The following is a 72,089-nucleotide window of genomic DNA, read 5'->3' as shown; positions in this document are numbered from 1 at the left end:
AGTACTTCTATTTTGATTTCCCTATAAGCCATGCACTACACTTTTATTTTGATTTGTTTACAAGTCAAACATATTATAGACGACACGAAAATGTACAAGCGAAAAATTATGTTTGTTGATGCTAAGGATTTGTTTAGTGAGGTGATAACTCCGTAAAAAGACTCTATTTTTTTGTATTTTTACTTAAGTTATTATTTGTTTAAACATTGTTGTCATAGCATATTAGTTGCATTTAGGTCATATTTGCATGTGGTAGATAAGTTTTGCCTAGGCAAGATTTATTTGGCTTAACTGATGCTGCTAAGGAGAAAAGGCTTTTGTGGGTTGTGTGTGTGCAAGAAATGACTTAGGAAGAACATTTCAACCGTGATTTATCTTGCAAGTCTGAAGTGGATTTGACGAACTGTTGATGTCACCTGCCACCTATCTGACTGACCTCACGTGCAATTAAGCCCTTCAAGAATTTCAGCTTCCTTTCTATCTATAGTATGGAAAAGTCAACACAGGTATTTAGGGAATATTCAATAACACAAAACCTTAGGGAAATTCCCATTATAAATACCCCTTTATAGCCGCCAAGAAGAGAAGGCAAAGAGAGGATTTACATTAAGCGTGGAGTAAGCAACTACAGTACCTTACCTTTCACCATTCCCCAACTCGACCATCCTTGGTGCCCTCCATAGACAAAATATAGTAGAGAGGCTACCGCCAAAGCAGGCGCGATGCTACTCAGAGCTATCACAGTAGAGCCCCCTGTTTGGGAGCATTCTTTTTTTGTTCTTAATTTCTTTGATCTATTTTGGGCGTCTACTAAACGATGATACTTTTTGATGATACTTTTGCAACACCATGATTTGCTTTACTTGGTGTTGGTTTTTGTCTTGCCGAGATAATTATTTGATGGTTGATGAATTATGATTTTTCTTAGACTGTTTTGTTCATTGTTTTAATATTTTTCCTTGACAATATAAGAGCTTTCGAGAGATTTCTTGGTGCCTAGACGAAACATTTCTATACTTTATAAGAGATTTTTGAGAGATTATCATTTTTCTAGAAATTGATTCTTAGATTCGAGAGAATTAAGATAGATCTACGTGAACAATGGAATAGATCTGGGATGGTGAAGTTCTAACATGTCTTAGAGATAAGGAGAGGGTTTTAATTGACTAAAAGGGATAAACACTTGAGTAGAATAGACAACGACTATAGTTCACGCTGAGGGGTATTGCTGCAATAACAGTTTGACAAACCAAGGGTTGTAGATCACGCCAAGTTGTATTGCCACAACAACATTCCTATAATACTCCAGTAATCCTGTCAGACAACCTAAACATATCATAACAATTCTTTCCTGACTTAGAATAATTTCTCGCCATAGAAAGGCCAACCTAACTGCTCTGTGAAAAGGCTGAATATGTGAGTTATTCAAAATATATTTGAATCAACATTTTTCCTTTCCTTGGCTATTTTTATTTGTTACTTTTTTCATATTTTCTTTTCCTCGACCAAACTTTTATGCAATCACACTTCACAATATTCTCTTGCTTTAGCAACGCTTTGACACCTGTTCATATAATCCATTACTAATTGTTTCTCTGCTTTGATAAGAATTCAGGGACTAGCTCGTGACACCTAGTTATAGTTGTGGCGAAACATCAAAACCCCTACCAATCCCTGAGGAGACGATAACTCACTTACCCTTTATTACTTGATTCGACTGTGTACACTTGCATATATTTGCTTTCCTTATCATATACATTTACAAGCGAACAGGTTTTTGGCGCCGTTACCAGGGATTGACAATTGACAGAATTTTGATAATTTTTTCATAACAATTTTTATTTCTGTCATAATTTATTTAGTTAGTTTAACTTGTTTATTTTCTTATTTTCTTCTAAAGGTTTTTGTCGTTGCATGACCCTAAGATTTGCTGGTGGACCACTAGCACCATTCGACCCTGAGATCGAATAGTCATTCAGACAAAGGTGACGTAACCAATGAGCCAGAGAGTATATGAATCAACTGCAGTATCAAGGCGACAATAATATGGCAGATGAGACATATCCCGACGCCGCGAAAAATAATCTTCCTAGAGAAATTACAAGACAACGAGCAATACAAGATCACTTGAATCCGATTCTTGACAATCTCAATCTCGGCATCGTGGCACCTAAAATACAGGTAACCCATTTTGAACTTAAACTGGTAATGTTTAACATGCTAATCTCCATTATTCAATTTGGTGGCTCGCCTAATGAGGATGGTAGACAACATGTTCGTGCCTTCCTTGAAGTGTGTGATTCGTTCAGACAATAAGGAGTGCATGAAAATGTGTTGAAGCTTAAGCTTTTCCCTTATTCTATACGCGATCGAACAAGAGCTTAGCTTAGTGGAGTTCCTTCAGGCTCACTGGAATCTTGGGCAGATTTATGTAAAAGCTTTCTACTTCGATACAACCCTCCCAATATGAACACATAGTTGCGCAATGATATTGCAAGTTTCCGCCAAGGCGATGATGAATCCATGTACGAATGTTGGGACAAATATAAAAGTTTGCTTCATAAGTGCGTAAACCACGGATTCCACGACTAGACTCAAGTCGTGATGTCTTATAATAGAGTAAATGCACCTACTCGAATGATGTTGGATGCCTTAGTGAGTGAAACTTTTCTTGATAAATCACATGAGGAAGCCTTCGATATCCTCGACAAAATAGCAAATAACGACTATCAATTCCCGACTACAAGGCTAGGGACCAGTAGAAAACTATCTGGAGCATTTGAAATTGAGGGTAAGGATTCAGTCTCTGCTCAACTGTTTGCCATAGCTAACATGTTAAAAAATTTGTAGTGTCCTAATGAAGTGAGAGAAGTCAAGGTAACTAATGCTACATGCATTCTTTCTCGCGGCAACCATAATGAGAGTGAATGTCCAGAAAACCAGGAATCCATCAATTTTACGGGTAACTACAACAGAAGCAACAACAATCCCTATTATAATACATACAATCCTAGATAGCGACAACATCCAAATTTTTCATGGGGTAATCAAGGGACTATCAACAACAATCATGCGGGCAATTATAATAGGCCACAGTAGAATAATTCGGAACATCCACATTTTCAACATCATCATCAACAGATGCCTTGGCAACATAATAAAGGTACAACTTCTTCCTCTAATACAAACTCTAACTCTAACTCTAACTCCCTGGAGGCTCCATTGCAGGAATTTATGGCATCGACAAAAGATTTCATGGCTTCAACAAATATTTTGATACATGAACACTCATATACAATTAAGAACCAATGTAATTTGTTACAAAGCCAAGCAACTCTTTTGCAAAGACACAGTTCATCCTTGAGAGCATTGGAGAACCAAGTGAGACAAATTGCCATGGCATTACATTCTTTCCCACAAGGAAATACCCCTAGTGATACTGAGGTCATTAAATATCATGGAAAGGAGTAGTGCAATGTACTTACACTGAGGAGTGATACCCAAATTAATCAGAATGATAAGTTTGGGGGGAAGCAACCAGAAAATTCTAGCCAAGGCATTACACAACCTGATGATCAAGCTGAAATTTTTGAACTAAAGGGATTGCCTAAGGAGAAGGAAAATGATTAAGGTTTAGAAAGTCATTAAGCAGATAGTGATAAATTTATTACCAAGGCAAAAGTTTCCTCACTACCTATAGCAAATGAAGTCAGACCCCCACCACCCCTTCCTCAACGGTTGAAGAAACACAACGATTCAAGAAATTTGTTGATGTCTTGGACCAATTATATATTAATATCCCATTGCTTGAAGCCATCGAGCAGATGTCTTCCTATGCTAAATTCCTAAAGGACATTGTCACGAAGAAGAGAAAGGTAGAAAGAATAGAAATTGTTACTGCAGTGAAAGAATCCTGCTCTGCATTAAGTAAACTTCCGCCAAAGCAACAAGATCTTGGCAGCTTCATGATACCATGTTCCATCAGAGATAACTTTGTGGGGTAAGCTCTTGTTGACTTAGGGTTAAGCGTAAATTTGATGGCCAAGTCCATATTTTTAAAACTAGAAATATGTAACGCTTGCCCAACCACCCTTATTTTACAGTTAGTTTATCGATCATATGTTCGTCCGAAGGGTAGAATTAAAGATGTCATTGTAAAAGTGGACAAGTTTGGGTTTCCATTTGACTTTCTCATATTATACTATGAGGCTGATGAAAACACACCCATCATTATTGGGTGGCTCTTTTTAGTTACTGGACAAATCCTAATAGATTGCGAGAATGGAGAGTTCAAGATTAGGGTAGGAGATCAAAGTGTCACAATCAATGTCTTCAACTCTATTAAGTATGTTGATGATTCAGAAGAATACCAATGCATTAGAGACATGGAATTAATGGAGGAATATGAAGCAGAAAATCTTGGCCAAGGTGAATTTTTATATATAGATGAGTACGATACTTTGTGCCAAGACAAAAATTTTCTGACGCAAGAACACAAAAATTTTGGCCCCGGTGAAAATTTTCTAAATGAGGATTGTGAAAACTTTTGCCTCGGTAAAGGTTTTTCAATTGAAGTAAATGACGGATTTCCTGATAATGAAACCAAAGTGGGTTATGAGGATAAATTAGATAAGGATGAACAATCTAGCGTTCTTAAAGCAAGACCTGGTATGAGATTCGAACCCTTGGACTTCAATGAATTTGTTCCCCCAAAATCATCATTACAGCATGCACCCATATTGGAACTTAAAACCTTGCCATCGCATTTGAAATATGCTTATCTAGGTAGTAATGAGGCTTTACCGGTGATAATATTTTCTAGTCTAACCTCCGAACAAGAGGATAGTTTGTTAAATGTTTTGTTGCAGCACAAAAAAGCTCTCGGGTAGACCATGGCAGACTTGAAGGGAATCAACCCTACTATATGCATGCACAAGATCAACTTAAAAGATAGTCATAACAATTATGTGGAACCACAAAGAAGACTTAAACCAATCATGAAGAAAGTGGTGATGAAGGAAATCATTAAATGGCTGGATGCTGCAGTAATTTATCCAATATTCGATAGCTCATGGGTCATTCCGGTGCAATGCATTCCAAAGATAGGCGATGTGACCGTGGTTAAGACTGAAAATGATGAGCTTTTAACTACTAGAACAATCACGGGCTGGAGGATATGTATGGATTACATGAAGCTCAATAAAGCAACAAAGAGAGATCACTTTCCCCTCTATTTCATTAATCAAATGCTTAATAGTTTAGCAAGAAAAACATTTTACTGCTTCCTTGACGGATATTCTAGATATAATCAGATAGCCGTAGCACCAGAGGATCAGAAGAAGACTACTTTCACATGCTCGTATGGTACCTACGCATTTAGGAGAATGTTGTTTGGTATATGTATTGCTCCAACAACCTTTAAGAGGTGCATAATTGCCATTTTCTCAAATATGGTGGAAGATTGCATGGAAATATGTATAAACGACTTCTCTGTATCAGGCGATGACTACATCCGATGCCTTGGTAACTTATCTCAAGTACTGAAGCGATGTGAAGAATCCAAACTGGTGCTAAACTGGGACAAATATCATTTTATGGTAACTGAAGGAATTGTGTTGCGACACAAGATTTCTCTCCAAGGCATTGAAGTGGATAGAGCCAAGGTGGACGTAATCGAGAATCTACCTCCACCCACCACTGTAAAGGGCATACGTAGTTTCCTTGGACATGCAAGATTTTATAGGTGATTCATAAAGGATTTTTCTCAAATCTCAAAGCCTTTGTGTATTTTGTTTCAATAAAATCAATAGTTTGTGTTTAATGATGAGTGTTTGAATGCTTTTATTGATTTAAAGAAAAAACTTGTCCCAGCGCCAATTATAGTACTAACTGACTGGGATGTCCCTTTTGAGCTCATATGTGACGCTAGTGACTATACAGTTGGGGCGGTGCTAGGACAACACAAAAGTAAACTCTTTCATGTTATCTACTATTCTATATATACCCTTAACGATGCACAGATGAACTATGCCACAACTAAAAAAGAACTTCTTACCATAGTATTTGCATTCGATAAGTTTAGTCGATATCTCATAGGGACTAAGGTCATTGTGCATACTGAACACTTTGCCATTAAATATTTAGTTAATAAAAACGATGCAAAGCCTAGGCTTATTAGATGTATATTATTTCTACAAGAGTCGAATTTGTAGGTGAAGGATAGAAAGGGTACTGAAAACCAAGTAGTAGATCACTTATCTAGGCTAGAAAACAAAATCATTTGTCATGACATAAGAGACATTCAGGAGGATTTCCCTGATGATAAAATTTTATTTGTCACAGCTGTGCCGTGGTACGCTGACATAATTAACTTTATTGTTAGTGGTGTTATGCCTCCAAATTTATCTAGCCTGGGTAGAAAAAAATTCAGACATGATGTACGACACTATTAATGGGATGAAACATTCCCGTTCAAGCAATGTGGCGACCAAATAATCAAGAGGTGTGTCCCAGAAGAACACAAGGAAATTATATTTCATTGTCATTCACCCCGTATGGAGGACACTTTGGTGGAACGAGGACTGCATCAAAGGTCTTTTAATCCGGTTTCTATTGGTCCACCTTGTTCAAAGATGTACAAGAATTCTATAAGTCATGTGATCAATGCGAGCACATGAGGAACATAACGAAGAGACGTGAGATGCCATGGCAAAACATTTTGGAGGTTAAACTCTTTGATGTATTGGGGATTGACTTTATGGTACCCTTCCCCTCATCTTTTAACGACTTATATATTCTCTTGGCTATGGACTATGTGTCCAAGTGGGTAGAAGCCATGGCAACACCCAAGAACTACTCCAAGACCATGCTGAAATTCTTGCACAAGGACATATTTACACGCTTTGGAACACCACGAGCTATTATCAATGATGAAGGCACACATTTTGACAATAAATTAATTGCGAAGGCGTTGAAAAATACGGGGTGCGTTATCAAATTGTCATGACACATCATTCCCAAACCAATGGGCAGCCGAAGTCTCTAACTGGGAAATCAAACTAATCCTCAAAAAGGTGCTTAACCCAAACCGCAAAGATTGGTCACCAAAGCTAGATGAAGCGCTATGGGTATATCACACAAAATTCAAGACACCACTTGGAATGTCCCCATTCAGGATAGTTTATGGCAAGAACTATCATTTTCGTGTGGAACTTGAACAAAAAACATATTGGGCCATCAAGAAATTGAACATGGATGCCCAGCTTGCTGGAGAAAGAAGATTACTGGAACTGAACAAAATGGATGAGTTTAGAGCTCAGGCTTACAAAAATGCCCACCTATACAATGAAAAAACGAAACGATGGCATGATAGAAAAATTTTGCCAAGGTAATTTTTTTCTGGACAATAATTGTTTCTAAACAATTCAGGACTCAAACTGTTTCCATGCAAGCTGAAATCTAGATGGTTAGGACCGTTCATCGTAGACCAAGTCTATAGCAATGGAGCAATAGAAATCAAGAACCTAGATGATGGATCCACCTTTAAGGTGAATGGTCAAAGACTGAAGGAATACAAAGGAGCACCCATTATGCGCGATAAACTTACATCAATAACTCATGATGCCCAAAAGTTTGCTTTTCTTTCCTGAACAATTTTGGTTGCCTAGGCAACCAAAAATTTGAATTATGTACATAAATAAACTAAGTTGTTTTATTATGCATGTTTTTTTATTTTTTATTAAGATATTTTTGTTTCTTTTGAGTATTCAAGGTACATGTGGCAACACAAGGTTGAAGCTCATGCGTGGGAGGAAGAGAACCCCTAATCTAATTTGTTTTGGCGATAATTTTGAAGTGAGAAAGATATATTTCCCTTACTTTAAGTGAAATAAAAAATCTTCTCATTAATATCATAGCTTTTACCTTTCAATTTTTACCGTTTTACCCCCAATAAACCACCCATCATTTTCCCTAAAAAACCACTCATCTTTCATTCTTCCTCATTGTTTCCTTGTTTTCTTTTCCTTCAACTTTCTCTCTTCATTCTTTCCTCCAAACTGCCACCATGATAAACCCTATAACAACAAAAATCATGGCCAGATCCAAGAAAATCCATCCACGTCCTCAGAATTTGAGCGTTTCCAAACTGCCTAAGCTGAAGCAAGGTTCAAAAGCCTACAAAAATGGTAAGTCTATTTGGAGGAAAGTTTTATTTTTACACCAAAGGGTGACAAACCCTTCAGACCAGAGGTAATGGACGTAGTAAGGAATCTTAAGTGGTAAAATTTTCTCGAATCGTCTGCGAATTTTACACACATTCAGGAGATCCATCCCAAAATAATGTTTATATGAAAGGGAAATCCATCTGGTTCTCTCCCTTAGCCCTCAACTGATATTTTAAGCTCAACAAGGTGGAGGATCAACACAAAAAATTCCTTGCCGAGACAGATCAAGAAACATACGATGGTGTCTGGAAGACATGTGTTTTGGATGGGCCAAGTTTGAAGGAAATACGCCAACGCGTAAGAGGGTGGATCATCGAGCCCTTAAACCAGTTGTGAAGATGTGGAATCATTTCTTGAAAGTCAAGTTGATATCAACTTCCTACAACACAACAGTATTGGTGAGGCGGTTGATGTTGCTACACTCGATCATTTATGGGGGAGCGATTGATGTTGGGGAGATAATCTTCGAGCAAATTCATGACTGTGCGAAGAGGAATCGAAGTAACCTTCTTTTTCCTAACTTGATAATTACCCTGTGCAAGAAGAAAAAAGTTTTCGAGGAGCCATTCGAGGACTTTATCAAGTCAAAGGAATGCATCACCAAAAAGAATGTGCCTAAACTTATGAGTTTTGATGATAATGCTCCATATGAGAGCCTGAAGAGAGGAGCGAAATTAGTTACCTCAGCCAGAATGGCAGATGTGGTCACATTTACTAGAGAGACATGCGAGAGACTTAAGCATTTGGAAAGTCACATGTAGACTTTCTTCGGCTATATCAAGGAAATTGATGCAAAACTAAATGCATTCTTTAAGGAGCTTCTCACGATTACCAATGAGGACCTGTCGCCCTTTCATAATGAAATTCTGAAAGACACAGTAGGCGTCAATACATTTTAGCCTCGGTACAAAATGTTCCCCCCCAAGTTCCCCGCAGATGTCCCTCCACTTGCCATGTTTGTATTTCCTGTACATGAATAAGTCCATGGTGAGACAGACAAATATCTCAGCTCCTTATTCTCTTCTTCTAAGAACACCCAGGAAATCTCGCCTGAATTTTTTGAAGATGATGATTTTATTCCAATCCCCAATCAACCCATAATCAAACAAGAATCTGAGAAGTCCCCGAATCACCATACTACACCACTTCCTGACCCTGAAGAAAGCCAGTCTCAAGCAACAGTTGCAGAGCCCACCCACACAAAGAAAAGGCCATAATCAATTAGTGAGCACGAGGCGTCGCATTAAGCAAACATCTGGTCATGTTATTCAACCATCTCCTCTTTTGAATCCATCAGAATATATTGGATACGAGAGCCCCCTCCTCCAAAGAGATGCATAACACGCGCGTCAAGTCAAGTCTCCCAACCATAGTAAGATATTTTTTCAATTTCATTTGCATTTTCATTTAGAATAGCATTGGTTATTTTTATTATTCATTCATTCAGGACAATGTATCCCTCACGTTTGGGGGAGGTGTTGTGTCACACACTTAGTTAATAGAAGTTGATGATAATTGGTTGAAAATTTTGGTTGTCATGGCATGAGTATGTTTAGATTGTTCTTTGGAATAAATTGAGAATGCCCGATGATGAAAGCAGGATTTTATTACCTAGGCCAAAATTATTTTACATTACTGTTGAAGGATAAAATTGACATTAGGCTTGATTCTTTGTGAACTTGTAAACACGATTGTATGCTTTCTCTGCCTAAGGTGCTTAGAAAAGTTTTAGAAAAGAACTTTTTGCATGCTGGGACATTGAAGAATTGTAATGCTTTACTTAAACTTCTTAATATTTAAATTTTGTAGAATTAAAGGGATAGTCCTATGTGTAATGGCATAACATGGAAACTCCTAAAAAATAAATGGTTGCCTAGGCATATGAGTGAATGAAAGTGGTCACGGGATGACTCTACCCGACTAGCTCAGGGGTGAAAGGTATGCTCCCTTTCACCTAGAGTGTGAAAGGTAGGTATAATGAGATGACTCCCTAAAAAATAAAAAATAAAAGTAATGAGTTGAATAAATAGAAGTGGAAACTATGCTTGACGAATAATTTGATGCCTTGTCAAAACAGAAGTACTTACTTGAAGTTTTCTAAACACGTTAATGCATAGACTGGGTACAATCATGCTCACACACTAGCAAAGAATCTTGACTTAGGAAGGTAATTGACTTATATGAAAGTCCAACATGTTGAGGCTAAACGTTTTACTGAGGGCTGAAATTTTAAACCACATGATTGTCTTAATTTTACTTTGCCGTGACAATTTTATTTTTTCTACTAATTATTATTCATTGCTTGAGCACAAGCAATAGCTTAAGTTTAGGGGTGTAAAAACTTCGTAAAAAGACTATGTTTTTAGTCTTTTTACTTAAGTTATTGTTAGTCTAAACATTATTTTCATAGCATATTAGTTACATTTAGTTGCGTTTAGGTCATATTTGCATGTGGTGGATAACTTTTTCCTAGGCAAGATTTATTTGGCTTAACTGATGCTGCTAAGGAGAAAGGGCTTTTGTGGGTTGTGTGTGTGCAGGAAATGACTTAGGAATAACATTTCAATCGTGACAAAACATTTCACAAGAGTGGAATATAGAATACAAAGATAATGAGGAACGTAATTTTCTTGCCAAGGCAAAATTTATCTTGCAAGTCTGAAGAGGATCTGACGAATTACTAATTTCACCTGCCAGCTGTCTAATTGACCTCACGTGCAATTAAGCCTTTCAAGAATTTGACCACCTTCAGCCACCTTTCTATCTATAGTATGGACAAGTCAACACAGGTATTTAGGGAATATTCAATAACACAAAACCCTAGAGAAATTCCCATTATAAATATCCCTATATAGTCGCCAAGAAGAGGAGGCAAGGAGAGGATTTACTTTAAGCGTGGAGTAAGCACCTGCAGTACCTTACCTTACACTATTCCCCAACTCGGCCGTCCTTGGTGCCCTCCATTGCCAGACTATAATAGAGGGACGGTCAGGCCTCGAGAGAGGCTGGCCGCCAGAGGAGGCACGATGCTGGTCAGAGTTGTAACGGCAGAGCCCCCTGTTTAGAAGTTGTTCTTCTTTTGTTCTTAATTTCTTTGATCTGTTTTAGGCATGTACTAAACGATGATACTTTGGCAACATCATGATTTTCTTTAATTGTGTTGGTTTTTGTTTTCCTGAGACGATTATTTGATGTTTAATGAATGTCGAATTATGATTTTGCTTAGATTGTTTTGTTCATTGTTTTAATATTTCTAGACTTTGTAAGAGGTTTCGAGAGATTGTCATTTTTTTAGAAATTTATTATTAGATTCGAGAGAATTAAGATAGATCTACGTGAACAATGGAATAGACCCAGGATGGTGATGTTCTAACCTGCCTTAAAGATAAGGAGAGGGTTTCAATCGACTAAAAGGGATAAACGCTTGAGTAGAATAAACAACAGTCTGACAATCCAAGGGTTGTAGCTCACACCGAGTAGAATTTCCATAACAACCATTCTAGAATACTCCAGTAATCCTGTCGGGCAACCTAAGCATATCATAACAATTCTTTCCTGACTTAGAATAATTTCTCGCCATAGAAAGGTCAACTTAAGTGCTCAGTGAAAAGTCTGAATATGTGGGGTTATTCTGAATATATTTGAATCAATGTTTTTCCTTGCCTTGGCTATTTTTATTTGTTACTTTTGCATATTTTCTTTTCCTCAATCAAACTTTTCTACAAATACACTTCACAATATTCTGTGGCTTTAGCAACGCTTTGACACCTATTCATATAATCCATTTCAAATTGTTTCTCTATTTTGACAAGAATTCAGGGACTAGCTCGTGACACCTAGTTCTAGTTGTGGCGAATAATCAAAACCTCTATCAATCTCTGAGGAGACGATAACTCACTTACCCTTTATTACTTTCACAAATTTGTTTGCCTTAGCATATACATTTACAAGCGATCATGATGAAATGAACAGTAATCACAATTTCTTGGATAAAAATCCAAAGTTGATCTTCGACGAGAATGAGAGGAAATGGACAAGTTTTCACCTAGAAATCCTTGTGGTTCAAAGTACCAAAACCATGGACAAGCCTTGGTGACTCAGTTAGTGCACGAGGCTTTTATTTTAATCAAGGATGATTCGGTGAAATGCGATCAAGAATTCAATCAGTAAGTGTAAATTTTCATTATTTCCTTTTAATAATATTTTATTAAAAGATTGTACTTGTGTTTTGGTTTTTAGTTTTACTCAACCTTAATGTTTAATATTTTGAACAAAACAATGTTGATAATGAATCTCTGTTTCGAGATTTTAATTTTAATAAATTATCGTCGTTTAACGGAGATTACTCAATTATTGGATTTTAGTTTTGATTAAAATTTGTTGTGATAAATAAGGTGCTGAAATGAAATTATGACATGTTGTGAACAAAATTTGGGCCTATAATTTTGTTTCAGGATTTATTCCTGTCGATTCAACAGAATTTATTTGATTTACAATTTAATAAAATTTGGAATATTGATTCTTACTCAAACTTAAATTAAATTCAACGATGTCGCTGATCGAGAGGTACAATGATAAGTCTATTAAATTCTATGAATAGAATTTCAGGACATGACAACATAAGAGTTGTTCTATTTGACCATGTTAAATCTACCTAAATTTAAGATGATCCTCTGTTGAGTTAATCGATCAACTAAATAGCCAAGGGGAGTGAAATGGCAATAAAAATTTTGGTGGAAGCTTTTGCAGAAAATTGAAAATAATTGCACAACGATTTAGAGTGGTTCGACTTTTTCAACCAAATCTACGTCCACTACCTTATCTATCCACACTAAGGATTTTCCACAAATTCACTAATTTGTCTTTTTTTTGAGGACAAGAGTAACCTTACAAATCCCTCAAGAATTATACCCCAAATTCTTAAGAACACTCTCTCCCAAAGAGAATAATACAAATTTCACAAACTTACAGATAAACCTCACAAGGCAAGATGTTTGCACAATTCTAGAACAAAGAAAGAACACTCAAGAATAGTACAATTGAGCACAATAAGTGTTCTTGAAAGAAAAAATGAATATTGAATGAAATAGGCTTGAAAATGCTCAAACTTGAGGTTTGATGCTTTCTCTTTGATTCTCTAGCTTCTCTTCTTAATTGTTGTTGATCAATCGCTCCTAAGATTGTTTAAATACACATTAGATCACTTCTGAATGTTGGGGATCATTGGTGAAGTAAATAAAGTCATTATTGTGTAATTATCATTTAATAAAACAGTTGGGAGCGTGTGTGCATCGATGCATAGTCAAGGTGCATCGGTACACTATGTGTAAAATTCAAATATTTCGACCATTATAAGACTTAGTGCATCGGTACACTAGGGTGCATGAGTACACTAATTACATTTGATGTTTCAAAAGAGCCAGGAGTGCATCGATGCATGGTATGTGCATCGGTACACAAAATGCATTCGATGTTTCAAAATATTCATGAGTGCATCGATGCATGGCTTGTGAATCAGTACACAAAATGCATTCAAAATGGGTATGCATCGATGCATGAATGAGTGCATTGGTACATCCCTTTATAAAATTGATTTTTGGCTCAATTTTCATTCGAAATACTTTGTAAATTTTGTTTCAAAAATATTTTAAGTTTAAAACACAATTTTACACTTTAGTAAGGATTGAAATTTATCTTTGAAAAACTTGGAGTAATATTTTGATATTCGAATAATTGAATCGAATATACTATGAGAAAGATTGTAAAATCTTAAAATTCATTTATACTTAATTTGTTATATCGAAACATCAAAATGTTTTCAACAATCTCCCTCTTTTTGATATAATAAAACATTTAAGTAATTTTAAGATTTTCTTTGAAAAAAATTTTTGAAAATCAATTTTGTAAAATTACTCCCCCTTACTATAACACTTCTTCTCCCCTTTTTTTTAAATCAAAAGACTCTATAAAACATTTTTAAATAAGATTTTGTAAAATTATCCAATTGATTAAACTTTAAATATAGCTTAAGTTGCTAACATAACAATCAAGAGAAAGATTAGCCATTAGTTTCATAAATCCATATTTATATATAATGTGTAATGGTACATTGGTCATATTCAAAATGATCTAAATGATGCAAAAATTAATAAACATTAAGTTCAAATTAAAAATTCAACCAAACAAAATATATAAATGTAAGCATTCAAGTTTAAACATCCAACCATCCATAACAAATTTAAACATAAAACAATCCAAAAACATTCAAAATGTTTTAACAATGAGTCCTAAGTTCGATCCAAGAAAACTTAAAGTAAGGAAAGGTCTAGTCATCCAAAAGAGGATCAGGAGGAGGAGGATAATGTGCTCGCTTCTCGAGTGTGAGCGCATCGAAACGTTCGCGCATCTCCCATTGAAATTCCAATTCTTGAGCCCCCATAACGGTTAAATGGGACTTTATGGATGCAAAGCTTAGATCAAATGACTCCACAAAAGATCGAAAGTAAGGAGGCATTTGATCCTTTTGCTGTACCGGTTCATCTTCGGGTACATGATCGGTGATATCTTGAAATAGCTCTAGAAGTTTTGGATCATCGTCCGCTGTCGGTGCCAGAGGAGGTGGAACTCGTGAAGAACTAGCTCCCGATGTTTAGGATCATCGTTCGCTGTCGGTGCCAGAGGATGTGGAACTCGTGAAGAACTAGCTCCCGGTGTTTACTCAGTGGATCGAACCCAATTATCACCTTCCTTTTCCATCCCGATTTCTTTAAGGAAATGAGATTGATTTGGTTATGGAGAGGGATGAGAGTATCAAGCGAGACCTTAACCTCGAGTTTGATAAACAAATTACTAAGGAGACAGCCATAAACTAAAGTTTCTACATTTTTGGATGGGACAACGTTTACGGTATCTACTAACTCACCAAAAATAATTTGTGACAAATTTATTTTCTTTTTATGTTGGATACAATGTATCCACCATAAATCTATAACTCTAAAGGAAGATTACCTACCTCCAGATGGTCTAAACCACCAAGAGATCATCAAGTGAAGGAATCGTTCGTGATGAGTTCTTAGGGTACTTACACTATCCTTAGATTTATAGGGTGTAGCCACAATATCTTTTTTCATTATCAATACCCTCGTTATCTAGTCCAAAATGGGTAGCGATTGTGTCGGAGTCAATAAAAATGAATTCACCTAAGAGATATGATCGAATTCCTACGGTTGCGGTTTAACGCTCATTTTGGACACATACCGCATTTGAGTAGAAGATGCAGACTAATTGGTGATAAACGATGGGCTGAATTTGAAACAGTTTATCAAACTTCCAAGAATGAAGGATATGAACATATCAGAAGTTCATATTCATCATTTCTTGAATGGATGGAATATGTTCTTCCCTAATTTTGTATGATTGGAAGGAATTAACAAACCTATGATAGAGTTCTTCTCTACGACGACCATGTTGGTTAAAGCAAGAATTGAGAATGGTCAATTTGGGTTCGTTTGGATTTGGATTTTGAGGTGGAGGTGGAATGTAGTGATGTTTTACACGATTTAATGATTATTAGCAGGTTTATGAGATGTAATCTTGTTGAATTTCGACCTAAAATGTTGGATTTGAGCAATTTTTTAGAGTAAAGTGAGAGAGAGGAGTACGGCTATGAGTATTTAGGTTTGGGGTTTTGAAATAATGAAGAAATTAGTCATTTAAACCCAAAAACCCGAGGGTGTATCGATGCACAGCAGAGTGCATCGATGTACATTCAAGGAATACATCGGTGCATCTTCATGGTGTATCAATGCACATTCAAGGGATGCATCGGTGCACAAAAATTTCAAAATCCATTTTAAAACACTCAAAATACTAAATTAATTAGCTCTAGTGGTATTGGCAACTCATGTCACGAAAATTAACAATGTTCACTCAATCAAATCTATCCTTAAACATTATTTGAACATATAATTAATTTTTACTAAGAATCATAAACTCCCCCTAACTATTAGCAAAGAATGCAATCAAAATAGTTATTTTTATAAGCATATTTAAATCTTAATTAAAAGTGCTAAAAATTATTTTAAACACTAAGTGAATATAGGTTAGTTAAACCTAATTCTCTCCTAAGTGTCCAAAATCTTTCTTTATCTAAATGTTTTGTAAAAATATCCGCTAATTGATGCAAAGTATCAACATATTCTAGAACTATATCTTCTTTAGCGACATGATCCCTAACGAAATGATGTCTAATTTCATAGTTCTAGAGTGTTGGATGAGATTTTTAGTGAGACAAATAGTACTAGTATTGTCACACTTGATAGGTATGATACCTACTTCAATTCCATAATCTAAAATTTGTTGTTTCATCCATAAAACTAGTGTACAACAACTACCGACTGAAATGTATTCCTCTTCAATGGTAGATAATGCAACACAATTTTATTTCTTTGAAAACCATGAAATCAGCATATTTTCCTAGGAATTAGCAAGTACTGGAGGTGCTTTTCCTATCTATTTTGCATCATCCATAATCCGCATCAGAGAAGGCATGCAAGATAAAGCTAGAGTCTCTAGGATACCAAAGTCCTAAGCTATAAGAGTCCTTAAGGTATCTAAATATTCTCTTAACAGTTAGTAAATGTGATTCCTTAGGGCATGATTGAAATCTAGCACATAAGCAAATAAACATAATGTCCGGTCTACTTGCGGTTAGATAAAGTAAAGAACCAATCATTGACCTATATAATTTAACATCCACACATTTACCTCATTTATCTTTGTCAAGCTTTGTAGAAAATCTCATTGGAGTGACATGAGGTTTCCCATTTTCCAATCCAAATTTCTTGAGCATATCATTGACGTATTTTGCTTGATTGATGAAGATGCCATCTTTTCTTTGCTTGATTTGGAGTCCCAAGAAAAATGAGAGCTCTCCCATCATGCTCATCTCGAATTCACTCTACATTAGCTTAGAAAATTCTTGGCAAAGAGCATCATTAGTAGAACCAAATATTATTATATCATCAATATAAATTTGAACTACTAATAAATCTTTACCTTTTCTCTTTAAAAATAATGTAGTGTCAACCTTTCCTTTTGAAAAACCTTTTTCAATTAAAAAGTTTGACAATCTTTCATACTAAGCTCTAGGAGCTTGCTTTAAACCATAAAGTGCTTTTGTCAATTTGAAAACATGATCCGGAAATTTTGAATCTTCAAAACCTGGAAGTTGTTCCACATACACTTCTTCTTTCATAAAACCATTTAAGAATGCACTTTTAACATCCATTTGATATAATTTAAATTCATTAAAACATGTAAATGCTAATAATATTCTAATTGCTTCCATCCTAGCTACGGGAGCGCATGTTTCATCAAAGTCTATTCCTTCTTATTGAGTATAGCCTTGAGCAACAAGTCTAACCTTATTTCTCACTATATTACCATTTTCATCAAGCTTATTCCTAAATACCCATCTAGTACCTAGAGTAGATTTATTACTAGGCCTTTCAACTAATGTCCATACTTTACTTCTCTCAAATTAATTTAACTCTTCTTGCATAGCCATAATCCAATTTTCATCATCTAATGCATCTTTAATATTCTTAGGCTGTATGTATGAAATAAATGCAACATAATTACATATATTTCTAAGAGAAGATCGAGTTGTTACCCCTTTGGATGGACCACCTATTATTTCACCTTCCTTGACATAGTTGTATTCTCTTAGGTAAGAGACTTCTCTTTCTTCAATGGTTGGATTCTTGAGAACATCATGAGTTTCCTCATCTTTCACTTCTTCATTTGATGATGGTTCTCCAATGTCATGTCTAACGCCATTTGTGTTTGCAATTCCTATATCATCATTCACACAAGAATCCTTCCTCGGAAGGGGATTATCATAAAAAACAACATGTATAGACTCTTCTACAACTAAAGTTCTTTTATTAAATACTCGATAAGCTTTAGAATTTAAGGAATAACCTAGAAAAATTCCTTCATCACTTTTAGCATCATATTTGCCAAGGTTTTCTTTACCGTTGTTTAAAACAAAACATTTAAATCCAAAATGATGAAAAGAACTAATGTTAGGCTTTTTATTTGTGAAAATTTCATATGGAGTTTTCTTTAAAATAGGCCTAATCATTACTCAATTTATAACATAACAAGTTGTATTTGTGGCTTCCGCCCAAAAATATTTTGGCAAATTGTTTTCGCAAAGCATGGTTCTGACCATTTCTTCTAAAGTATGATTTTTCCTCTCAACAACTCTATTTTGTTGAGGGGTTCTAGGTGCTGAAAAATTATAGCTAATACCATTAGAATTACAAAACTCAGTAAATTCAAGATTTCCAAATTCAATACCATGATCACTCCTAACAATGGTTATGGAGTAACCTTTTTCATTTTGGATTACTTTTGAAAAAGTGATGAATTTTTGTAATGCTTCATCTTTAGTATTTAAGAATAGAACCCAAGTATATCTAGAATAGTCGTCTACCAATACAAATAAATATTGTTTTCCACCCAAGCTAACAGTCCTAATTGGCCCAAAAAGATATATATAGATCAATTGTAATACTCTACTAGTTGATACATCATTATAGGATTTAAAGGAAGCTCTTTGATGTTTTCCTTTAGCACATGCATAACAGATTTTGTCTTTGTCAAATTTTAGCTTTGGCAACCCTCTTACTAAATCTCCTTGAATTAGTCATTGTAAAACACTCATAGTCTCATATGTCATAACCAACTATCATGCTCATCCTTAGCAACTAGGCATAAATTATTCATATTGCTAGAATCTAAATGCACCATGTATATGTTTCCTATTCTATGACAAACAAGCATAATCCGATTAGATGCAATGTCAATTACTTTACAACCATTAGTTTCAAATATTACATTGTATCCCTTATCGTATAATTGACTAATACTCAATAGATTATGCTTTAATCACATATAAAACATTTTTAATTTTTATGGAAGAGGTATTACCTATAATACCTATACCTTGAATGTGACCTTTTGAATTATCACCAAAAGTCACATCTCCTCCATTTTTGTCATTAAGCTCTATGAACCGGCTTTTGTCTCCGGTCATGTGTCTTGGCATCCACTATCAAGGTACCATGAGTTTGAATTTGTTTCTTGTGGCTTGTAGCAATGCTCCTTTTCCTATAAACATAGATTAATTTTTTATTTTTGGTACCCAATTTCTTTTGGGTCCATATTCATTAGTCTCCAAAATTCTAGTCCCTTTAGGTGCCCATTTATGCAGGATATCTATATATTTAGTCGTAATGGGTTCTTTAGGAACCCATATACTTCTAATGATTTTTCCATTAGAGGTTCTTCGGAGACCTCTATGATTGTAGTTTTTAAAACCTTTTCTAACAAAGTTGGATTTTGAACTTTCTCCATTTTCAAAACTTTTTGTTCCAACTTTATTAAAAGAACCTTTAAGATCATCAATTTTCTTTTGATGATCATCATTGACTCTTGAAAGTAAATTATGCAAATCAATATTTTTCTTTTCAATCTCATCTAGTTTTATTTGCATATATTTAATTTTACTTTCAAGAACATTGTTGGTCTTGGATATGAGATTATTTTCATTTTTCAATTTTGAAATATCATTTTTTTTATTTTAAAAATAATTTCTCATAATCTGAAGCCAACCCAGTATATTCCTCTAATAGCTCATCAAAAGAATAATCTTCGAAATTAAATGAGCTAGAGGTTACCTGAGATCTTTCCTCGATGTCCATTAAACACAAGTTTTCTACTTCTTGTTCCTCTTTATCGGAACCTTCATCATCACTCCATGTAGAAATGTGATCCTTGTGCTTTTTCTTCGATTGACCCATCTTCTTCAATTGTGGGCAATCATATTTGACATGCCACAGCTTTTTGCATTTGTAGAAAATGATAGGGTCTTTCTCATTTGGTTCATTTTTTGAAGCCTTCATTTCGTTTGAATTTTCTTCCTCGATTGGCCTTCATCAATTTTCTGAACCGTTTTGAAAATAATGTCATTTCCTCGTCATCGTCATCTTCATCTGAATCACTCTTTTCTCTTGTAGATTTGAGAGTAACTCCCACGTTCTTATTTTTCTCCTACTCCTTTTTTTCTTCAATCTTCTCGAGGTCTACCTCATCTTGAAGCATCATTTCATGGGTGAGGAGAGAACCAATTAACTCTTCGAGAGTTAAAGACTTTAAGCTTTTAGCCTCGATGATTGTGGTTTTCTTTGATTGCCAAGCTTTAAGAAGAGAGTAAACTAACTTCTTTACAAGCTTCTCATTTGGAATGATCTCTCCATATGATTTGAGACCATTGACAATCATGGAAAATATATCCGTCATATCTTTGATGTCTTCATCCGGTTTCATCTTGAAATTTTCATAGCTATGAGTTAGAACACTAATTTTAGATTCTTTTACCACGTCTGTGCCTTCATGAGTAACTTGTAGTTTATCCCATATCTCCTTGGTGGTTGTACAAGATGAAAATCTCCCGTATTCATCTAGTCCAAGAGCAAAAAAAATAATATGGATAGCCTTTGAGTTGAGCTGGAATATTCTTGTCTCTCCTTCACTCCACAATCTTGAATAAGTGGAAGGAAAAATGTATTTGTCTTCTACGATATTCCATGCTCCCATGTCACTTGCTTGAATGAAGTACCTCATTCTATTCTTCCAATAAGCATAATTAGCTCCATTGAAGAAAGGAGGCTTGTTGACAGGCATTGAATCAAGAGCAAAGTCAAAGTTTGACGTGAAAGCCATTGATGACTTGAATATCGATATAACTCTTCCCGAATCGAATCAAGAGGATATTAAACCTTAAAATAAGTAAGGCTCTAATACCAATTATTGAGTTAATCGATCGACTAAATAGCCAAGAGGGGGTGAATTGGCAATAAAAATTTTGGTGGAAGCTTTTGCAGAAAATTAAAAATAATTGCACATCGATTTAGAGTGGTTCGACTTTCTCAACCAAAGTCTACCTCCACTACCTTAGCTATCCACACTAAGGATTTTCCACAAATTCACTAATTTATCTTTCTTTTAAGGATAAAAATACAAATCCCTCAAGAATTATACCCCAAATTTGAGAACACTCTCCCAAAGAGAACAATACAAATTTCGCAAACTTACAGAAAAACCTCACAAGGCAAAATGTTTGCACAATTCTAGAACAAAGAAAGAACACTCAAGAATAATACAATTGAGCATAATAAGTGTTCTTGAAAGCAAAAATGAATATTGAATGAAATAGGCTTGTAAATGCTTAAACTTGAGGTTTGATGCTTTCTCTTTGATTCTTTAGCTTCTCTTCTTATTTGTTGTTGATCAATGGCTCCTAAGCTTGTTTAAATACACCTTGGATCACTTCTAAACGTTGGAGATCATTGGTGAAGTTAATAGAGTCGTTATTGTGTAATTATCATTTAATAAAACAGTTGGGAGCGTGTGTGCATTGATGCATAGTCAAGTTGCATCAATACACTATGTGTAAAATTCAAATATTTCGACTGTTATAAGATTTAGTGCATCGATACACTAGGGTACATCGGTACACTAATTACAATCGATGTTTCAAAAGAGCTAGGAGTGCATCGATGCATGGTCTATGCATCGGTACACAAAATGCATTCGATGTTTAAAAATATTCTTCAAGAGTGCATCGATGCATGGCTTATGTATCGGTACACAAAATATATTTGAAATGGGTATGCATTGATGCATCAATGAGTGCATCGGTACATCCCTTCATAAAATTGATTTTTGCCTCGATTTTGGTTCGAAGTACTTTGTAAAATTTGTTTAAAAAATATTTTAAGTTTAAAACACAATTTTACACTTTAGTAAGGATTGAAATTTATCTTTGAAAACTTGGAGTAATATTTTGATATTCGAATAATTGAATCGAATATACTCTGAGAAAGATTGTAAAATCATAAAATTCATTTATACTTAATTTCTTATATCGAAACATCAAAATGTTTTCAACATCCTCCTATTATTAGAGAGGAAGAGGTAGATGTTATTATCGTATTTAATATTATTACAGCTTGAATGGATTGTTAGATACACCATATGAAGTGTATAGTATTTATAAGACTGTTCAAGAATTATGAATGACATTTGACCATGTTCTGAGTTGTTATATAACATGTTGGAGAAGCTATTATATCAACAAATTACCTTTAAAAATAAGGTACCCCACAAGAAAATGGACAAGACACCATATAAGTAGAAAACCTTCCTACAACTACATAAAAAAAGTGGGGGTGTCTTGTATAATGTATAATGCCAAGTCCAGACACATGCGTCGTTAACATAATACCATTAGACAACTAATCTCAATTGAAGTTATCTCTATTGATTTTGTAAGATCAAAAGATAACATTGCAGATTCACTAACCAAAATGTTAAATCGAGATCAATTTAATGAATATCGAAACAATGTAACTAAACCCCATTACTATTTAAGGCGTTATGTAAAAAGAAAACCCAACCTAGTTGACTGGAGATCCCATGATCTAGGTTCAATGGGACAACCTACTTGCATTGACCTTGTGAGGTCACTATGGGAGTTGTTATCCCAACTCCATTCCTATGATGAAAATAGTGACTAAAATGTAGAAAAGGTTAAACAATTCTTTTAATGACCACTATGTGTTTCAGGGAGCCGAACAACATAAGTCACCTATTTGAGAGTGAAGTGGAGTCGCTTCAAAGAGTCTATTGGAGCATAGTTCTCTAAACTATTGCAGAGCCAAGAGATGTCCACGACTATATGGACATAACAATGAGAACCAAATTCTTGTCAATGAGATATTTGTGTGAGGTATGTCATCGCTTGCACAAATGACATGACATTTTAAGGACATCACGTCTACTGGATAGCCAACAAGGTAAACATATTTTCACAAGGGAATGTTAAAAGGGGGACACCTACCTATCCTATGCAAATATTGAACGTAGAATATATCACCATATTGAATCAGTGTTTGAACCATCAAGTTCATTCAAGTGGGGGATTGTTGGAAAAATAATTGAATGAATTGATATTATTTAAGACTAATTAACAATAAGTCAAGTCACATGGTGATTGAAATTGTTGGAAAAATAATTGAATGAATTGATATTATTTAAGACTAATTAACAATAAGTCAAGTCACATGGTGATTGAACTTAATTTTTGGTTTAAAGTTGCATCCATTCAATCATACCTATTAACAATTTTGTTCATTAAAAGATTAAATCCTTTCATAAAAATGTTAAGCTATTTTATCAAAAGGATAAGTCCCTTCTTGAGACACAATTTACAACGTTGAATTAGGAAACACTTAGGAAACTCCTTTCAAATTCGTTCTTTCCAGTGATAGAGAAAGATAAGATTGTGTCCAATTGATCACTACAGTTGTGCTTACTTTTGTGATCGTTTGTTGTTGTATCCTGGGAGACCGACGTTCAACGTTACTCAAAGAACCTAGGAGAGGATGAATTTGTCTTAAGGAAATTATTCATACATGCCTTAACAAAATCCCTTCTTCGATTTATTTTACTCTACTCGTCTGATCCAGTGTCTACATATGAGTAAACAAATCACGTTCCTCTATTTTAATTCTTTATTTATTGGTTTCGTTCTATTCAATAATAATATTTTATTATTATTATTATTATTATCATCATCATCTCAGATAATAAATGAGTGAAATATCATAATTTTACACTCAGAAAAATAACCAAAATGTTATTTTGTAGTAAAATAAAGAATATATTGAAGGTTCGAACAAAATTAAAAAAATTAATAAAGCTAGACTAGTTAATTAGAGAAAAATTGGAAAGTCTTGCCGATTATTTTTATAATATATTTATTTTGATCATTTTATTATATTTAAGTTTTTTCAATAGTTTTTAAATGAAGACATCATCATTGATATATAATATAATTTTATGTTTTTATGTCATTAAAAGCTAACGTTGTTAATAAAAATACTGAAATAATGGATGAAATTAAAGTTTAGGTACTAATTTGGGAGCAAAGTTACTTGGACTTGAAAATAAAATTCTTTACTTGATTGATGGACACCAAATATAATACTTTTATAAAATGATAAATTCGGCAAAAAATCATTAAATAAATTATAAAATTAAAATTTATTAAATACAAATATGAAGTTTTGAAAAACAATAATTTTACGATCCTAGTAATAGATAATTTTATAACTTGGTCTCATGTAGGCCCTAAGCCAACTTAGGCCATGGCCCACCCTATGCCAAAAATTAGGGTAGATTACTCATTTAGTCACCAATTTATTATTTAATTTTTTGCTTTGACTATCTATCTATTATTTATTTTAAATCATACATAATATTATATTTTGGTTATATTTTGGTCATTCATCTTTAAAAAATTAATGGTGATATTAATGAGTCATCATATGATAATGTCACATCAAGATTAAAAAATAATTAAAAAATGTCACATTAGTATCATTGTTAATTTTTTAATGGCATGTGAACAAAACACAATGTTAGGTATGATTTGAAAAATAATAATACTTGATGACCAAAACATAGATTAAATAATAGGTGAGTAAACAAATAGGTAATTTACCCTAAATAAAAATATGTATGAAATATGTTAAAGAAAATCATATTTCTCCCATTAATATATTTTTCTAAATTTAATCTATATATATATATATAATTATTATTATTATATTTTTAAATTAAGAATATATATTAATTAGATGAAATTTTTATTATGTTTATATTAGTTCAGCCTATAAATTTTTTCTTGATTCGCGTCTGGTTGTAAATTTATTGTAAATTTATATAGGTCTTAATTAAATGTGTGGTTCTTTTATCTTTATTACATTTGCTCGAGGTGGTTGCAATAATTAAAAGGTACACGTTATATTTGAACCCATCACCTTGACTATATAAAGGGGTATTGGGTGCACAATAGATTCATCAAAACACTACCAATTTAATTGCTACTTGAAATAGAATCCAACAAGTTTGCTTTACTCTTGGTTGCAGTGGCTGCGTTGCTTTTAGCTGCAACCGCTCCGACTGTTACAGCTTCTCGGCACGAAGTTAAGCTCTACTCGATTGTCGCTGATGCCAATATTAGAAACCCTTTGGCCAACACTGTCTTCGTTGATGCTGATAACACAACTAATTTATTTTTCGCTGCGGGTGTTCCCTGCGTCACCAATGCTCTATGTTGCAACAACGATTGCGTTGGTATCAGTTTTGGTCCTTTTGGTTCTATCACGGCTGGGGTGTGTAACCCATTTAAGTAGTTAGTGTTCGCCCACTGGATGGCTTTTTCATGGTAATAATATACACCAATACTTGTTGCTTTTGTTCAAGTAATGGTATTGGTGTTTATGTTGTTTTTATTGTGGCGTGATATGTATGTCTCCTCCATGTGTTAAGATGTTTTGTATATGGCAATGTCTTGCCTTTATTCTAAATAAAATCTATTTAGCTTTGTTGAATAATAAAAATATGATTTTATTTAAAATTTAAAGGTTATTTGATAAATGGTTTATTTAAAGTTTGATGATAAACCTCTTTTTAATGTTTTATTTTAAAATAATTACTCTAGTTGAGCACGTGAATTCTGATACCCGCTTGCTCAATTGGGAGGAAATATAATCTAGGCTCAAGTACTAAAAAGTCCTCATAAAATAATTACAAAAATAATTGAGTTCTCCCTTGAAAAGTTTGATTAACTAGGCTCTTGTTACAAAATTATAACATTAAATAGGTTGGCATATCAACATACTATTCACTAAAATTGATTTTACATAAAAATCATTAAAACTTTCTCTAGTATATATATATATTATAAGATAAATTTTACTGCAAAAGTTTAATATTCGTTTATCGTCATCTATCAAATGGTGTGCTGTTAACTGGCGGTGGAGAAACACTTTTCAACGCTTAATTAAAAAGGTCGCTAGCCAACACACCACTTGTCATCAAACAAGATGACTACTCAATCCATCAAGATCAATGGAAGAAGATGGTTCCATGGAGAAGGCAAATTAGAGGCAAAGTTAGGCTCAATCGTGCCTTAAGTCACGATGGAAAGCTCAATCTATGCAATGTTTTCCAAGGCGTATGCTGAGGCAGCCACTTCGGTGAACATGACTAGGCTGAAGAAGAATACGTGGATTTTTTTACACTACAGCGGCGTTTTGAGAGAAAAAGTCATTAACTTTAAACATATAGCGGCATTTTAAATGAAAACTCCACAAAATGGTATATAAAATCCGCAATAGGTTTCATATATAGTGGCGTTTTTTCAACAAACACCGTAATAGAGAGAACTATAGCTGCGTTTTTTGTGCAAACGTTGCAATTGGAAACATATAACGTGGCATTTTTAAAACAAACACCGCAACAGTGTACTTTAGCGGCGTTTTTTATAAAAACGCCGCAATATGTATCATATATCGACGTCGTTACAACAAACGCCGCAATAGATAAGTACTTTAGTGGCATTTGTATACAAATGTCGCAATAGGATTCATAAATAGTGGCGTTTATCCATCAAATGCTGCAATGAAACAAGTGTATTTTTTTCCAATGGATGACCAAATATGATATACTATAAATAATGGTGACATTTGTTGTATATTGTCTTTTTTAGTGGCATTTTATTGATAAAACGCCACTGCTGCAATGAAACAAGTGTATTTTTTTCCAATGGATGACCAAATATGATATACTATAAATAATGGTGACATTTGTTGTATATTGTCTTTTTTAGTGGCATTTTATTGATAAAACGCCACAAAAATACTCTTACGTTAGTGGTGTTTGTTTACAAGCGCCGCAAAAGACTCATATTTTTGTGGCGTTTGTAAACAAATGTCGTTATATATTTGTACTGTAGAGTCGTTTTTGTTCAAACGCCGCAATAGTTATGGACTTTAGTGGCGTTTTTTTTTCTAATAAACACCGCAATAGTTATGTACTGTAGTGGTGTTTTTATTATAACCGCCACGATTGTGCATTCATTTAACCCATCGGTCACCAAATCCCTAATTGTTTCATTCACCTGTCTTAACAAAAAAATACCAACGGCAGCCATCACTCCGATCTCACCCCTGGGCAACCATCATCAAAGGCGCAGCAAAACGCCTTCGCCTGTTCAGCGAGAGATAGTGCAGCCCTAGCGCACTCAGCAAAACTGTTCTGAAGAACTCAGCTTGTTTGATTTAAGGTAAGCCCTTAATTTCTGGGTTTTTTTTGTATTATTAATATTATTATTTTGAAAATGTAAAATTTTCAATTTGTATGGAAGAAGATGAAGTTCTGGATGACTTCAATATAGATGAGTTTATGCATATAAATGTTTCACAAGAAGTGTTGTTTTGGCCAAACATCTTTGAACAGTTTTGAACCGTCTACAGCCAATAAGGATAAGGTCTATATAATAGAAAGAAAAAAGTTTACCTCCCATGCATAGTGTGATATAGTAAAATCAGTACGGGAAAGCTTTGGTTTAATGAAACGCTTATTATTTTTGAAAGTCTGCTACAACTTCTGGGCAAAAGTTTCATGGGTAGACTTGGGGAACATGCTGCATTAATGAAGATTAACTCAAAAAGATTAGCCAAATGAAATAATATGATCCATGAAAATGTATATCAAAGTAAATGAATTAACCAAGCATAAACTTGTATTGTAATAATTTTGAACCAAGAATTAACCAAAGCAACATACCAGCTTCATCTAAAAGAGCAATTATTCCTCCAGGCTTCTGTAATATATTGGATTAAACAGAATGACATATCAGAATAAGTGAGAATTTCAATATGACAGAACAAGAAAGATGCAAGTCTATTAGCTGGTACAAAAGGAACATATGAGAAACAAGCTATAAACCTTATCAATTAGGTCCAAGACATCTTGGTTATCAACGAACTCGATGTAGCTCCAATTAATTTCTTCTTTTCTATATTCTTCTTGCTCCATTTTGAACACATGCTGCAAATACATATACAATATACAATAATAAGTCTTATTATATCACCAAAATCATGGCCAAACCAATTGATGACCAAATCTAACCTGATTGAAATGTTGCTGTAACTTTTCATTTGTGAAGTTGATACAAAACTGTTCAAAGCTGTTTGGAGCGTCACAAGTGAAGCTTAGAATTTGTGTGCATTGTGTGAATTTTTAAATTGAATTCTTCAAGTTATATATTACTTTAATTTTCAATATCTGAGAATTTTGTGTACCCTTTCTGCATAAGTTCAATATATATAAAAGTTAAAATTTCTAACAATGTGCAGTGTGCTAAAGTGGTCTCACTCGTTGGTTTGGGACTTTAGAAATATCAGGTTCATCATACACTTCATATTTTCTAATCTTCATGTCAGTTTATATCTGAAGTATTTATTTCTCTCTTTTTGATATGTATCATGACCTTAGAATTTTCTATTTGTCTTGATCTTCATGTCCAGATTAACAAGCATATCACTGCTTCCTATGTATGAGTAGTATGAAATTCATTCGGTGTTAAGTGACTCAAGTTAAAGCCAAACAAAATCTTGAAAATATGTCGAGTCAGAAGAAGATGTTAAATAAGTTCAAGATTTAAGTGTAACAAAAACAGAAATTACAGTATTTATCTAATGTCGATCTGATTTATTATGCCATCATGCTAATATAGTTACTATCTATTTTTTGTTTCTTTAAGATAGGAAACTTTGGTATCGTAAAGTTTTGATTTTCTTCAAGTGTTGACATTATTATGCTATTTCAGATGTTATGGTTCTATTGTATGTCTTTATTTTAACTTTAATTATATTTTTTGGTAAGTCCAGATTTAGGGTTTGAGACAAACAGACCCGTTTCAGCGTAGATTCTTTTATAGTTGGTTCTTCATATATATATCGACTTCAATAACAGTTCTTACTTATCAACATGTCCAATGTTCGTGGGTCCAAGTCCATGATATTTGACTTTAATTTCATAGTTGTATACATGATTCATAGTTAATTTCACTTTGTGTGTTTGTTTTGGTTTCGACAATGGAAATGAGTTGCCTTTCAATAACAATGTAAATGAAAACTCAGCTAGTGTTATTTTGGAAACACCTTTCGGCTTATGCTTAGGTTCTAACTTTCTCTATAATATTAGTAATTAACATTTGAAATTGATATTCTAGAAATACGAAATGGATAATTGTTTGATGGATTTCTCAAGGTAAGATACGGACATCGAAATGGAGTCGAAACTTTTCTAAATTTAGCTTTTGTGAATGCAAGCCAAGAAAATATGATTCTTTGCCTTTGTAAGAAGTGTTCTAACGTTAATTGGCACATTCGTGAAGTTGTGTACGAGCATCTAGTTGTTTTTGGATTTGTTCATGGGTATAGAAAATAGATATTTCATGGAGAGTTTATATATGATAGATATTCTTCCACGAGTTATTCGACTTATCTTGCTACTTCTCACCATCGATATGTTAGAGAAGATGACATGGAAGGATGTTGCGAGATGCATTTAATATGCACAATCATCATCAATCTGTTACAGAAAATGATTGTGACGATGATGTTAATTATTTCACAAAGATGGGAAGAAGTGGATGTGTTGAAGAGCCAAATGGAGAAGCGGCAAAGTTTTACAAGTTGCTTAATGAAATGAATGAACAACTTTAGGAGGGATCAAAATATTCAAAGTTGTCTTTCTGCATTCGTCTTTTCCACTTAAAATGTTTGGGAGGGTGGACTGGTAACTCTTTTTCACAATTGTTTGAGTTTTTAGGAGAAATGTTTCCTTTTGCAAAAATATGAAGAAAATGATAAAAGATTTAGGAATTGGGTATGAGAAAATTCATAGTTGTCCGAATGATTGTATATTGTATTGGGGTGATAAAAAAAATCAGGAGTCTTATCATGTATGCGGAAAATCTGGATGGATGACTAGGGACTCAGAAAATGTGAGTGAGGATGAAGATAAAGAACGATCAAGAAAAAATCCGGTAAAGATTCTGCGATATTTTCCTCTCATACCTAGGCTACAAAGACTTTTTATGTCCACCGAGACTATTGAGTCCATGAGGTGGCATCATGATGGAAGAACCGATGACGAATTATTACTACATCCTGCGGATTCTTTAGCTTGGAAGTCATTTGACAACAAGTTTCCAAGTTTTGCGAGAGATCCTCGAAATATCAGGCTCGGTCTTGCAACTAATGGGTTTAATCCTTTCAAAATCATGAGTACTTCGTATAATACTTGGCCTGTTATACTTTTTCCATACAATTTGCCTCCGTGGATTTGCATGAAACAATCATATTTTATCTTATCCATGATAATCCCTAGCGAGAAAGGTCCTAGAAATGATATTGATATTTATATTCAGCCACTTATTGAAGAGTTGAAAAAGTTATGAGAAGGGGTTGAAACATATGATGTGTTGAACAAAGAAAACTTTAATTTACGCGCGAATTTATTATGGCAAATTAATGATTTTCTAGCGTATGCAAATTTATCTGGTTGGAGTACCAAAGGTCGTTATGCTTGTCCTTGTTGTGATGCACAAACATGTTCGAATTGGTTGTTTAATTGAAAGAAGTTCTATTATATGGGACATCGTCGGTGGTTAGTTGATAATCATAGATTTAGAAGTCAAAAGAATATGTGTGATGGTACTGAAGAGTTTCGAAAAGCTACTGAACAAAAATCCGAGTCTAATATATTCTCCATGTTGAAACATATCAATTTTACTTATGGAAAGATTAATCAACCACTGAATACACGATCAAAGGAAAAATGCAAAGAAGGTGTAGGATTGTGATGTTGACCACCAGAGTGATGATGAGTCTGAAGAAGAGGATGATCCAAAAGAGGTAGACTTGTGGAAAAAGAGGAGTATATTCTTCGAGTTGACTTATTGGAAGGATCACATTTTGAGACAAAATCTTGATGTAATGCATATTCAGAAGAATGTTTGTGAGAATATTATCGAGACCATTCTCAATGTCAACGGAAAATCTAAAGATAATCTAAAGTGTCAACTTGACATCAGAATTCGACATGATCTTCATCCGCAATTACATCCTAATGGAAAATATTTCTTGTCACCTTCTACTTTTGCTCTTTCGAAGAAATAAAAAGAAGTGTTTTGCACAGTGTTGAAGGATATAAAGGTCCCAGATGGGTATGCATCAAAAATATCTCGATGTGTCAGTGTTAAATATCAAAGACTTTATTCTTTAAAGTCACATAATTATCACATATTAATGCAAGATTTACTGCCAGTAGTTGTACGCGGTTGCATGTCGAGTAAGGTGACATCTTGTATCATGGAACTTTATAATATAATGAAAGATATCTGTGGGAAAGTTCTGATGGTTGAAGAACTTGAGAAACTACATGATCGAGCCGCCTTGAATTTATACAACTTGGAGAAGATATTTCCACCTTCATTCTTCACAATTATGGTGCACCTGCTAATTCATCTTCCTCACGAAGCAAAAGTTGGTGGACCAGTTTTCTATCGATGGATGTACCCTATAGAGAGGTGTAATTGAATTATATGTTTTAAATGACTAGTGATTATACCTTTTCATAAAACCTATTTGCATAGTACGTTGTTTTGTGTATAGGCTCTTATGCAAGTTGAAGTCTTACTGTCATAATAAGCGTTATCCGGAAGGATTAATTGCTGAAGGGTATTTGGCAGAGGCATGTATGCCATTTTGCTATAGATATTTTGGAAGATGTTGAAACAAGATTGAATAGACCAAATATAAATAATGTGTTCAGTACAAATGACTTACCTCATACTTATTTGTTAGGAAGTTATGGTGAACCACTCGGGAAAGTTGAAATTGCAAACTTAGATGATACATCTTGGGTACAAGCACACCGATATGTTCTTTTCCATCACGATTCAATAGATCTCTTTAGCACATAAGTTTTACGGACTCAATCCTAATGAAATTTCATAATCTTTTATATTTATCATTCTTTAACGACATAATACACTTTATAGTGAGTTTAAATAAGTCTTAGTATCTCGTGCACGCTCCCGAAGATTACATCAGCAAGAGATACATAAGTTATTCACAGAAACTTTTCATGAATGGTTAGGTGAGACGGTAAACAACTAAATCAGTCCACATAGTTATAAATAATATAGAAGTCTTGTTTTTTTATATCGACGTCAATGCAAATTAATCATTATTCATGTGTAATAGGTTTGGAATGGGAGAGAAGCTAGTGAAGATGTTAAATGACTTTCTCAAGGTTCGAATAGAATTGTTAAAAGATATAATGCCTTCCTTATTAATGGGTTCAAGTTTCACATGAAATCTCGTGAAAGATTAAGGAGGACACAAAATTGTGGAGTAGTTGTTACTTCTTAAACTAAAAGTTATGCTAGTGCTAGGGTCAGAGGGAGATTTAGATTATTATGGAATTCTTACGGACATTATTGAGTTAGATTATTACGGAAAATTAAATGTTTTGTTATTTCAATGTGACTAGGTTGATGTAAACACTACTCGAGGCATAAAAAGGGATAAATTCAGTTTTACAATGTTAAATTTATCTCGATTAATTCAAACTGATAAACGATTGATGGATGAGCCATATGTATTTTCTTCTCAATTGAAACAAGTTTTTACTATCACAATCCAATGGATGAGGGTTGGTATGTTGTGCTCCGTAATACCCCCAGAGACTTGGTAGACATCGGAGATGGAAGTAGCGATGACATTGAAACAAGATCATAATCTTTACCTTTTGTAGCACAAAAATTAGATGAAACTATCACTAATACTCCACAATTTCAATGGGTTCGGGAGGATGTTGATGAAGATATTTATGACAATTGATATGACATAAGAATGTAGTAAGATTTTATATTTTAATTTATTCATTTATAATAATATAACTTATAACATGTTGTCCTTCAATATATTAATTAATTAAACTGTTTTCTTACTAAAAGTGTTGTTTGTTTATTATAGTTATCATGCCCAAGAGAAAAATAAGTGATTTATGGATAGTTCGAGCTTCTCAAGAGTATGAACAAACAAATAGTGAGGACTCAAATGTTGTTGACTCTTCGAAAGTTCCTATTACTGTTGAAGAAGCTGTAGAAATTCAAGGTAATGTTCGACACTTTCTTTAATTGTTGGTTCATTTTGAAAACTTACATTTAATTATTTGTTATATAGTTGAAAATGCTATAACAAGCAAGACTAGAGGACATACAACGTTGAAGGAATTATACTAACTTTCTCTTGGGCACTATGTGAAAGTTTCAAGAAATGATGTCGATCAACCTATTGGCCCAGAAGCACACCTTTTATCCGGTTACTTAGGCATGTTCACACGTAATGATAATCTTTTATCGATCAATTATGAGGCATGGCGTGAAATGCCAAATAGTAACAAAAATCAAGCTTTGGATTTTTTAAGGTAATAATGTCATTATAATAGATAATTCATAATAGTTCAATATTAATTTATACTTACTTTGAACACTTATGTTATGTGTAGAAGAAATTTTCTTTAGAGGTCTCTGACGATTATTTGAAGTAAGCGTTAGGGAAGAGATGGAGAGACCACAATAGTTCATTAAAAAAGAAATACTTCAAAAATTATCTCAACCTTAAAGAAAAGCTACAAACTATCCCACCTGGAATGCTCAGGTATCAATGGGAAGATACAATCAGGTTTTGGAGTTCACATAAAAGACATGTATGATCAATTTTTCAATAATAATATTAAGGAATTATAATATTGACTTTATAAGTGGTTGTTTGAGAGCATGTTGGTGTTGCTAGCAGGCAACAACAAAATTTTACTCACATAGTTGGATCGAAGAGCTTTGTTTGTATAGCTAATGATGAGGTATTATAGATTATTCACATAGTGATTTACAGGTGGTAGACAAAAATTAATTATATTATTCTACATTGTAGGAAAATACATCTGGTTTTAAAGTTGGATAAATCAAACTCTTTGACATGACACATACAAAAAAGGATGACACTCCTATGACTGCTAAAACTACAGAAATTATGGTACTTTTTTGGACAGAGGATTTGAATTATGTTATATTTATATCTATAGTATGACATTCTTATTTGAAATAATTATTTAATTTATTATTAGGAAAAATTGAGGGATAAAAGGGTAGAGTATAAAGCTATGACTTCAAGTCATGGTATTATTAATGCGGATGACATCGAAAATCAAGTTATTAATGACGTTTTGGGTCCTGAAAGATATGGTCGGGTTCGCTGTCCAGGATCATTCGTTACTCCCACGAAATATTTTGGATCCAGTTCATCTCAGTACATGTCATCACAGACTCGGTCTTCCCAATTAGAAGTTAGTCGTTTAAAACAATAGTTGGCTGAAATGGATCAAAAAATGACTAACATGAAATCCGAAAATGAAGCGAGGGAAGTAGAGAGAGAAGCAGCATATTAGCAGAAATGTCAAGAATTTGAAAATCGACTAGAAGCTATGATGCAGATTATACGAAAACGTTAACCTCAAAGTCCACCATCTTAGGTCTTATTTCAGTTATATGCTTTGTTCATTCTACTTAACAATGTTGAAGTACATTACATATTACGTTAATGTAAAATTTGATTTACTATAATGGATTTGAAATTGGTTGTTATGGAATTAAAGTTTGTTGTTATAGATGTCATGTTTATTGGATAATGGTACAAGTTGAAAAGGAAAATTTGGGTAATAGAAGAGCGGAAATCAATGGTTGCAAAATTTGTGTTAATTAGCAGCGTTTGTATAAAAAGCGCCGCTAAATACATAATCAATATCGGCGTTTTACAAAAAATGCCACTAAAGTTTTAGATAATTTGCGATATTTATAAAAAAAACCACTATAGAATTGTAAATAGCGACGCTATATGTCATAACCTTTACCGACATGTTTTTATAACAAACGCATCTATATCTCACAACATTTTTTATAACAAACGCATCTATATCTCACAACATTTAGCGACAGTTTCTTACAAACGCCACAAAAGGAAAATATATATAGCGGCATTTCTTAGAGAAAATAACCTCAGTGACCAAAAATGCCTTATAATATACGATTTTAACCAACTTTTTTTGGATTTGCCAAAATGACCAACTAAATCGCAATGCGATCGATAATTCGCAACGCGATATCCGGTATCGCAAATCAGTTTCCAGATTCGCAACGCGATTCTGACTATCACATTGCGAGTTTCCAAATTCGCGTTGCGATTTTCCTAATTCGCAATGCGAATACGTAAATCGCAATGCGAATACATAAATCGCAATGCGAATACGTAAATCGCAATGCGAATACATAAATCGCAACGCGAATCTGACTATCGCAACGTGATTATGACTATCGTAACGAGATTCTGACTATCGCAACGCGATTCTGACTATCGCAATGCAATTCTGACTATCGCAATACTGAATTTCAAATTCGCAACTCGATTTCTGAATTCGCAACAGGTTTTAGTTTCGCAACACAAATGTTTTGGGTATATAACTACGCAGCAGCAGCAACTCATAACCTAAATCCCTAAATCGCAACTCATTTCATCTCCATCTATCACTCTCTCTGGCGACATCCATTCCTATATCCAATGACATCCTTCCCCATCCGGCAACAAGTTTTAGTTTCGTAGCTCGTTTGTTTAGTAAATTAATTTACAATAATGAAATCATCTAATGTTGATCATGTTTGGATAGATTTGTGTTTTTGAGGGTCATGGGAGAATGTTCATGGTGTTTTACAATATATGCCTTTACCCATGAATCTTCAACTAAAACTGTCATTAAAAAAGTTAACTTATGAAACTCTAATGTTACGTGTTGCAAATAAATAGAATTTAGAGCCCCTAAGTGGATTTAGGCTATCTTATCAGAGAAATGGTAAAGTTTATTTGTTAACCGACAATGAAGATGTTGAACAATTCATTGCTAACATTAGTGTTTCAAGTGATGATGTTACATTGTATGTTGTTGAACCTAGAAGTAGTGAAGTTGGGTCAGTAGCGGGTAGTAATCAACTAAGTTTTTCAACCCCAGTTTATGGTGCTCAAAATTTAATGGTTCCACCACAATTTCATCACCAAGCAAATATTGTTTCACCACATTTCCAATACCAAACACAATCTCAAAACCCACAACCTTTCCCTATTCCAAATCCCATTCAACTTTCAGCACCGAATTCTGGTTTTCGTATTGACCAGTTAGACGATGATGAGCCAACAGAAAAAATTGTGAGTACTAGTCAGTATTCAAAATTTGATCTTAGTCAATACCCGGACTTTGATCTTGGTCAATACTCAGATTTTGATGATTTTTCAGAAGAAGAAATAGACCCTGCGTGTATGATTTTGATATTGGTCAATACCCAAATTTTGATGATGAAACAGCCGTTGCAGAGGAAGATGTTGTTGATGATAATGAGGAGGAATTTACGACTGTAAATGAACATGTTGAACATCCATTCTGTAATTCATATAACCCTGAAGAAGAAAAAGAAGAAGAAGAAATCCACAAAGAAAAGTCCCCAAAGAAAATGCCACGGGAGTATAACTGGAATATGCCATAATTACTTCAGATACCGGAAGAAAAATTGGTAAAGATAACAGTTGATTGTTACACAAAAATTATTCGTATCAAGAAAGATGATTGTTTTGATACAAAGGAAGACTTGAAGATAGCTTTGTATACGAAATGTGTGGAAGATGGCTATCAACTAAAAGTTAACAAATCAAGCAAAGATCGTTTCGAAACAAGGTGTATGATTGACAAAAACTGTACGTGGCGTATGATTGCAAAGAGGATAAAAGATTACGAAATGTTTCAAGTTAGGACTTTTATTGATAAACATACATGTTCAAGAACCCAAGTTTTTCCTCACCATAGACAGACAAACAAAAAGGTGTTGGGTGGTTTTCTAGTTGAGTTAATGTTTTTGAATGGCAGGGTATATCGGGGACATGAAATTATGACTGACATGAATGCTCGGTTCAAGATTAGTATCTCATATTCTCAAGCTTGGAGAGCTAAATGTTATGGCTTGGAATTGTTGAGGGGGTCGCCAGAAGCATAGTTTGCCCAACTGCTGGCTTATTGTCACAATTTAAAGCTGAAAAATCATGGGTCGATAACTCATATCAAAACAGATAGAGATGGACGCTTTGAGTTGCTGTTTATCGCCATTGGTGTTGCGGTTAGTAAATCAATATAATTTTGTTGACTCATTTTTGTTAGTTACATGCATTTCTTATTTAAATGATTATATTTCTTGTGTATATGATTTTGTAGATTTGTTCGTTTATTACTTGCTTGCGCCCAGTTATTATAGTTGACGGAGCACATTTAAAAGGTCGATACCTTGGAGTAAACTTATTAGCAGTAGCCATGGATGCTAATAATGGGATACTGCCAATAGCTTATGAGGTTGGTAAATCTGAAACCTCTGATTCATGGACATGGTTTATGGGGCATCTTAGGGATTGCATAGGTCCTATTAGCAATCTGACAATCATATCCGATAGGGAAAACTCAATTGACAACGCTGTTAGAAGGTGTTTCCCAGATGCTTTTCATGGACTTTGTGGTGTTCATTTGTATAGAAATCTAAAATCAAGGTCTGCTGGTATAAAAAATCACAAATGGACATACTGGAAGGCTGTAAAAGCTTATCGGGAAGTGGATTTTAATAAGCATATAAACTGTTTAAGATGGGTTTTGCCTCAGTGTGCTCAAACACTAGAAGATGTCGGGTTTGAAAGATGGTCAAGAGTACATCAACTTGGAGCAAGACATGGTTTCATGACGTCTAATAGTGCAGAATCAATCAACGCTCTAAGTCGTCATTCCCGGAAATTACCCATTACTATGTTAATAGAGTTTTTTCGAGCCTCTATTCAACAGTGGTACTACAAGAAAAGAAACCATGCAGGTATTATTTCTTTAAATTCGTAACTTATCATATATTTTACTAACTATTATTTATTTAAATTTACAGGAACATTGGAATATCGTGTTACACCGTGGACTGAAAAAAAAGATAACGAAACGTGTTGTGAAGTCAACGTCATGGAGAGTTGAACCATGTTCAAACACTTTGTTTGAAGTACTGGATAATAACTTAAATGGGCTTGTCGATCTAAATGCAAAGACGTGTAGTTGTATGAAATGGCAAACATCTGGTTATCCCTGTGGCCATGTTATAAACGTTGCTCTTAATCTAAACCAAGATGATTCAAGCGCATATGCTATGGATTGCTACACTACAGAAGTATATCGACAGACTTATGTCAAGATTGTCTACCCTATTCCATATCCTTCTGAGTGGGACATACTAGATGACTTACAAACAGTTTTACCACCAGCCATGGACAGAAGGCTACCTGGCTGACCAAAAAGTCACGATCGTATAACGTCTAAGGGTGAAGAGAAGAAGAGATCGACATGTAGTCGATGCAAGAAAAGTAGTCATACAAGGTTGACATGTGGATCACCAGTGCTTGACATGTGGATCACCAGTGCCATCACAATCATCTTTTCCTCTACCAAAATATGGATCCTCATCAAAATCCCAATCACAACCGGCTGCACCTTTGGGACTGTTAACTTAGGTGATTTTTAAATGCAAACGTGTATTATGGTATATTATGTATGAACTTTTAACATTTCAGTTAGGCATGTATTAGTAACTTGAGTTTGAACATTGCTATGATATGTTCAGTTGTTATCACTTATTAGACATTCATTTGACTATCGCAATGCGAATATGACTATCGCAACACGGAAATGACTATCGCAACACGGAAATGACTATCGCAATGCAGAAATGACTATCGCAACGCAGAAATGACTATCGCAACGAGAGAATCGCAATGCGAAATGAAAATCGCAACGAGAGAATCGCAATGTGAAAATGAAAATCGCAACGCGAATTTAGTTTCGCCTCGTTGCGATAGTCATTTTCACGTTGCGATAGTCTGTTTTGCATTCAACTAATGCAGATTGAAATCAACAAATCAACTATTACATTTCAATCAATTAAACAAGCACAAATAATAATATGTACACATCAATTAAACAATCACATTTACAAATCAATTAAAAATCAAAAATAATAATAAGAATTATTTCCTCATCAATTATTGAATCAACTTTGCACCCATACATCCATTTCACGCAGCTCACTTCAGGATTAACCTGCAGAAACCAAACATTGATCAACAACACTTTCTACACATCTAAACCTACAAACAGCAATTATTGAATTCTAGCTACTTAACCAACATTTTCAAACCAAAAGAGTATATATGTTTAAACACTTGTATTTGACTTACAAATTGTTTATGGACACTTTCATAATGCGGATCCAGGTAGGCAGCGTCTCGCATATCATTCTAGCCATAAAATGCCAAAACCACAAGCCTACTGCACCTATCTCTATCGGGGGAGGTAGAACTGTGTACTTCCTATCGTCAAATGCTCCAAGCACATGCTACGAGAGGACCACAATCCTCTCTGGCTTCCTTCGTTTGTTGTGGCGCGATCTCGTCTCTGATAACTGTAACATTGAACTTCTTTGGCTTATTGTTTCCAGAATTAGTCCAATAATTAATTGCATCCAAGAATTTAGCCAAATGAGAGCTCCATCCCTTAATAATATCTCTCAAATCAGACAATGATATGTAATTTATCATGCTGTCATATACTATTATCTTTAGGGATGGGAGCTGAAGCTCGACGAGAAGCCAATGAGTACGTTCCAAAACAGGGATAAACACCTGCATCAAAATGTAATAATTCAAATTGCGCACTTATTTATGAACACCTTTAAAATATTTAAACAAATAAATACTAACCTTATCGACCTCCCACCATGCAGGATAAAGTTTAGCTTGTCCATTAGCCAACACATATGATTCTTGTCGTTGATTCTTCAAGTGAACTATGTGAAAAGACATCGACATAATTGTATATCGCATTTTTTTTATATTTTTCTTCAATTTCCTTACAATTAGAAGACGTGTCACCCATGCATCAATATGATGTTTTACAAAAAAGAACATAATCGAAATAGCCGTTGTCTTCACCCCTAATAATACACCCTACCAAGACCGTTCAATCAACAAATGCATATCATCGTGAGTTGTATATGCCAGCGTAACACCCTTGGCTCCGCTCATGTAGATAAAAATCAACTGCGGTCTTAGCCCAAAGGGTATTATCCAGAATTGTTTCCAGTAGTTGTTTCTTCTCCACTTCATCTGCCGGAATGGTACTGGCCGGTAACTTATACAAAAGCCAACAGTCATCCATCATGTCTGGCACGTGAGGGGACTTCTCATTAATTCGATATATTACGCCGTGTGAATCTGGCTCTAGAATGTTGGGAGGGACCTCTTCAACGATGACAGTGGCCTCTTGAACGGTGGGAGGGGACTCTTGAGGGATGATAGGGGCCTCTTGAACGATAGGGGAGGCCTCTTGAACAATGACAGGTGAGTCGGGCTTTTTCTTACGGATTCTTTGCACTATTGGGGTGAACGGAGATGTAATGGCACGTGCACGCCATCTGATGCATGAACTCCGTCTTGCAAGAAAACCCGAAGTGAGCATCCACCTTAGCGGGCCGCTAAAAATAATTAATACATAAATCAGTAAATAAACAGACATGATATTAAACATGAAACAAAGACAATATATTCAAACTTGCACGGTATTCACCCAAGTCATTATTATATCATTGTTCACAAAATGCATCGATAACATTCCAGAAGTAAGCACTTATATAAACATTTAAAAGGACAACATATAGGTTTAGTGCAGGTTCAATGACAACATAAAGAGTAGTAGTTTATTCTTGAAACTTAAATTTTCAACACTGTGAAGTTAGTATTTGTCTTTTGGTTTAAGTAATGCAATTCATTCAAGTTTCAATTTGCAGAAGAAGAATAGAATCTGAAACTTAAAATTGCAAAGAGAAAATGACTATCGCAACGCGAAAATGACTATCGCAATGCGAATTTGACTATCGCAACGAGAGAATCACAATGCGATTTTCATTTCGCATTGCGATTCTTTCGTTGCGATAGTCAAATTCGCATTGCAATAGTCATTTTCGCGTTGCGATAGTCATTTTCGCGTTACGATTTTGTTGTTGCGATTTTCATTTCGTATTGCGATTCTCTCATTGCGATAGTCATTTTCACATTGCGATAGTAAACTATTGTTATTCTACAAATTAAAACTTGAATGGATTGCATTACTTCAACCAAAAGACAACCAAAAACAAATACTAACTTCACAGGGTTAAAGAATAAACAGTTAAACAGTATTGGCAGCAACCGAATGAATTTACTAAGCAATATAAGTGAAATTACGAGTAAATTTATCATCAAGTTAAATACGAAAAATATTAAACTTACCTCGTTGCGTAGAGTATGAACCTCGTTCTGCAACGATGCTACAATCTCACGTAGAGCTGCTACCTCACCACGTAAAGTAGACACCTCAACACGCCATGCACCATTGTCATCGCGTAAAGTACCGACCTCCTCACGCAAGGCATTGACCTCATTACGTAACTCCCCTAACTCATCCCGTGGAGGTAGAGGTGGAGGTGGAGAACAGGGGAGATAAACGTCGTGACATCTTTGTCGGTCGCCTATCATGAGGTGATGGTGGAGAAGAGGCTCGATGATGTGACAGAATAGGTGATAACTCTCATTGTGGAGGTGTATATTCGGGTCGATCAGGTGATGGCTCTGGGTGAGGTGATGGCTCTCGAAGTGGTGGCTGCTCATCATCCGTTCCATCAAAAAAATGCTTACTAGCTTGCCACCAATCAGTGGCAAGCTCAGCTTTCATGGGTGTCAGCCTCTGTAATGGAGTGTTGGCCTCCTAACAATATAAAAGCTCAAACAAAGTTAAATGTGTACTAGTAATAATTTGTTTATAAATATATGGTAGTATTTGTGTTAACTTACATTATTTATTGTAGTATACGGTAGTAAATCTTCCCATTGTTGCAAGGACCGTTTCCTCTTCCAGGAAATAGCCCTAGGAATATCATTAGAAGTTTTTAATGCATATGTCTGCATGGCGGGAAAGACCTCAAATATCCAAATCTACAAACAATATAATAACAAACATTAGTAATTGTTAAAGAATTAATTATAATTTTGGAAACATTATATAAAAATTATTACCTTAAAGGCCCAAATAAAGCCTGACAAAGTGTATTTGGAACCTTCACCACGCAAACTTTTTCGATCATCAAAGGCAGACGACAACTTATTCCATGTAGCTTTCCATAGATACGAACCCCATGGAAACAGGTTCCATGCATTTAGGTCCTCTACCAATTTAATTAGATCATTAGGAATAGGTTGTCGGGCCTCTCTGCCTAAAAAGATGGCTTGCAAAAGTATTAGAAGGCATACTCGGACAACAACATCGACGTCATCCATTTGAGTAAAACCATCTTTCTTATTCAATAATCTCGTCAAGTCTTCCACGTGTAAATTCGGCTTCTCCGTTGACAGCTCAGGAAAAAACTGGGAAAACCATGATAGGCGGGTAATATGTCTAGTGTACCGATCTACATCATCGTGTCCGAAGCGTAGACCGATGATTAAGCAAAACTCCTCCCGCCCAAAACACGTATACGCCGGTGGAAAATCAAACCGTATCTCTTCATCACGACGTTGTATAGTCTCTGGTAGATCGCTAGTCATGGTTTGAAGAAACAGATGGGTCAACATAGCATCTCTACCCGGATGTTGTACTTTCAGCCATGGCCCGAAGCAAGTATCCTCAAATACTTTTCTTTGTGCAGGTGAAAGCTTCGATGCAATTGTTTTGGCCAGGCTTACTTTATTTCTTAAGGTCAATTGAGCCGAATAAAAGTTCTGCAAAAACAATAAACATACCAAGTTAGATATACCAAAAACTACACTGTGAAGATATAACAATAACAATAAACATAAAGAGTAGTAGTTTATTCTTCAAACTTAAAATTTGCAACACTGTGAATTTAGTATTTGTCTTTGTTTTTTGGTTGAAGAAATGCAATTCATTCAAGTTTCAATTTGCAGAAGAAGAATAGTTTCTGAAACTTAAAATCGCAACACAAAAATGAAAATCGCAACACGAAAATGACTATCGCAACGCGAATTTGACTATCGCAGCGCAAGAATCGCAACGCGAAATGAAAATCGCAACGACAGAATCGCATTGCGATAGTCATTCTCGGTTTCAAATACTAAAATTGAAAGAAACTTGAATGGATTGCATTACTTCAACCAAAAGACAAAACAAAGACAAATACTAACTTCACAAGGTTAAAGACTAAACAGTTTAGCAGTATTGGCAACAATCGAATGAATTTAATAAGCAATCTAAGTGAAATGGTTAATCTATTATTGAAAACACCAGTAAACTTATCATCAATTTCAATATGAAAAACCTAATAATAATGCAAAAATTTCAAAATAAAAATAATTAAAAAAACTAACCCTCGGTGGTTGATTTGGTTGATTTTCCATTTCTGACCGTGAATGATTTCGTCGGAGATGGAGACTGATATCGTCGGAGATGGGGACTGATTTCGTCGGAGATGGGGACGGATGTCGCCTTAGAGAGTGAGAGATGGAGATGAGATTGAGTTGTGATTTAGGATTTTAGGTTATGAGTTGCGATTACGGGATATACTGTGGACGGTTCAGTGTTCCGATATATATTAATATATTCGTGTTTGGAATTTGAAAAAAATACGCGTTGCGATACGAATGGCGCTATGTAAATCGCATTGCGATAGTAAAATTCGCGTTGCGATTCGCATTGCGATTTACGTATTCGCATTGCGATTTACGTATTCGCATTGCGAATTAGGAAAATCGCAATGCGATAGTCAGAATCGCGTTGTGAATCTGGAAACTGATTTGTGATACCGGAGATCGCGTTGCGAATTATCGATCACATTGCGATTTAGTTGGTCATTTTGGCAAATCCAAAAAAAGTTGGTTAAAATCGTATATTATAAGGCATTTTTGGTCACTTAGGTTATTTTCTCCATTTCTTAACAAACGCCGCTAAAAGTCATAATCTTTAGCGGCGTTTATGAAAGAAACGCCGTAAAAACTCATAACCATTAGCGGCGTTTTAGACTAAAAATGTTGATACCTTTTGCGGCGTTAGTTTCAACAGCGCATTTGACAGCGTTTTTTTCCGCTACAATTGTTTTTAGCGATGCTAAAAAACACCGCTATATGACTAAAAAATGTCACTAAAAACCTATTTTGTTGTAGTGTTAATTGTCAACTCATATTTATGTTAATGAGTTAACGAGAGCTAACAGTCGAAGGAATAAAATTAAATGGATTGATAACGAAAAAGACTAACTACTTTTTAAAAAAAATCGGTGACTAAAATCAGACGAATATGTTTACGCCTATTATTAGATTACAAATAAATTACCTAATTTCAAAAATTCACAAATGAACCACACAATTAATAATAATAATAATAATAATAATAATAATCTCTTCTTAAGTTTGTATATTTTAATTGCTCCAATTCAGTGGTGGATATGGTTAAGATGCTTTCGTCGGCATTAATTGCGGCACCCTAGTTAGGGATGGGCATCTAACTCGAACCCGACGGGTTTCGACCCGACCCGATCGGGATCGGATCGGATTTTTTCTAAAAATATTTCGGGTTCGGGTCGGGTCGAGTTTTTTTTATGTGGTGTTCGGGTCGGGTCGGATTCGGGTTTAGGGTGAAAATAATCCGACCCGACCCGGGAAAAATATATAATTTTACCTTATATATTTAGGAATAATTACAATAATACCCTTCTATATATTATTTTTTTCAATTTAGTCACTGTTTTTATTGAATAAAAATAATTTTTTTATTATTTCGGGTCGGGTCGGATCAGGTCAGATTTTTTAAACTATCTATCGGGTCGGGTCGGGTCGGGTGAAAAACTAATTTTGTCGGGTCGGGTCACGGGTGGAGGTCCCCTTCTTCTCAGGTCGGGTCGGGTGGACCAAAAACCCGACCCAACCCGACCCATGCTCATCCCTAACCCTAGTCCCTTGCCACCCTACCGTACACGACATGTATACAAATATTTTTTTTTGAATAGAGGACACTAGTTTTATTAAAAGGAAAACACTCATAATTACAATAAATGTTTACAATCATAATTCTAAACTAAACATATGATTATGATATTTTTCTCTAACTATTAATACAAAAAATTACTCACTTGAGATCATACAAAACCATATGAGGAAAATTTAAAAACCCAACCAAAATGCTCGAACAAAGATAGATATGAAAGATCTGACTGCATCGACAAACGAACCACAAAAGAAAATGAAAGTTACCAAAAGAGCACTGAAAAACCATATATCAACTTCGAGCGAAGCGAGAAAATTATCTACGAACGCAATCTAAAACAAAACAAAGATGCAACTAATCTACAGTTAACAAGAGAAAATAGTTGAGGAAAAATTATGAATTTATTAGTATGCTACAATGGGTTTAAATACATGAAAAACGTAACAAATTGTTCCTAAAAGAACTCTAATTATCTCAGAGAACTAAGGAAGTAATAAAACACGTTATTGACTTCAGCTAAATAACTTATTCCTAGATTTCATGAACAAAATATTTACCAAGCAAAATAGAAATGTAAATAGATATTAATTAATTCTACTGAGATGCACTATTTTTAACACTACACCTTAATGCATACTCAGGGTCAATGACACGAAGAGCTGCTCTAAAGCATTCTACCAAAATGATTTGTTCGTGTTTTGGTTGATGTTACTAAAAGGATACTACAGTTCCTTCCTTCTAGCTTTTGTGTAAAGTGCTTCATAAAATCATAACCAAGCTTTTTGTTAATTTATTAAAACTCCTTCTCGAATAGGTCTCGCAAAATCAATCGAGTTTCGTGTCACGGAGAAATATAACAGACAATATTATTATAGCCCAAGAAGTTATTCATTCCATGAGCTTGAATAAAGGGTCCAATGCGTGGATGACAATTAAAGTGAATCTTAGAAAACATATAACTGACTAGAATGAGAATCCATAAGAAACCCTTGTGGAAGTGGGATTACCAGCTAGATTCATTAGCTGGACTATGCTTTGTGTTACTTTCGACTGTCTCTACCCAGGTTATGTGGAATGGGGATGTCTTGGATTGCTTTACTCCTTCACGGGGCATTCGTCCAGGTGACACTTTATCACCGAATCTATTTGTGTTACGTATGAAGCATTTGTCTCATGCAATTAACGATTGTGTTAATTCCGGGTCTTGGTGACAAATCCACCCCTCTCAAAATGGTCCCGCAATTTCTCACTTGTTATTTGTTGATGATCTAGTTCTTTTTGCCGAAGCTTCCACGGATCAGGTGATGGTTGAAAATTTATGTGTTTCTTCTTGCCATCGAATAAGTAAAGCAAAAACACAAATATTTTTCTCCGAAAATTGTGGTGTTACTAGGAGGAATGTAATAGCTCAATGCTTTGGTTGAGGCAGTTCTTAATCTGGGAAAATACATGGGTCTGCTTTTACTTCATAAAAGGGTGACTAATCATGTGTTTGTTTTCATTGTTCCACCTCTTCAAACCTCTTATGTCTGCGCCGCGCAGACATTAGGCTTCGCAGACCGTTTGTTTTTTATAAGACAGAAGCTCTTCTAACATCTGCGCGAGCTCTTATTGGTGCAGACATGGTTTTATGTCTTCAAAGGTCTTCAAACTTCTTCAAGAACAATTATAAAATATGGTTATTTATTAAAATAATTTTAAATAATTTAATAAGGTTATTTATTTTAGAATAATTTATTTTAAATAATTTATTATAAAATAATTTATTTTAAAATAAATTATTATAAAATATGGATTGATTTATTTTAAAATAAGTTATTTTAAATAATTTATTAGTATGGATTGATTTATTTTAAAATATGGATTGATTTATTTTAAATAATTTATTAGTATGGATTGATTTATTTTAAAATATGGATTAATTTATTTTAAATAATTTATTAGTATAGATTGATTTATTTTAAAATATGGATTGATTTATTATTGTAGTTGTATGGATTGATTTATTTTAAATAATTTATTAGTATGGATTGATTTATTTTAAATATGGATTGATTTATTATTGTAGTTGTATTGATTGATTTATTTTAAATAATTTATTAGTATGGATTGATTTATTTTAAATATGGATTGATTTATTATTGTAGTTGTATGGATTGATTTATTTTAAATAATTTATTAGTATGGATTGATTTATTTTAAAATATGGATTGATTTATTTTAAATAATTTATTAGTATGGATTGATTTATTTTAAATAATTTATTAGTATGGATTGATTTATTATTGTAGTTGTATGGATTGATTTATTTTAAATAATTTATTAGTATGGATTGATTTATTTTAAAATATGGATTGATTTATTATTGTAGTTGTATGGATTGATTTATTTTAAATAATTTATTAGTATTGATTGATTTATTTTAAAATATGGATTGATTTATTATTGTTGTTGTATGGATTGATTTATTTTAAATAATTTATTAGTATGGATGACTTATTTTAAAATATTGATTGATTTATTATTGTAGTTGTATAGATTGATTTATTTTAAATAATTTATTAGTATGTATTGATTTATTTTAAATAATTTATTAGTATGGATTGATTTATTTTAAATAATTTATTAGTATGGATTGATTTATTTTAAATAATTTATTAGTATGTATTGATTTATTTTAAAATATGGATTGATTTATTTTAAATAATTTAAGAGTATGAATTTATTTATTTTAAAATATGGATTGATTTATTTTAAATAATTTATTAGTATGGATTGATTTATTTTAAAATATGGATTGATTTTTATTGTAGTTGTATGGATTGATTTATTTTAATAATTTATTAATGGATTGATTATTTTAAAATATGGATTGATTTATTTTAAATAATTATTAGTATGGATTGATTTATTTTAAAATATGAATTGATTTATTATTGTAGTTGTATGGATTGATTTATTTTAAATAATTTATTAGTATGGATTGATTTATTTTAAAATATGGATTGATTTATTTTAAATAATTTATTATTGTAGTTGTATGGATTATTTAAATTTCAGTATTGTAAAACTAAAATTATTTAAATCTCAGTATTGCAAAACACTTTTAAGTTTAAAAAATCAGTTTATTTATATTTCAGTTCATTTTAGCAGTCTGCAAATGTTAAAAAAACAAACAGTCTTCTTCTTGCAGACTGTAGACTTTTGGTTCACCTCTTCTGCTGCAGATGCCTGCAGATGTGGTTAGCAGACTGCAGACCTTTTACCTCTGCAAAAAAAAACACCACCTAAGGCTACCTATAGGTATCTAATTGAAAAATTGGATCAAAGACTCTTCGGATGGGTGGCAAAGTCTAGTCAGGAATGTTATCGTGCATCCTAATTTAATCTGATGGTCCAAAGTATGAAATATTATCAGAATAATAAATAAGCACCATATTGATTATTTGATGTGTCGTCAAATTCAACCCTGAGAAAAAGATAAAAACGAAAATAACGGCAGAACGATTGAAATTGTACCAAAAGGCAAAGAAAAAAGTGTCATAAAAGTGAAACTATTAAAAATTAAAAATAAAAAGGGAAGCAATGATGTAATATAAAAAATAAGAGAAAAGTAAGAAATATCGACGATAGAAAATCAATATTAAGACTAGTGTCGCCATCAGTGAAGAAAAAAAAGGGAATGGAGCGGAGAAAAAAATCCTATGGAGTATGTATACAAAGATTTTCAAAGTATCATGGATGAAATTTTATATCTTTTAAAATAGAGATCAAAAATTAATAATCATTTATTATAAAAAAAATTCTTGACATATTTCAATATTTTTGTTTTAACTTGGCTATTCACACGAAAATTCAACCTATAATTTTATAGGCTTAAATGCACCATTGCCCCTAAACTATACTTTTTTACCAAGTTGTTCCTTAAAGTGTTTTTCAAAACGTTTTGCCCCCTAAAATTTAAATTGTTACCTCATTTGCCCCAAACCATTAACACTATCAAAAAACACACGGGTAAATTACATATTTAGTTACTCAACTATTTATACGGTTCTGTTTGAGTTACCCAACTTTTTTCCTTTAAAATCATCACTAAAATTAAGTTTTTGTTATGAGTTGGTCACCCAATTTGATTCAATTTATTTTTAAAATTTTTGATGTATAAAAAATGTAACCCCCTCAGACTGATGCGGATAACCCGATCCGATCCAGGGTGTCACATTAGGGCCACATGAGCGACCCACTGTAAAAATCTCAAAAAATTTAAAACTTTTATTGAAACATGTAAACTCATAAAATCATTTATAAATAAAAAAGTAGACTTTACAAATATTCAGAAATAAAACAGATTTCAGACTCGTATATAAAACAAAATACAACATACATGCCCCCTAATCACATGTACCATACTCTGTAAGCAACGTCGGAAGAACTCCCTTACTGAAATCAATAGATGCACTAGTACAATTCTTTTAACCTACAATGGTGAGTAACAGAGTGAGCTTTGAAATGCTCAGTAATACGGAACTACCAGATTATGCTATAGGACATGTAGATAAATGGAAAGCCATATAATTTCCTTATTGAAACAGACGTATACCAGTGTTCGGAATAATCTGGGGTTCCACTAGTAGTTCATCGAGTAGTAACCATGAAGATCTTATATCATAGGACGCGTTCATAGTATGACATTTTTATGAGATTGAATAGAATGTCTAGTGTGTTCCAACAATACGATAAAATCATAATAGGTACACTAATCAAATGATAGTTCAGTAAATCTCATAAATCATACTGTAGTGGAGCTTTTTAAACTCATAGTTTAAAACCATTGTATAAAGAGTTAACCTAAAGAACATCTTAGGGCCTGAAAGCCTATCCAAAAAAGTTTCGGGGCCTATCTAAGAACACATCTTAGGGCCGCAAGGCCTACCCGAGAATGATCTCAGGGCCGTAGAGCCTACCCAAGAGTCACATTAGGTCCATAAAAATTTTCCATCTTGATCAGATATGTACTTTATAAATCATTATCTCCAAGATACACTTTATACAGTGATACAATTCCATAAGCCATCACCATTAAGTCGGTGCATCATAAAACAGTAACCATAGATTTCAGTGTACCACATGTTAAAACAATAAAACAATTTATTAATATATCGGGAACACACTAGAGAATCCAAGTATTTTTCAGAGGCATTTTGTAGTTATCAGTATGGATAACATGAAACTTCTGAAATTTGATAGGATTCCAGGAACAAGATCCTACTGAAGAGAGTCAATCTCTAACCGATCTAATCAGACATTTAAGGTTGATACTTTAGAATTCCACTATGATTCATGTGCATCAGGAAAGTGTTCAAGAACCTTTATACAGAATAATTCTAGATTCAGATTTACTGAAAGTGATTCCATTACCCAAACAATCAGGGGTATTCAGGAACATACTTTGAATTCATAAGATTTCAGCCCAATTGAACCAAATGGGGTATTCGAAATATTTTCCTTCTACGTTACTTGCGTGTTCAGACATGACTGAAGTGATTTGAGATGAAAATATAGAAACGAAGATTCAAGACATTTACAATATATGTTGATCAATCGGATTATCAAACAACTCAAGTTACACAACTCCCAGACTAATGCATGTCGTTAAGACCATTCAATGCCCTTCCAGGGTATTCACTCTTTAATACTAACAATTCTTGTCCATTGATCGCCATCAGAATCTTCATCGAATAGATCTTAAGGAGACGAACATATATTCTATTGGTCTTTATTTCATTTCCATTTTTCAACTATATCAGGAAATGTTGACGTACTGAATTTATGGTTCATAATTTATAAGGACAATTCATCATGTAAGTTCAACATTGTTTCAAGACTCATCCAATCACCTATTTAATCCTCATTCATTGAGGTTACTTAGTTCGTTTGGCAATCAAATTTATCTCGGTTACTTCTGAGTTTTCTAGATTAATTAAGACGTTTCTGAATTTCATATACATATTGTGTTTCCTTTCAGTTCAATTTAGTCATATAATAGAGTCATTTGGTATTCGCAGTTAATTTGTCTCACGAATATCCACTTCTTAGTACTGAATGCGCTCTAGAGTTGAGTTGAGCCAAGTACTTCTAGAATTATCATCGAGCCAAACTTGAGAAGACGAATACGCATTCAAGTGATATCTATGCCATTCAGGTATTGATATAGCATTAGAGTTGATCTACTCACTTAAGTTGTGTTCTATAACTTTTAGGGGTAGTACAACACCTATGTTTATTTGGATTTCTTAATTAATCCAAAACATTTACTTAGTCTAGTCCATAAGGGCATTTTGGTTATTTTGGTGCTCAATGTTTTTCCACTCATTTCAAAGCTTGAGGATATCCATTTATTCTTGGCCTTGGTGATATTCTTGAGTCATTTCCATTTAAGGGGTATTTTAGTCATTTTACAGATCCAATGTATTTAAATCATTTTCTTCTGTCATGTCTTATTATTTAACTCAAACATATCATTTACTCTATTGCCTTCGAACAATTCTGACAGAAAAGCACCCTCGATAAATTATTCTTCAGATATTTACTCATAACTCGAGATTTTCAGGTTAAAAGTCTTTTCAGATGTTACTAACGAATTATCATGAATTTTCCATACAAAAGTAGGATCTCAACAATTAATTTAGTAATTTATCGGTTTAAGTACAAAGTCTCAGATTAATTTCTCATTTAGAGTGAACTCAAACTATTTTTACCTCTCAATGGCATTTTCGTAATTTCATAACCAGATAATTTCTAAACTGTAAATTATTCCTTAACAAACCTCTTATCCAACTTACATGGTCAATTCTTGTCTTTTTACAACATAAGGGTATTTTCGTAATTTATCACTGAAACCGTATTCAGTTCGAATCCATCCATAATTAAACATGCATAATATACCAATCATATATATATATATATCCATGCATTTATCTATTATCAACATATTTCATAAAGCATAAAGAGGTATTAATATATTTCCTCGATTTTTATGCCATGCAGATAGACCATTTATATTCCATTAGAACGCCCTTGATCTTTAATTCAACTTCCAATAAATCCTCAAATACATAACAATAGAAATTTCATCAAAAACGGAGCTTAATTTCGAAAAAACGGATCGAATCGAGTGATAAATTAGTTAATAATTTTCCCGATTTTTATGCCGCAGATAGACCATTATATTCCATTAGAACGCCCTTGATCTTTAATTCAACTTCCAATAAATCCTCAAATACATAACAATAGAAATTTCATCAAAAACGGAGCTTAATTTCGAAAAAACGGATCGAATCGAGTGATAAATTAGTGAAAACAGCTAATCGGGTTCAAATTTGGCGAAGCAGACCCCAAAAATGAACTCAGGATGTCAAAAAATGTCAGGATAGGTATACCCAGAAAAAGTCAACGGCATGTCAACGGAAAAGTCAACGGTTCAGTCCAGGCGGCTTGGTCGGCTCGGGTCGAACCGGGTTAGGTCGGACCGGGTCGGGTCGGACAGCCTGTCCTCCATTTGCAAGACTTCCCCCACGTACAGATGCGGCGTGTGCGGCGTCGTAGGATGTCCAAAAAATTTCGAAAAAATTCTTAAAAATTATACATGTAAGCTTTTAGACATTACCCATATTAAAGTAGACATTAACCATATTAAAGTAGACATTAACCATATTAACGTAATATCTTTTACATAGGCATATACACATGAGAATATCATCATAAATCTATTACATAGCTCGTTTGAATGCTATAGAAAACTTAGTGTCTTTGAATTGATTTAAAAATTTTCTTCTTGATTTAGGCCAACCAAAATACAAGATTGTTATACTAATTAGAGCGCTCGTGCTGATAACATGTTACGAAATTATACACAAGTATAGAACATAATGTGAGTGGGTTATAATCTTTCATTGCTCATATGTCATAAGCTTGTACAATCCTTATATAGGAACTAAAAGCATAGGTTACTAGAACCACATTAAACTTAATGTTATTATACATTAATTATAATAAGAGAAACCTAATATAAATGTTTATTTATAACATAACATAGTTTAATTCAGGGAAAATCATGACAAAAAATTAACAGTAATGCTAATGTGTCACCATGAGGTAATTTCACATAATCATTAAAAAAATAAAAATATTTCATGTCAATAGTTTTATTTTTTTAATGACATGTGACCAAAATTGAACCAAAACGTAAAGTTAGGTATGATTTAAAAAAATAGTTAAATGATCAAAAGAGAACCACAAGAATAATTGGGTGACTAAATATGTAGTTTACCCTTTCTTTTAGTAATTTTATGTATGACAAAATGATTCAGTCATAATAGGTTTCGATCCTATCTGAATTGATAAAAAGTAATTTTTTTTAAAAATTTGAGTTCAAGATGGTTTTAAGATTGTTGTTATTTTTCTTTTAATAGTTTTGGTGATTATAAAGTATTATTTTTTTAAAATTCTTTTTAATATATTGACAACCAGTGGCGAAATTTAATGATAGAGTTTGGGAACCACCTTAAAATCTTAAAAAAATAGAAGTTTAAATTAAAACTTTTAAAAAATTTGAAGGGTTTAGTTTATAAGTTTTTTTTAAAAAAAATTGGGGTCTAACTAAAATTTTTAAAATTTTGAGAGCCTTAATGATATTTTTTTAAATTTAAGAGAGAGATTTAATTAAAAATATTTTTAAAAAAATAAAGATTGATATGAATTTCTAAAAATTGTGTGGAGGCCAAATTTAATATTTAAAAATTTTAAAAGTTTAAATTATTATTTTTAAAATTTTGAGGTGACGTAACCCCACTAGCTTCTATTGTTTTCCGCTATTGTTGACAATGGAGGTCAAATTAAATATTTTGAAAATTTTAAAAGTTTAAATTATAATTTTTTAAAATTTATTTTTATTTAAAAATTTTAAAAATTCTGAAGGGTTCAGTTTATATTATTTTTCAAAAATATTGGAATCTAACTAAAAATTTTAAAACTTTAAGAGGTTTAATGTGATTTTTTAAAATTGATGGGAGAGATTTAATTAAGAATATATATATAATTAATATAAATTTTTAAAAATTGTGTGGAGGTCAAATTAACAATATTCTATTATATTATTGAGGTCGCCTAATAAATTCTTTATCCTCGTCCCTAAATAACTTTGTTAAGAATTATGATCAGATTGATGATATTTTCCTAAAGCCACACATTTTAAACATGAAATTGAGTATTGTTTTATCCTTCCTACACGGATCAAGAAGAAACACGGAAAATTCAATACGCAGCTGACATTGGACTTTGATTTGGGTAATTTTATTGTACGACAATCTAATTTAATACCAGTTTAAGATGGTTTTTAATCTAAAAAGATATTTTGTTAAATCTAAAAAATTATACAAATTTGTAAAATTTTGCGTTGTAATCGAAAAGTTATATTGTAAGAGTTTAGGACTTACAACCGAAAAAATTATACAAATTTATAATATTTTCAGTTGCAACTAAAAATATTACGAAGAAAATAACATTTTTCGATTTTAACTTAAAATGTTACCCTATCCAATTTAAAAAGTAGTTTGGGTATATATAATGCAATTAATTCCTTTCCATAAACCAAATGCAAAATATGAAGATGACATATCTTATTCGATGAAAAATGGAAAGCATTTATACACAAGCCTCTTCCACACAAAAATTGGCTAATTTACCTAAATACGTCATTTCTTAGAACTAAATATCAAAATGCAATTCCTCTCGGCTTATTTGGGTAAATTACCCAAAAAATTGCATTTGCAAGTATTTTTTTCTATTAATTTAATATATCATAAAATCTACCAACATGGTTCAAGTGGTAAGAAACTTGATATCGCTTAAATAAAATCTCGAGTTCAAGTCCTTGTGTACGCAAGAAATCCCAATAGGGTGACTCACTCACCAAAAAAAACTACATATATTTTAAGAAGATAAGAACTATACAAGAAAGACTCTTTCATTGTCTTACGCAATGGATATAGGGATTGCATATGGGTGAACTTTCACATCAGAACAACTATCACCCCACCCAGGTGAGATGATTACCTTGTTGAGCTTGAGCTTTTAGCAAATTTTGCAAACCGATCCATCCCTTGTTTGAGTAAATTTTCCATGAAAGGTTGAAGCAACTGAACACATATGATCAGAGGGAAAATGATAGATTACTTCATGTTAGCTCTATAATGAGCAATAAAAAACTAAATGGAGAATTGTCTTTTTCTGCTATACATCAAGTTAGAACATTAGTAGCTTCAATTTTTCCGCCTCGATGAAAAATAATGCTTACCGATGCGACCGGAATCAGGAGTTGAGGAACTTCATATGAAATACTCAGCTGCAAAAGGGAAAAATGCAGAGCTAGTGAGAGCAATTCAAAGTAATAGCAGTTCACAGGTTTCATGTGCTCATAAACTAATATAAATGTTGGCAATAAGGAAATATGATAGAATGGAGTTTCATGAGTTTTAAGGAAACAATAACAGTGAAAACAGCAAATCATCAGATGAAAATATAGTGAGAAGTGAGCTCACGACTATTAAGCACGAGGAGGGACCTTTCGGATAAAATCGAACAGAACCCCTGCGATGTTAAACCAATTCGTTAAGATTATATCGTCAGATCGAGTTGAATGATTAAAAAAAACACAAGGTTGATAAGGAAATAATCAAACGATCCAACTTTCTCATCACATGAAACAAAAGGACGGTGAAGCAGAAACATAACTCGACATATTCATGTTACATATAAAACAAAAGATAATTGACACTGCAGAATGCAAATTTGACTGTTCATATTTGCTTCGATGAGTCAACAAACACAATTTCAAGTCCTCTGTTTACCTGTTACCAAGTCCTTCCAAAGATGTCCAGTGAATTTTCTGATTGGGGATGGGCTGCATAAGAAAATATACACCCACTTGAATCGGTTAACAAGCATATGAACAGAGATAATCATATGATTTTGATCCATACCTGCAGATTTTTAGCAAGCCAAGAGTATTCAATACTACGACCAAATGCTTCATATTTCACGAACCACCGTGACAAATCAGGCTTGTCTTCTAATACCTAGTTCGAAGAAGAAGAAGAAAAATACAAAGAATCAAACAATTACATCAAATATGTGTTGAAATTTGAAAATACTTGAGAATTCAAGAATCCAAGTAAAATAGCCAGACCCCAAATGCATACTTGCCTTGACGGAAGAAACGAACGGCATCCAATTGGGAATTGCTTCACGATCAGAGTACAAATTGTAGGCCACAGAGGCGGGGACATCGATCTCCATTTTTACCCTGAATTCAATCAAGAAACAAATTCAATCCAAACGTGTTTTGGCTGTGAAAACAAGGAAAGAGACGAAGATTCTGAAACAGTACGAGCAATCCTGCCATTTCATGACGGGAGAGAAGCGGTTTGAGGAAGTCAAAAAGGAGGGCTTCTTAAAGGACCCAAATGGGATTCTGATGAAGAAACTGCTAAGAGACTGCGGCCTGAAACGAGGGACTCTGCAACTGAATATTGGATTTGTTTTAGTTCGGAACACATGGGCGAGGCTAAGTGAATTTGGGCTTGAAACGAAGGAAATTGCAGCAGAAGACATTTTTGTTGAACTTTTGTTGCAGAAAACAGAACTTCAACAAACAAAAAAATGAAAGATTGAAGACGACGAGACTACACACCAAATATGGGCGAGGCTAAGTGAATTTGGGCTTGAAACGAAGGAAATTGCAGCAGAAGACATTTTTGTTGAACTTTTGTTGCAGAAAACAGAACTTCAACAAACAAAAAAATGAAAGATTGAAGACGACGAGACTACACACCAAATTCCACAAGCTTAGCCTGACCAACACCAAAATTTTATCTTTCTAACTGATTAGTAACACCAAAATTTTGTGCTCTCTGTAATCACATCGTTTATATTATATATCTGCGTGTGTGGAAGGAGTAGCAAGGGGAGAATTTGTGTGGCCTTTGCCACGCGTTTTTGTTTCACAGAAATTAAGGAAAACGTGGAAAATTCAGATAACAAATCGTGTATAACTGTATATGGATTAAATGAGTTCAAAAATATTTCACCTGAATTATTTCATCCGTCCACTCACCGATCTGATTAAAAATTATTGAGTATATATAATATAATTATCCGAATTACGGGTTGGATACTCAGTTTTTTTTTTTTTTTGAATCGGGCCAGAATCATAAAATTTCTCTTAATCGGATACTTGACTACTCGTACTCGTACTCGATTCTTTTTTTTATTTTTATTTTATTTCAAATTCCTAATTTAATTCATACCAACATTTTAAACTCTTAATATCTCATACTTTTACACCATAATATTTTAAATTACTTCTTTTAACTTCAAAACATTCAAAATTTAGTTTTATTTCTTCCTAATTTATTTTGGATTTTTAAACTATTCGTGTGTGAATTGTGTACTATATACTATTAAATTTTAATTTTTATGAATTTTTGACGCCAGACAGAATAGTGATTATCCTACAAGCGCTCCAACAGATGATTCACAAGAGAAAATTCGCCCAAAAAAATCCAGAGAAAAAAAAAGTCTCTAGGGTTTAATAAAATATTATCAAATCAAACAATCCAAAATCAGTCCACAAGCCGGACTGTTATAGCTAAAAATCGTCTTTATTCGAATTTTGCCAAAAATAGAAAAATCCCGAAAATCACTCTAAATTGGAATTCGAAATAAAATAAGCAATCTCCAAAAAATCCAGCCTAAATCGGATTTAAATTGACTTCCTAATTGACAATCGAAATATTACCATAAATAGTAAAAAATATTTAATTCTAGTGATCCGGATTAGGGTCTTATGCGCGATTCTGACACCCGTAGCCAAAGTTATGGCCAAAAGACTGAAACATACTCAAAACGACCCCAATGAGGAACATGTCACAATCAATTCCTGCCTTTGCGCTGATCTGCCAATTCATGGTATCTCAGCGCCATCAAGGTGCAATCTGACAGCTCAGCATCATCTGTCTCGGATCTCCCTGCATCAGTCACCCCGGGTTGGAAAGAACTCGTCCTTGAGTTCAGAGTAATGTCATCAGAATCCACAAAACAATGACTCAGGTGCTTCACATTAAAGACATCAGAAGTCTTCAAGTGGCTGGGAAGGCGCAACCTGTAAGCATTATCATTGATCTTCTGCACGACCTCACAAGGTCCAATCTTCCGATCCTTAAGCTTAGTATACTCACCAACAGGAAAACGATCACGAGTTAATACAACCCAAACAAAATCACCAACATCAAAAAGTACCTGACGACGATGATTGTCGACCCGAGTCTTGTACTTGGTATTGCTCTCATGAATGGTTTGTTTCACTTGCTCATGGATACCCCGAAGATAATTTTCCATCTCATCTGCTTTAGGACTGAAATGACCTATACGTGGAATAGGGGCTAAGTCCAGCACCCCGGATGGGTTCTGACCATAGACAATCTCAAATGGGCTTAAACCTGTGGTTCTATTTTTTGATCTGTTGTAGGCAAATTCTGCCTAAAGCAATGCCAAATCCCACTGCTTTGGCTTCGTTCCTGCCAAACACCTCAAGAGGTTTCCCAAACTTTGGTTCACCACCTCTGTCTGGCCATCCGTCTGGGGCTGGTAGGCGCTACTGAAATTCAACTGCGTTCCCAGTTTCCCCCACAGGCTCTTCCAGAAATGACTGATGAACTTAGTATCACGATCTGAAGTGATGGATCGAGGAACACCATAAACGCACAATCTCCTTGAAATAGAGATGGGCAATCCGGTCAGCATCCATAGTCTTTCTGCAAGCTACAAAATGAGCCATCTTGGAAAACCTGTCAACCACAACAAAGATAGAATCCGAGGCCCTTTGGGTGAGGGGTAAGCCTAGTACAAAATCCATGCTGACATCGAACCAAGGAGCTTCAGGAACAGGTAAGGGAGTGTACAAGCCCGCATTGGTGAGAACTCCCTTAGATCGCTGGCACACATAACAATGGTCCACATAATGGGCCACATCACTAGTCAACTTGGGCCAATAAAAGTCAGAAGAGATAAGGGCCAAGGTCTTATCTCGGCCAAAAATGTCCTCATTATGGAGTTCACTTATAATTTGCTGCCTCAATGAACAATCTGGAATGCACAACTGTAATCCACGAAACAGATACCCATTATGCAAAACAAAATCATGACGGTGACCCTCAGTTACCTCCTGAAATATCATTCCAAAGGAAGGATCAGTTGCATACATATCTGTGAACGTCTCAAAGCCTGCAACTTTAGTACTCATGGTGGTGAGAAGTAAGGTACGACGGCTCAGAGCATCTGCGACGCGGTTCAAACTCCCTGCTTGGTGCCTCAGCGTAAAAGTGAATTCTTGCAAGTATGCCACCCACTTGGCATGACGTCTACTCAGCTTGTGTTGTCCATTGATGTACTTCAAGGCCTCATGATTGGTAAACAGAATAAACTCCTTCTGTACTAGGTAGTGATGCCAATGCTTCAGGGACTGAACTATGGCATAGAACTCCAGATCATAAGTGGAATAATTTTTCTTTGATCCCGATAGTTTTTCACTGAAAAAAGCAACCGGACGACCTGCCTGACTCAGAACACCACCAATGCCAACGCCAGATGCATCACAATTTACCTCGAACACTTTGTCAAAATCTAGAAGTGCCAAAACTGGAGCCTCGGTTATCTTCTGCTTGACCAGTTGAAAAATGGCCTCTGCCTCAGACCACTGGAAATCACGCCCCTTGAGGCACTCTGTGATAGGGGCGATCAGAGTACTAAAATTTCTAATGAATCGGCGGTAAAAAGACGCCAAGCCATGGAAACTTCGGATGTCATGTAAGGTCTTTGGTCTGGGCCACTCCAAGACTGCATCTACCTTTGACTGATCTGCATGAACACCATCAGTAGACACAACAAAACCAAGAAAAGTCACAGAAGTAGTGAAGAAAGAACACTTCTTTTGATTGACAAACAAGCACTCCATTTTCAACATCTCAAAAACAGAACGGAGGTGATCGAAGTGTGAAGTCCATGTCGGACTATAAACGAGGATATCATCGAAGTAAACTACAACAAATTTCCCCATAAAAGGCCGTAAGACCTGATGCATAAATCTCATGAACGTACTGGGCGCATTGGATAGCCCGAAAGGCATGACCATCCACTCATACAACCCTTGTGGCATTTTAAACGCCGTCTTCCACTCATCTCCAGGTCTTATTCTGATTTCGTGGTAACCACTCTTAAGGTCAACTTGGGTCAATTTGATGCTAAATATCCCTAATAGGTGGTAGCCCAGGAGGAAGATCCTCTGGCATCAAGTTAGAGAATTCTACTAGCACCCGCTGCACCTCTACTGGTAAATATTCATCCAAGTCTACTTCATTGTTCTCGCAAGGTAGTAAGGCATAGACCACGTCACCATGTTCAATCTCATCTAAAAACCTGGACATAGAAAGCAGAGTAGTATTATGGGTTACTGGGGTAGGAGTGAGTCCTTCCTGTCGGGGTGCCAACATAATCTTTTTTCCCTTGATGCTAAGGGAATATGTATTCTCCGTCCATCATGAACACTGTGATCATACTGCCAGGTCGACCCAACAATATATGACCCATCCATAGACACAACATCACACCAGGCATTATCAAAATATTTTCTACCAATTGAAAAAGACACGAGGCATCGCCTATCACTGTTACCTCACTGCCTTTATTTAGCCATGACACTTGGCTTAGGATGACGATCCGTCTTCAACTGCAATTTCTGGACAACCTTCTTGGACACTACATTCTCACAACTGACGCTGTCAATGATCATTTTGCAGACTTTATCTGCAACTGTGCAGGTCGTGTGGAAAATATTGGTTCTCAACCAATCGTCCCCTGAATCGCCCTTGGGAGTAAGTAGACTCTTGCGAACGACCAGAGTCTCATGACCATCTCCATACAACACATCATCTCATCATCGTCATACACGGGTTCGCCAATCTCCTCAGTCTCGTCTTCCGTATTTTCCTCAATCAACAAATTTTTGCCCTTTTGACTAGCAGGCTTCCTGCAATCAGTCGCCCTATGCCCTTGTTCACCACAACGAAAACATCTAATAGTAGGGTTAGAATTACCCTGCAGTGGCTGTTGAGCAGGACGAGAATCCTGAGGACAAACTAGTCGACTGTTGTGATCGTTCTTGATCACTGGTCTCCTGTTTTACTGTTTTTCAACAGCAAGTGCACGCTGGTAAGCTTTCGAAACACTCCACAGTGAATGAAGGCAGAGGACATCTTGTAAGGGCTGTAAACCCCCCAAATACCGCACCACCATTTGCTCCTCTGTCTCAGATAAATCGTTCCGGGCGACCAATTGGTAAAACTCTTCCGTGTAATCATCGACTGATCGTGCGCCCTGCCTCAACGCATGAAGTCGCTGAAACAAGGTTTGCGTGTAGCCGAAGGGAAGAAAGTGACCCTTCATCTTCTTCTTCATCTTCTCCCAATCAATAATCTTGGCCTTGCCCTGTCTTTCTCGTGAACGTCGCAATTGTTCCCACCACGCAGATGCTCTACCCTTGAGTTTGATGGCGATCAGTTTCACTTTCACACGATCAGGGACTTCTTTATATTCAAAAATACGCTCTACTTCATTAATCCAATCCATGAATCCCTCGGCTTGTAACGTACCAGAAATCTCAGGGAGATCGACCCGAAAACCGAGGTCTCCATGACGCTCTTCCTGACCACGGTGTTCCCGGAATAGAGCACGATTGTGATATGGGTTTTCGAAAGCGGAATTGGTATCGTGATCAGAGGCCTCACGATCCTCGAAATCCTGTGCCGCCAGGCGCTGGGTTAATTCTGCGACTTGCCTCTGTAAATCCGCAATCATCACATCCTGAACGTTGCGATCACGGCGTTGGGCTTTCTCATTCGGAACCTGCTCACGACGACCACGACCACGACCTCCAACCATTAAAACTGGTGAAATTTCCCAGGAAGATGTTGAAGCTCTGACACCAACTGACGCCAGACATAATAGTGATTATCCTGCAAGCGCTCCAACAGATGATTCACAAGAGAAAATTCGCCCAAAAAAATCCAAAGAAAAAAAAGTCTCTAGGGTTTAATAAATATTATCAAATCAACAATCCAAATCATCCACAATCCGACTGTTATAGCCAAAAATCGTCTTTATTCGAATTTTACCAAAAATAACAAAATCCCGAAAATCACTCTAAATTGAAATTCGAAATAAAATAAGCAATCTCCAAAAAATCCAACCTAAATCGGATTTAAATTGACTTCCTAATGACATCGAAATATTACCATAAATAGTAAAAAATCTAATTCTAGTGATTCGGAGGGGAAAATGGCAGAATTTGAGGTTGAAAAAAGGCCACATGGCTTAGCTCGATCTGGAGCGTGTCGTCGAAAGAGCTTTCCGGATTGGGTCTTATGCGCGATTCTGACACCTGTAGCCAAAGTATGGCCAAAAGACTGAAACATACTCAAAACGACCCCAATGAAACATGTCACAATCATTCCCGCCTTTGCGCTGATCTGCCAATTCATGGTATCTCAGCGCCATCAAGGTGCAATCTGACAGCTCAGCATCATCTGTCTCGGATCCCCCTGCATCAATTTTTATGTGAATATTTTTTTAAAGTTAATATAATTTAAAGAAAAAACTAAAATAAACATGAATCAGGTACACATAACCTGAAAATATGGGTACACGAGTTTTGTGACTACCCCCAAGACATGGGTCAACAAATTAGTACCCAAAAATCCCGAGTATTCGATTATGAACATTTCTAATGTAGATAACTCTCTAGGTAATCTACCTTTTTAGCGACCCAACTTTAGAGGTGTTTCTGTTTTGGTTATTCGATTTTAAATTTTTAGATAAATTAAAGTTGTAGTCATTAAATTATTAGGTAAATTTTATTCTTACCACTAAACTAAAAAAATTCAATTATGTCACTTAACTATTATATGGTATCAATTGAGTTACTAGTCGTTAACTTTTAACGAGAAAACTAATAAATAAATTTGTTTAATTACACATTTGGCCTTCGATACTTGCATATTATATCAATTTAGTCCTAGTTTTGATTAAAAAGAATTTAACAATCATCCAGTAAGATGTTAAACGTGTTACAATATTATAATTTTAAGTAGAAATAATTTAATAATCTTTCAACAAGATAGTGACATATGTCACCATCTTATCGGAGAAAATGAAATAAAGGAATGTGTTGAACCATTATTTAATTTTGATATAACGTGAATTATTAAGTGCTTTAATGGTTAAAATTTCTAACTTAAGAAACTATGAAAATTCTCCATAAAATATTTTCAAAAGTTTTTTAATTGTGAAAAAAAATTAAGTATTTTTAGTCATCATATAATTTACAAATATTTCTCAAGACTAAAAAATATTCGATTTTGACAGCAATTACCCCCAAGTCTTGAAACCAGTAACCTAATATTGATACCAACATTCTAGGATATAATTTGATATCAATACCGAGGTCTCGGTTTTGATACCGATATATGAGAATCAATACTCACTAAACGATATCGATACCGTAGGCTCCAACTACTATGTTTTTGAATGTTTGGACGCTTGATCTCGATACCCATTTCTTGGTATTGATAAAAAGGTCGTAGGTGAGCATTTAATGCTCTAGATAAATGTTTCCAACGGCTTGAAACAGATAGCAATGCATGAGAGAACATAAAAATGACCCATTTTTAATTGGAGATCAATAAGAAAATTTTTGAAAGATCATACCAATGTCAAAAGAGTTTTCAAGAGCTTATTTGTAATATTTTGAGTAACATTTTGGGCCTAATTGGACATTTCCAGACATGAGTTTCGGAACCACTGAGTTTTGAAATCACTGTACAAATCAAATTTTACATTCTAGACAAAAGGTTTTGAAACCATACAGAAGGGTTTCGAAACCTCTACTGCATATTGCTCTATTTTAGGTTTTTAATGCATTACATCACCTCTAAATAGCTTCTAATTGCTACCAATATGATCAGACATAGCTGGGACACTTTCCTCACATTTTATGGCTTTCATTACACTTCTCGATCATCCTTTCACCATCATTAACTCATACAAAATCTCTAACAACCATGAACAAAATATTACCTCACCTTAGCTTATTTGATCGCTTACCTTAGTTAGCCATTTAACTCAACCTTCATGATCATAATTGAAATACTTAAGTTTAGTGTACTCACCTCAAACAAGCCTTCAATACCTTCATTAAAGATCTTACATTTCTCCCTTAACAGAATCACCTTTCTCCTCTTCCTTTTGATATTCCACAAGACTCTTAGCACAAAATCAACCCAATGTCACTAAATATATTTTGTCATCCTTAAAACACAAATATATAAACATGAATAAATAGAGAACCATGAAGACTCTTACCATTGGTTTCTAACCTCCAAGAATTATTTCTCTCATAAATTGGTTTTTCACTTGCCTCAAGAAAATACAACCTTGGAGGTAAAAGAAAATCATTGATCATCTTCATTCTATCAAAATCTCTCAATCCTTAAACTCTCTCACTAGAACTTCCATGGAGAAACTTAGGATTTGACCAAAACCCACTCAAACTCTTCATTCTTGTACTCATCTTGAAGGAAACGAGGGGATGAACATTTTTGTCTCTCGCAAGCTAACCTTAAATCTAACTAGAAATAGAGGAAATGAAGAAAAGATAGAGACCTTACCTTCTCTCTCTATCTGACGTTGGCTTAAAGAAGAAGAAGATGGGTGTTTTTCCTGAAAAATCACCAGTTATCGGTATATTTACTGATCTAACACCGGTCAGATTATATTTCCCGATCTAACACCCGTAGCAGTAAAGCGCGCCCCCTGAACCGCGCTATATGCTGATTTGGCACCACGTGGAGTATAACGCGCCCCCTGTACCGCGCTATACGCTGACTGGGTTACACGTGGGGTATGGGTATAGCGCGGATCAGGGGCCGCGTTATACGCCGTACCAAAAATATATTTAACGCGATCCCTGGTCCGCGCTTTATAATAATTACATATAACGCGGTGCAGGTACCGCGTCTTATATATTTATAAATACACTCCTCTGGTTCTCACAACTCCTCGCATCTCTCATCTCAACTTATAAATTAATACAACAATTCCGTCAACGAGTAATAATTCTGGCAATCTTCTTATATTTGATTTAGAAGTTCGTGCGATTTTTTGTTATAAGGTAACTTTGTTATAATTTTTTAATTATACTTATTATTTATTATCATTATTTGAAAAAATATTATACTAATTATTTTCAATTAATTTTTATGTTTGTAAAATTGAAAAGCGAGAGTATACGTCAAAATAGTTTTGCGGTGCAGGTAATAATATAAAATTATATTATTTAAATTATTTACGTTGATGTGTAAAAAATTTTGTGTTATATTTTCGTTCATATATAATTTATTTAATCAGGTTTGTTTTAGTTTTTTTTGCAGATATAATATTGCTGCACTTTTAAACTCGAAGAATAGCGCGACTTTCAGCTATTGTTTATTATGATGGTGAAATTCGAGAAGATGAAACGGCGTTGTTTTCGTATCAAATGAGCGTGTTAAAATATCATTCAAGAGAAACATAACTCTTGAGGAGCTGATAACGAAGATTTCGAGGAAGATTCATGTTGGAAGTAGTAGAAGAATGTCGTCGTTGCAGTACAGATTTCCAACATCATTGTTGCCATTAACTTATACAGCGTTCGAACTTTCGAACAATGATGATGTTCAAATGATGGTTGAAGCTCAAAGTAATTATTCAGACGCCGCTATTGAGATGTATGCATATTTTGTTCAAGTGTGTGCTGTTCGGGGTCAATCTTTAAGCTCACACTATGGGCTGGCTGAACAAGTTGACAGCCCGACTACAGTAATGTGTAATGATTTTAATGCCATAATGGGGAGACATTCATCCGCAACTCCTTACGATATGTATCGAGGTGGGTCCACGAACAATCTGTATGGAAACACCGCGTCCAGTTCAAGGGGAAGGCATTCATCTGCAAATTTCTTTGACCATATGGAGATGCCATCGACGCAACCATCTGTGCAGTTTCCATTTGACACGATGGCTTCAAGCTCCAGGGGGAGGCATTCGACTGCGAGCTTTTTCGATCTCAATGTCGATATGCCTTCCAGTTCAAGGGGAAGGCGTGCAAGTAGTAGGTTCTTCGACCTAAATGTGGAGAGCATGGAGGAACCATCATCTCCACCAGAAGAACCGCTTCGTGAGCCTGGTGCGGATGGTGCTGATATTGGACTATTCATTCACCCAGAATCACCGCAATTCAACTCCGATGATGATGAAGTTCCAGGAAATGTGGCACAAACTGACCCTCCTGCAAACATGTATGAAGCTGATTATGGTGCAATGTACGGGCCAGAATTTGCGGATATGCCTCATCTTGGTGACTATGGATATTACTCATCAATATATAATGGTGAGTTATCTTTAGGCATGGAGTTCTCAAACAAAGAAGAAGCGGTGATGGCTATAAAAAATTACAATATCCGTAATTCTGTTCAGTCCAGAGTCAACCGATCCACGACCGAAAAATATGTATGCTACTATGCCCGACGCAAAAACAGATGCAATTGGATGGTTCGTGTATAGAAAAGGAAGAGGAAAAACAACATATGGGAACTAACAGTATACAACGGTCCTCACACATGTTGTGCTGGAGAGGTCAACCAAGATCATCCCAACTTGGACTCTGAAGTGATATTCCAAGCCATCATGCCCATGGTAAAAGCAAGCTATCATATAGCTGTTGCAGTGTTGATTTCAGCTATACAATCGTAGTATGAGTACACTGTCTCCTATAAAAAAGCTTGGTTGGTAAAACAAAATGCCATTGTCAAACTCCATGGCGAATGGGATGCATCTTACAACGAACTTCCAGGTTGGTTTAGGCTGGTGCGGACGTTGAATCCTGGGATAATTGTGGACTTCAAAACCTCCAATGCATACCATAATGATTGAGTTCTTCGCGATCGAAGCCAATTCTACCGGGTTTTTTAGAGTTACCCACAGTGCGTTAAGGCTGTCAAATACTGCAAGCCTGTGGTCCAGATCGACGGGACTTTCTTGTATGGAAAATACAAGCAAGTTTTATTATTGGTAGTTGTCCAAGATGACAATCGCAACATTCTTCCAGTTGCTTTTGCTATTGTCGAAGGAGAAGATACAGATTCTTGGGCTTTTTCCTTCAAAATTTACGTGCACATGTTATCACGAGGGAAACAATTTGTGTCATTTCAGATCGCGGAGCTGGGATCAAAGCATCAATGGAGTCTTTGGGTCCAATGTGGCAACCACCCTTTGTCCAATATAGGTATTGTCTCCGACACATTGCTGCGAACTATCATGGAAGGTACAAGAAGAATGATGAGCGTCAACTAATTGTGCGCATGGGTAAGTGAAAGCAAGTTAGTAAGTTATACATTTTTTGATCATTTTAATTTGCAAAGAAAGCAAGTTAGTAAGTTATACATTTTTTGATCAGGTTACGAACTACTTCCTCGAACGTTTGAATCGATGCTTCAAGATTTACGGGCGAAGAACGAGGAAGGATACGATTACATCAGCCTTATCGATAAAGAAATATGGACGAACGCATATGATGGTGAATATCGATATAGACACATGACGACCAACTTGGCTGAGGCAATCAATTCAACCTTAAAGGGTACACGTCACTTACTTGTAGCGGCTTTGGTAAAAACTATATATTTTTGTATGGGGCGCTTTTTGCGAAGCTTGGGGGACAAGCTCAAACCTGGATGCAAGGCGGTCATGTATATCACCCTAGATTAGTTGCAGATCTACAGAAAAATATTGCTGCATCAAATGGAATGTCTGTAACAAGCTTCTCTAGAAGGCATGAAATGTTTCGTGTCATAGAGTTACCGTGACCTCTTCAAGGGATTGAAGTTGTTTCGTTAAGAGTAAATCTAAGGGACAGAACGTGCGACTACGAGTTTTTTCAAGCTCTGAAGTATTCATGCTCTCATGTGATAGCATCTTACTCGCATACATGTCAAGACTATAACCATTTTTTGGATCCCGTATACCTACTATCTGAAGTTTTTAAGGTATACGAATTTGAGTTTCCTCCCATAGGTAATGACAAAGACCCTGATGAGGTTCAAGATTGGCTTCCGATTGTACCAAATCCGAGTTTATTGAGGGAGCGTGGTCGTCCAAAATCCAATCGAATTCATTACGATATAGATATTCGAGAAAGATCTAGACAAGACAGAAGATGTGACCATTGTAGAAACCCAAGACACACTAGAAAAACATGTCCACTTCTGTTGTCATCAAGTAAAAATTGATGAGGAAATGATGTATTTGTTTATCAAATAATAATTATTGTATTTTAATTTGCATTTACTTCAAGTTAATGTCATTCGATAATCGCTGATGAAGATAAAAAAATGAACACAATCATTAAATTTTATCAAACTAATAACAATTTGGTATTTAAATACAACAAACTTACAATAAGAATTAAATGGTAAATGATAACCAAATTACAATAACTGATATTAAATGGTAATAAACAAAATTAACTGAAATATATTAAAAAAATACAATAAATTAACAAAATAAAGTAAGTATTAAATGAGAAATAATAAAAAATTACAATTAAACAAAATAAAGTAAATACAAATATAATAAAAAAATCTATCGATGCCTACGTCGCAAATGTGTTCCGCAGGGCGGTGGCTGTCGATCTCGAGGAGGATTTCTTCGTATCACTAGTTCTAACTCCTCGCTGTCATCGTCGTCGTCGTCGTCGTCGTCGTCGTCATCGTCGTCCTGAGCAGGTACATTAGGTTGATGAGGAGCTGATGACGATGAAGCACCTCCATAGAATAAGGACCCTGAAGGTGTATGACTGACTATCCTACCGACCTGCGAAAACTGGGAAACCCAGACATCGATGAGTGTGAAAACTGTACAGGAGGTGTCTGTGCTGCGGCCATGGGTGATGAGGCTAAACCCGCCAAATATCCAGCATATGAACCCCAATTCGAATCTACAAACATAGACCCATAATAGCCTCCAGGAGGGGTCATCTGTGACGGTGGCGGGGTCATAAAACCAGGTGAAAGCAGTGACAGCGACATCTGGTAATGGAAAGGCGATGACAGCATCATATATGGCTGCGGTGGCTGCTGGGAAGGTCCTGTTGGTGCAGCTGAGGATGAACCGGAAGCACCTGCTTTTCGTCCATGAGTCGGGGGATGATGGTACTGTGTCGGTGAATGTCTCTGTCGACGACGTGGAAAGGTCTGCCCTCGTGCATCCTCGGGAAGTAGAAACGGTTTCCCGTTACTGTTGAACCACTCATAATAATCCTCAGCATACATCAAAAAGTCAGTAAAAATGGCTGATGTCAATCCTCCCACAACACGACCCACTCATGATGCCTCACCAACCAATCTGTCTCTGTCTTACCGCGTCTATCTAAGCTATGCAACTCATCCATATTGTGAGGTACTTCCGAAATTGGTTGAAAACAACCAAACTGTCGGAGCACGCGATCAGTGGAGTGCCACTTGACGGTCGCATAACAGATCAGAGGGACCATCGCCATCCAAACATCTGATGGACCCCTCAACTCAGGTGGGATCACCGCCTTCACATCATCAGTAGAATATGGCACCCATTCAAACTAAAACAAATAATATATAATTTTTATCAAAATAATAATCTAATTATATAACTATAATCTAAAATCGATTTTTAAACATTAAAATTCATACCTGTGTGCCAGCCTTCTGATCGATTAGCACCCTAATTTTTTCTAAATCATCAGGTAGCTCCTGATGATTTTTCCTATCAGTAGACCACCTATTCAAGAAAAATCAGTTTTATAATTACCTCAGAAGTAGTGGAAATACGAATGTGTTCTTCACAACGGGACATAAAAAGGAATCGATACCATGCCCAAGACTGCAGCAGCAGGAGACATCTGCCGATATCATTACGCCTGTAGTCAGTGGCTCCACACATCTCCCTGTACAGCAAAGCCAAAACTGCCGAGCCCCAACGGAATGATTCGGCGAGACGAAAGTCGCTAAGATGTCGCAACCACATGCAGTGAAATAGGTTGCACGATTTGTCCGGCATCAACAACCCTCCTATCAACTGCAGTATGCATGCCCGTGCATACATCTTAACCTCATCCTCAGAGGCATTTACGCTCAACTCCAAATTGGCATCTAACCAATTTAACGGTATCCTACCTCCGATAAAATTTTTCGGGACACGTCCTAGACTATCCCGACACAAAGTAGTCCAAGAACCAGAAGCTATCCCCGATATCACATCTCCATCCACCAGAAGCCCCAGGTGCATAGAAACATCCTCAAGCGTGATCGTGCACTCTCCGCACGGAAGATGGAATGTGTGGGTCTCCGGCCTCCACCGCTCTACTAAGGCAGAAATCAGGTCTGGCTTTATCTTACAGTGATCCTGATATCTACCTATGTAACCAAATCCAGCCTCTACTAAATACGGCAAGACACGGCTGGGTATCACTAACTTAATATTCCTAATAAAATGATCTAATACACGGTCCTTCTCCTAAAAATAAATAATTACAAAAATTATTTCTCTAATTATCATGCATTAAATAAATCAACTAATTATTACTAATAATTTAAATTAAATTAAAACGTTAAAATGTTACTGTATCAACAAAGTGTCGAGATATTTAATTCTTAATCTAATAATCATGCATTAAATAAATCAACTAATTATTACTAATAATTTAAATTAAATTAAAACGTTAAAATGTTACCGTATCAGCAAAGTGTAGAGATATATGATTTCCATCCGAGCGAAGTAGACTGCCTTCCATTATATATCTATAAAAGAATTATATTAGTAAAATATTAAATAAAGTAAAATACTTAAATAAATTAAATACATAATAGTAAAAATATTATAAAATATACCTTAAAAAAGAGTGTATTTGAGAGAAATTTAGAGAATTTAAGAGAATTTGGTGTGATAAAAGTGATTGAGGATGAGGGTACTTATAGAGAGGATTGGGATGTGGAGGGGCGGGTATTTAGGGGTATAGCGCGCCCCCTACACCGCGCTATACCCCACGTGTCAGATACCCAGGTATAGCGTGGATCAAGGGGCGCGCTATACCCACGTGGCGCCAAATCACCGTATATCGTGGGGCAGGGGACGCGCTATACCCACGTGACGCCAAATCAGCGTATAGCGCGATTCAAGGGGTGCGCTTTACTGCTACGGGAGTTAGATCGGGAAATATAATCTGACCGGTGTTAGATCGGTAAATATACCGATCATCGGTGATTTAGTGGGAAAAACGTCAAGAAGATGAATGATTCTTTTCATATTTTCTTTCTTTAACCCTAGACATGTATAAACCCATTTTCTCATTTAATACAAATTCTAAAATCTCTGAATTTTTTTTTAATTCAATGACTCAATTTAGATATGAAAATCCCATCCAAT

The 72,089-nt window shown here is 34.8% G+C and overlaps 1 protein-coding gene and 1 long non-coding RNA gene across 3 annotated transcripts; both read right to left on the bottom strand.

Annotated features, from left to right (window-relative positions):
- Positions 1-27,983: 27,983 nt before the first annotated feature.
- On the bottom strand, positions 27,984-28,403 carry LOC120165333. Its single transcript, XR_005519803.1, has 3 exons — positions 28,341-28,403; positions 28,155-28,256; positions 27,984-28,029 (listed from the first exon to the last, which is right to left on the bottom strand). It is a non-coding gene; the product is annotated as an uncharacterized LOC120165333 (long non-coding RNA).
- A 26,914-nt stretch (positions 28,404-55,317) lies between these two features.
- Positions 55,318-57,176, bottom strand: LOC120165223 (uncharacterized 17.2 kDa protein in melC2-rnhH intergenic region-like). 2 transcript variants are annotated; one of them, XM_039174785.1, is made up of 7 exons: positions 56,875-57,176; positions 56,691-56,790; positions 56,468-56,563; positions 56,336-56,388; positions 56,027-56,075; positions 55,783-55,830; positions 55,318-55,624 (listed from the first exon to the last, which is right to left on the bottom strand). In XM_039174785.1, exons 1-7 carry the CDS (start codon positions 57,096-57,098, stop codon positions 55,538-55,540), a joined length of 657 nt encoding a protein of 218 aa, XP_039030716.1. In that variant the 5' UTR covers positions 57,099-57,176; the 3' UTR covers positions 55,318-55,537. The 2 variants fall into 2 exon arrangements, with proteins under 2 accessions (XP_039030716.1, XP_039030717.1); XM_039174786.1 differs by lacking the exons at positions 56,027-56,075; positions 56,336-56,388.
- Positions 57,177-72,089: the final 14,913 nt, after the last annotated feature.

Source organism: Hibiscus syriacus, unplaced genomic scaffold (assembly GCF_006381635.1).
Source record: "Hibiscus syriacus cultivar Baekdansim isolate YM2019G1 unplaced genomic scaffold, ASM638163v2 tig00111582_pilon, whole genome shotgun sequence".
NCBI classification, from domain to species: domain Eukaryota; kingdom Viridiplantae; phylum Streptophyta; class Magnoliopsida; order Malvales; family Malvaceae; genus Hibiscus; species Hibiscus syriacus.
Note: the sequence above shows the minus strand (reverse complement) of the source record. Positions and strands in the feature narration are given on the sequence as shown.

Coding starts and splice junctions, on each gene's coding strand:
- LOC120165223 (XM_039174785.1), bottom strand. CDS start 57,098: ATGTCTTCTGCTGCAATTTCCTTCGTTTCAAGCCCAAATTCACTTAGC. Junction 56,076..56,335: donor TTGGAAGGACTTGGTAACAG/GTAAACAGAGGA, acceptor TTAACATCGCAG/GGGTTCTGTTCGATTTTATC. Junction 55,831..56,026: donor CCTCCTCGTGCTTAATAGTC/GTGAGCTCACTT, acceptor TCCCTTTTGCAG/CTGAGTATTTCATATGAAGT.